General features: G+C 50.3%; 1 non-coding gene across 1 annotated transcript; it reads left to right on the top strand.

Annotated features, from left to right (window-relative positions):
- The first annotated feature begins 53,872 nt into the window (after positions 1-53,872).
- On the top strand, positions 53,873-53,978 carry LOC133073203 (small nucleolar RNA U13). Its single transcript, XR_009696909.1, has one exon. It is a non-coding gene; the product is annotated as a small nucleolar RNA U13 (small nucleolar RNA).
- The last annotated feature ends 9,567 nt before the right edge of the window (positions 53,979-63,545 follow it).

The raw sequence follows: 63,545 nt of genomic DNA, 5'->3' as shown, positions 1-63,545 counted from the left end.
CGCCGCCGCCGCCGCCGCTGCCGTGCTCCGCCCCGCCGGCGTGCGCGCGCCCGGCACGGACGGCGCCGCGCCGCTCTCGGCGCCCGGCTCGCGGGCGCGCGCCCGTGTCGACGGCGCAGCGGAGCGTGGGAAGAAACCGCGGGGCCCGGCGCTGTGGAGGGGAGAGGGGGGCGAGGGGTGGGGAGGAGGGGGCGAGGGGCGGGGCCGGGGCAGTGAGGGGCGGGGCTAGGCCTTCGTCGGGGGCGAGACCAGGGCCGGGCGGGGGCGGGACCAGGGCCGGGCGGGGTTTGGGCTGGGGCGCGTCGCTGAGGCGCAGGTGCGGGGGCAGGGAGCGCCCCCAGCAGGTGCCGCCGGGCAGAGGGCGCTGTCCCAGGGGTGCTGAAGCGTCCCGCGTGCACAGTGCTCCGCGGCCGGCTACGTGGGCGCCTGCGTCCCGAAGCTGGACTCGGATCCCGTGTGTGCACTTTTCTGGGAAGCCGGCTCCAGGCTTTCCGTAAGATACCAGGCTTGACTGATACGATAGGAGAAAGATCAGCTTTATTACTTAACGCCCTTAGAGAGTGCATCACTAAACGTTGTGACCTAGTTAATGTGCGAACTTAGTACACACATATACACGTATACATCATACGCACAGATAGAAGCGTGTAGCACATGCACAGCATAAAAGTATATCATGTACACATACATACTCTTGCGTAAATGTCAAAAGCATGTCAAGATATACACAAGTGCATATATGCACATATATATATATACATACAAACGTATAATATACACGGAGAAATAGATATCGCATACACACATATATATCAGATACATATATACATTTCATATACACACGAGTAAAATCAAAATCGTAAAATCTAATACTTCCATTTCTATGCGAGATGCACTGTTTTCTTTTACTCTGTTGTCTTTTTTTAATACTAGCTGCAAACCACTAAGTACATTTCGCAACCCTCTAATGGGTTTCAGTCTTCGTTTGAAAAATTCTGCCATGTACACAGACAGACAGACACACACACACACACACACATATATATATATAAAATGAGAATTAGGTTGCAATAGGATCAAAAAACTTTGAAAGTCAATGATAGTGTTGCTTCCCAGTTAATATATAACCTACTCTGATATGTCAAGAAATCCTTGATTCATCAAGTATGTCCAAATTGTACCAATTTTTAAATTTTACAGATTTTGTAAATAAATCATCACTTTTTTTTTAACCTGTCAGATGACAAAAATTTAAAATATTGATAATATCCATTCTGTGTCCTCAGTGAGTCTGCTCTGAGGTCTCAGGTTCTGCCCCAAATGAACTCTTCCAAGGTCCAAGCCACAAATGAGGAGCAGGGGCCCATTTAACCAGGACACCAAACTTAATTCTCCACTTCAGCTTTGTTGGTAATTAAGGGTATTTTTCAAATTTTCTGAATTGTCTATCTTAGTTTCCTATCATTGTTGTAACAAATTACCATAAACTTAGTGGCTTAAACAACATGAACATATTGTCTTATGGTTCTGGAGGTCCGAAGTCTCTCTGGGCTAAAATCAGGGTTGTGCCCCTCCTGGGGATGGGACGGGCTATAATTTATTATCTCACCATTTCCCTGTTGTTGGCACTTAGGCTGACTCCATTTTGTCGTTGTTACAAATTGTACTTCAGGAACATGCTTGCATCCAGGACTGAGTTCTCTCTGCAGGAAAGACACACTAAAGCAGTTGCGGCTGGGTTGTAGGGCCACAGGCTTATCTCTGTTGAGATCTGTTCCCTGCTGTCCTCAGAGGATACACAGCCTCTCCTCCAGCTATGTAGGTGCTGGCTCCAGAGACCCTGGAGTGGGTCCAAGAGAACATCTGTTAAATTAACACCAAGGCCACTGTAGACCTGAGGCTGGAAATTCACTACTTTTACCATCCCACACTATCCAGTACAATTCCTCAGATCTCATGCAATGAGGTTAAGTGATCACAATCAGAATCTCCAATAATAAAATACCAAGATAATTCCAATGAATAAAGCAATGAAGAAATATACAGAAAATTTTGTCCCAAAGTGGAGATGGTAGTTACTGATGGAAGGAGACCTGAGGTGGAAGGAGGTGACTGGCAGCGTTGTTTCTCAATCTGCATAGTCTTTCCAGGCTTGTCTTTTAAAGTGTTGATAGATGTTTAATATGCTTTCTATGTGTATAATAATTTTAATGATGAATTTCTTTCAGAAAAGGAAGTTTCATTATCTTTGTTCAGGATTCTTTGATAGAATACCACAGACTGAGTGGCTTATAAAAAACGGAAATTTATTTCCCACAGTTCCGAACTGGAAGTTCCGGATCAGGCCTGGCGGATTCGGTGTCAAGTGAGGACTCACTTCCTGATTGATCGCTAGTGCCTTGCCTCTGTGTCCTCATGTCAGGGAGGGGACAAGGGACCTCTGGGGTGGGGGGGTTGCTTTTACAAGGACCCTCATCCCCATTCAGGAGGGCTCTACTCTTGTGACCTCATCACCTCTCAACACCATCACACTGGAAGTTATGATTCAACACATGAATTTAGGGTGAGGGGGACGCAGTCCGTAACATTAATTAGTAAATTGGCAACAGTAAAATGCCCTGAATTTAAACATATACTCCTCTTCCATTATCATATTTCAGGCAACATTAGAGGACAAAAATTAAATCTCTTTGCAAGATTAAATCCAGAGGTGAAAAAGTCTAAAAAAATCAAAATGTGGAAAAATGGACAGAAATGAAGGGAGAAATTGACAATTTGAGAATATTAGTTGTAGGCTTCCACTTTGAATGCTGGCCAGAACATCTAGACAAAATATCAACAAGGAATGAAGATTCTAAAGCCATTCTTAGCAACCTGACCCCCAGACTGTGGGGCACATCCGCTTCCCACAGCAGAGCACCTACTCCGCCCAGGGGTACCCGGAGCATATGCCGAGCCCTTCGGCAAAAAGACAGAACTACAAACGGTGTCCTCTGACCACAGTGGGATGAAATCAAGGACAAGGAAAAAACAGGAAATTCACCAATGTGGAAATTAGCTTCTAAGTAGCCCCAGCATCAAAGAAGAAATCAGAAGGGAAACCAGAAGTGAGTGCAAATCGTCATGAGAGATGTGGCCCACAGCGGGCGCTCAAGGGCATTCAAGAGGTGGGTGGAAAATTCTTGAAGTTCACAGATCTGCTGCGTCCAGAGTCGATGCCGTGAGCTCTCAGTTCCTATGAGGCGTGTAATCATTGCACCACTGAAGTGATGGGACGCTTGGGCAAACACCTGGGCAAATGCTGCTTTTTGCAAAGTGGTACCCACACACTGCTGCCTCCTGCCTTGTCACACTTCGCCATGACCAGGCTGGCTGGAGGGCCTTTCTCTCCCAGTTCACGGATCCAAGACCCCAAATCTCTCCCTGCTCCCCCAAGCCCTGTATCCCTGCTGCTCGATGCCCAGCTCTGCCTGTGACATTGGCTGACGGGGGCTCCGATGCTGTTCTGAGGCGTGGCGGCCCTCCACCTGTGGCCCCTAATTGCGGAAGGTTCCTGCTCCTCCACTTTGGATCCAGTTGAGAGTCCCGAGCTGAAGCCTCTATAGGAGTTGCCGTGGGGTCACGAGGAACCCGTCCCTCTGTCTGTCCTCCACCCAACACAGTCCATGCCGTGAGCTGAAGTCCAGGCCAGCTGCTGGCCGGCCCTCCTTCCAAGAGCCCTGGTGGGGTGGCTGAGATGCCCTTCCAGCCGGGCCCGAGTGAACAGTCTCACATATTAAAGGCCTAGACACATGGCATTCACATGTGCGCAAACCCACCATCATCTGTCGCCACCCGCACGGGCCAACACTGCACGTGGCCCCCAGCAAGCATTCTCTTCCCCCGAGGCAACGAGGAGCCAGCTGCCGTGCAGGCTGTGAGCAGTGCTGCCCTGGTGGGGCCCGGCTCAGCGTGCTGCCCCAAACCCCGGAGGGCCCAGGCCCATGCCCTGCCAGGGCCCCACACTGGCATGCCCCTGTACCCAAGGCCTGAGGCATGTTTGTAGGCCTCAGAGGTGCATTGCAGCCGAATGTAGAGACCAGGGACTCCTGCAGAGAGGAGGCCAGGCTGGTGTGAACCTGGAGTGACGGGGTGCAGGTCAAGCCAAGGCCGGCAGGAGTCAAGGGGTGGGAGGCAAGTGCTGGGTAGAGAGCTCAGGAAGGCTGATTCCACACTCTCAGACTCATTTGTCAGCGGTGAACCTTTTTCTTTTCATCATAAAGCTCCTTTTAAAAATACATATATTTATTTATGTATTTCCAGCCACAGAACTGGAAAAGGTCAGTTTTCATTCCAGTCCCAAAGAAAGGTAATGCCAAAGAATGTTCAAACTACTGCACAATTGCATTCATCTCACACGCTAGTGCAGTAATGCTCAAAATTCTCCAAGCCAGGCTTCAACAGTACAAGAAACATGAACTTCCAGATGTTCAAGCTGGTTTTAGAAAAAGCAGAGGAACCAGAGATCTAATTGCCGATATCCATTTGATCATCAAAAGAGCAAGAGAGTCCCCAAAACATATCTGCTTCTGCTTTATTGAGTATGCCAAAGCCTTTGACTGTGTGGATCACAATAAACTGTGGAAAATTCTGAAAGAGATGGGAATACCAGACCACCTGACTTGCCTCTTGAGAAGCCTGTTTGCAGGTCAGGAAGCAACAGTTAGAACTGGACATGGAACAACAGACTGGTTCCAAATAGGGAAAGGAGTACGTCAAGGCTGTTTGTTGTCACCCTGCTTTTTTAAGTTATATGCAGAATACATCATGAGAAACGCTGGGCTGGAAGAAGCGTAAGCTGGAATCAAGATTGCCGGGAGAAATATCAGTAACCTCAGATATTGATACCAGATGACGCCACCCTTATGGCAGAAAGAGAGGAACTAAAGAGCCTCTTGATGAAAGTGAAAGAGGAGAGTGAAAAAAGTTGGCTTAAAGCTCAACATTCAAAAAACTAAGATCATGGCATCTGGTCCCATCACCTCATGGGAAATAGATGGGGCAACAGTGGAAATAGTGTCAGACTTTTTTTTGGGGGGGGGCTCCAAAATCACTGCAGATGGTGATTGCAGCCATGAGATTAAAAGACGCTTTCTCCTTGAAAGAAAAGTTATGACCAACCTAGATAGCATATTAAAAAGCAGAGACATTACTTTGCCAACAAAAGTCCATCTAGCCAAAGCTATGGTTTTTCCAGTAGTCACATATGGATGTGAGAGTGAGTGCCGAAGAATTGATGCTTTTGAACTGTGGTGTTGGAGAAGACTCTTGAGAGTCCCTTGGACTGCAAAGAGATCCACCAGTCCATCCTAAAAGAAATCCGTCCTGAATATTCATTGGAAGGACTGATGCTGAAGCTGAAACTCCAATAATTTGGCCTCCTGATGCAAAGAACTGACTCACCAGAAAAGACCCTGATGATGGGGAAGATTGTAGGCAGGAGGAGAAGGGGGCGACAGAGGATGAGATGGTTGGATGGCATCACTGACTCAATGGACATGAGTTTGAGTAAGCTCTGGGAGTTGGTGATAGACAAGGAGGCCTGGTGTGCTGCAGTCCAAGGGATCGCAAAGAGTCGGACCTGACCGAGCAACTGAACTGAACTGATATTTATTTATTTCGCTGTGCTGGGTCTTCGTTGCCGCGCAAGGGCTTTCTCTAGTGGTGGCGAGCGGGGGCCACTCTTCCCTGTGGTGCACATGCTTCTCACTGCAGTGGCTTCTCCGGTTGTGGAGCACAGGCTCTAGGCACACGGACGTCAGCAGCTGTGGCACTCGGGCTTGGTAGCTGCAGTCTGTGGGCCCGTAGTTAGCTGTGGCACACAGGCTTAGCTGCCCCACGCCATGTGAAATCTTCCCAGACAAGATGAATAATTCTGATTCTTTTCTTTACTAAAAACTAGACTGTGTCCAAGACAAAATGGCCCGTGCCTTCATCGTTTCCAGGTATGCTGCAGAGAGGCTATGTTATTCTTGAATGAAACCAGGTTCACGCTGTCTATGACAGGTTAAGCACTATTCATAGATAACCATGCTTGTTGTCAACGTACAAAGGAAGTTTAAGGTATGTGCTCATGGAAGACAGATACCACATGATATCACTTACAGGTGGAGTCTAAACTACGACACAAGTGAATAGACTCATAGACATAGAGAGCAGACTCGCGGTTGCTGGAGGAGGGAAGGGAAGGACTGGGAGGCTGGGATTAGCAGATGCAGACTAATACCTACGGGGTGGATAAGTAACAGGGGCCCAGTGTTTAGCACAGGGAACCATGTTTGCTATCCCGTGATAAACCGTAATGGAAAAGAATATGAAAAAGATTGTGTATGTGTGTACATGTATAGTTGAATGTTTGCCATACAGCAGAAATTACCACAACCTTGTAAATCAACTATACTTCAATAAAAAAAAATTTTTAAGGTGTTTTTTTTTTTTCATGGTCAAGCACTGCTGAGACACATTTGAGCCCTGCCCTCTCTAACTGCATGACTTTGGGTCAGCCATTGACCCCCACCGACTTCATTTGCCACGTGGACCAAATGCTCCCTGGGTTGAAGGCAAGGCCTGGTCCACATGGCTCTTGAGGCCTGTACTTTGGTGACACAAGCCCACTGAACGAAGCCGAGTTGTTTCCAACTATTGTCATTAGCCTGAAACATCTGTAGGACTTTGCGAAGTTCATAGGCCAAAAAAAAAAAATTTTTTTAACAATAAACAATATTGAAAGAGCAAGTATTAATATGCTGTTAACATTTTACTGATACTATTTTTATGCATTATCATCATCATCATTTTAATCATTTAAAAAGGTTAGACATTTAAGAGTGTGCTTGGCAGTCAGTTCGCGTGCGGGAAGTAGGAAGCCAAATTGCAAAAGCTCCAGACGGCCTTACACAGACACGAGCTGCCAGCATCACCAAGGAGAGGGCCTTTTCCCGAAGCTCAGCTCAAGTATTAAATCTCCAAGCGAACCGGGGTTTGGAAAGCTAGCTAGACTTATACTTCTGTTCAAAGTCACCTAAAATAATTGAGTGCAGGAGTATATCAACACAGCAGTGGAAAATAAAAGCTGCTATTTATTGGGCATTCACTCTCTATCAGATGTTACACTCTATGCTACATAGACTGTTACTCAGATACTTCTCACGGCAGCCCTGTGACCTAAATGTCATTCTCCACATTTGACCAGTGCAGAGACTGGACACAGGAGGGGAGTTAGCGACTTGACAGCCGCTCAGCACACAGCTGATGCTCCAAAGCCTTAGTTGTTCAGTCACTCAGTCGTGTTCGACTCTTTGTGATCCCATGGACCGCAGCACGCCAGGCTTCCCTGTCCTTCACTATCTCCCAGTTTGCTCAAACTCATGTCCATCAAGTTGGTGATGCCATCCAACCATCTCGCCCTCTGTCGTCCACTTCTCCTCCTGCCTTCAATCTTTCCCAGCATCAGGGTCTTTACAGTGAATCAGTTCTTCCCATCAGGTGGCCAAAGTATTGGAGTTTCAGCTTCAGCATCAGTCCTTCCAATGAATATTCAGAGTTGAGCAATTTGACAGCCTGTCAGTGCATAGCTGATGCTCCAAAGTCTGGTGTTTTCCTTCAAACATATCACCTTACAATCTACAGTCAGCCCGGGTTCAATTTCTAGCAACATAATTGAGGCTTTGCCTCAAAGATTTCCATAAAACTTTTTTTGTTTACTCTGGGGGGAAAAAAAAAAAAAACAGTGCTGTGAAACAAGCCAGTGTTGTAAAGACAGTATTGGAGAGAGCACTCCACTTAAGTACCTCCCGACGGTTAAACATCAGGGCCGCATGTGCTGCCAAAGAATGAAGACATTTTATTTAAAATTACACTGGCGCAAGACCATCAAAGTATCCTTAACATTTTCATTAAATTGAGATACAGATATACTTAGGGTAGTAAATCTCTTGTGATACAAAGAGCTTATTTGAGAGCCAAGCTTCTGGGCAGAGATGAGCCTGGAAGGAAACCCAGAGACAACGACACCTTGTTCAGAGCTCTCCCCATGACACCCGGCCACACGGTCCACTGTCCCCTCAACAAGATCCCAGAGGGGCGGCCTCCAACGATGCCCTCACCCAGGTCTGCAACGGTGTTGGGTGGGTGTCTGCGAGGGATGCAGAGAACCAGCTGTTACTCACAGATCCTAGGAGGAGGGGCGTGCCACCGCGCTGGGGCCCAGCGCAAGGCAGGAGGTGAGGGGGTTCGGGGGCTAGAGCGGCAGCCCCAGCCTTTTTGGCACCAGGCACGGTTGCATGTAAGACAGTTTTTCCACGGATGGGGCGAGGGTGGACCTGGTTCCGGGATGATTCAAGTGCAGTACATTTACCGTGCATTTTATTTCTATTATTTTTCCATCAGCTCCACGTCAGATCATCGGGCATTAGATCCCAGAGGTCGGAGCTCCCTGGACTAGAGCATTTACCGTGGTTTCTGCAGGAAGAGACGGGTGTGGCCGCAGACACCGGACTGGCAGGTGAGTCTGGGGCAGAGGGGTGGCCGCTCGTTGTTGGGCCTGGCCCCGAGCTGGTTTGCGCAGGTGGACGGTGGCCCAGCCTGGGAGAGCCGGGCGCACGACGGGGTGATGGGGTGCGGGCACCATCGGCGGGTTTGCTTTCATGAAGCGCACTCACTGGTGGCCACGTGGCCGCGTCCTCCAGGAACTGGCTGACCCTGGGGCAGGCAGTTCCTTCCGGGTCATGAGGGCCCCCCATGGCAGAGCACAGGTTACAGAGGACCGACGCTTCCCGCGGACAAGCAGGCCGGGCGCCATCTTGAAAGCGGAGCCTTGGATGAGGCTGCCTCATCTTTTCATTCCCCACAAGTTCATTTTGTAATTGAAGTAGACCTGATTTACAACGCTGTGTTAATTACTGCTGTCCAGGGAAGTGATTCAGTTACACACACACACACACACACATTCCTTTTTTTACATTTATTTGGTTGCCTTGCTCTTGGTTGCTGCAGTGGGCTCTTTCATCACACACATGAGCTCCTATCTAGTCGTGGTCCTTGGGTCCCAGAGCACACAGCCTCCGCAGCTGTGGCCCGAGGGCTCCGTTGCTCTGCAGCATGTGGGATCTTAGATCCCTGACCAGGATTGAACCTGCATCCCTACATTGGAAGGCAGAGTCTTAACCACTGGACCACCAGGGACGTCCCCTCATTCTTTTTTTTTTTTAAATATTCTTTTCCATTAACGGTTTATCACAGGCTATTGAATACAGTTCACTGTGCTGCAGAGTGGGAGCTTGTTGCTTATCCATCCTGTATATCACCTAAACTAACATGCTGATCCCAAACTCCAATCCTTCCCTCCCCCATCCCCATCTTGAGTGCAAGCTCCCAGGAATATACTTGTCCTTTCGTGTCTGCACATTTTACCGAGCATGATGTCCTCAAGGCTCATCCACGTTGTCGCAGGGGCCGGGGTTTCTTTCCTCTTTAAGGCCGATATTCTTCCATGTGGAAGGACCTCACAGAGTTTGTTCATTCATCTGTTGGTGGAAACTTGGGTTGTTTCCATGTTCCGGATACTGTGACTAATGCTCTGATCGTTGGTGTACAAGCATGTTTGAGTCCCTATTTTTAATTCCTTTGGGCACATAGCTAGATTCCAAATTGGTAAAGGAGTCATTTATTTATACTTATTTAACTTATATGCAGAGTACATCATGAGAAACACTGGTCTGGAAGAAGCGCAAGCTGGAATCAAGATTGCCGGGGAAAATATCAATAACCTCAGATGTGGAGATGACACCACCGTTATGGCAGAAAGTGAAGAAGAACTAAAGAGCCTCTTGATGAAAGTGAAAGAGCAGAGTGAAAGAGCCAGCTTAAAGCTCAGCATTCAGAAAACAAAAATCATGGCATCCAGTCCCATCACTTCATGGCAAATAGGTGGGGAAACAGTGGAAACAGTGGCTGACTTTATTTTGGGGGGCGCCAAAATCACTGCAGATGGTGACTGCAGCCATGAAATTAAAAGACGCTTGCTCCTTGGAAGAAAAGCTATGACAAACCTTGACAGCATTTTAAAAAGCAGAGAAATTACTTTACTGACAAAGGTCTAACAAGTCAAAGCTATGGTTTTTCTAATAGTCGTGTATGGATGTGAGAGTTAGCCTATAAAGAAAGCTGAGTGCCAAAGAATTGGTGCTTTTGAACTGTGGTGTTGGAGAAGACTCTTGAGAGTCCCTTGGACTGCAAGGAGATCCAACCAGTCCACCCTAAAGGAGATCAGTCCTGGGTGTTCATAGGAGGGACTAATGCTGAAGCTGAAACTCCAATACTTTGGTCACCTGATGGGAAGAACTGTCTCATTGGAAAAGACCCTGATGCTGGGAAAGATTGAAGGTGGGAGGAGAAGGGGATGACAGAGGATGAGGTGGTTGGATGGCATCACCGACTCGATGGACATGAGTTTGAGTGAACTCCGGGAGCTGGTGATGGACAGGGAGGCCTGGCCTGCTGCGGTCCATGGGGTCACAAAGAGTCAGACACGACTGAGTGACTGAGCTGAACTGACACAGCTAGGTGCTGAAAAAACCTGAAATGTGAAGGCAAACTTCTCCCTTATGGCAAAATCAGAGCAGCAAAAAGAAAACGTGAAATCTGGTATGCATGAGAAAGGGGCTTCCTAGGTGGCGCTAATGGTAAAGAAACCGCTTGCCAATGCAGGAGATGCGGGTTCAATCCCTGGGTTGGGACGATCCCCTGGAGGAAGGAATGGCACCCACTCCAGCATTCTTGCCTGGAGAATCCCATGGACAGAGGAGCTTCGCAGGCTACAATCCATAGGATTGCACAGAGTCGGACATGGCTGAAGCCACTTAGCGCACGCAGCCATGAGAAAGCAAAGTGTGACTCAGATGCTTTTCCACCCAGGACAGTTGCTCAGAGAGTAGTTGCAAGGCTGTGATTCAGCAGAGAAGCACAATGCCAGGCCTCAGAGGCACAGAGGTTTTCCTCTTGAAACTGAAAATGTGACTGATTCATAGTCCATTTAAGAGCATAAGTCCTGAGGTTTTGTAATAAAAATATATATAGAATTGATGTGCAACAGATTTAAAATTAAAAATTTGTGATAACAAGTTAGTCATATCCTGGAATCTGGGTTTCACAGTCACTTCTACACAGAATACAGACTATAATAATAAATGAACACAGAGCCACAAATATTGCACTAGAAAGCAAGCGCCTTAATCCACCTGTGGCTCGTCTTTCAAATTAAATTTGGTAAGTAGGTTTATGATTGTATTTTTCCTGAGGAAATGTGATTACTTAAAAATATTTTATGTTTTTTTTGAGGTGCAAAGACTGACATACAGATATTAAATAGATCAATATTAAATAGAACAGAGATTGATAGCCATGGATCTTGTCCAACCCCCTCATTTTACAGATTAGAAAATTTGAACTCTGAGAAATCAAGAAAATTACCCAAATGGATGCAAATTCCAACTCCCATTCTTTATATTAATATCACGATGCCTTTGCTTATTATTCTAAAATTATCTCAATCATGTTTCAAAGCGAGCCTTTTTCCTTGCATTTCAGGACTGGGAGGATGTTTAGCAAAACGCCCTGAGGACTAGCTGAGCAGGCTGCCTGGCCAGGGCCCGGGACTGCATCGCCCAGGCCAGGGATCTGCTTCTCTGCAGACACCATGGGTAAGTCCTCTTGATCAAGGGTATCCATCCTGTATCCTGATTTCCTAGATCCCTAGTCTTAGCTACTGACCTGGAAATAGGTGGCAATGTTGTTGTTGTTGAGTCACTCAGTCGTGTCCAACTCTTGGCGACCCCATGGACTGCAGTATGCCAGGCTCCTCTGTGACCCAATACAGTTGACACGGGAAAAGAAGGCAAATGCTTGATTGGTTTTTCCCTTTCTCCACCAGCTCTGAAGATTTCATACTGGTTCCTGGGTACCCTCCATGTTTTGCCGGCTGTCTCATTAGGAGCTTGGCTGGTCTTTCCCATCCCTTGGAGGGACGCTCTAGGCCCTCCTGAGTGATGGAGGGTCCTCCCTAAGTACATGGACCACCCGCCCACTTATGCTAATGAGGGGGCAGGCCCCAGGAAAGGCCCACACATCCTCAGGGGGAGAGGACCAGTGAGCAGTGGACTGGAGGTCCAGGAGGAGTCCTCCTCTGGGAGCTCAGTCACATGCGGGTGCTGGGAGCTCAGGAGGCCCTGAAGACCAGGACACGCCTGTCCCACCCTCTGCCTCTCCCTTCGGCTGGTTCTGATTTGTATCCTCTGCTACAATGAGACTGGAATCATCAGTGCTTGCAGAGGTTTTTTCTTCTTTTTTTAAAAATATATTTTTACTTATTTATTTATTAGGTTACTCTGGGTCCTAGGTGCAGCACGCAGGATCCAGTTCCCTGAACATGGATTGAACTCGGGCCCACTGCACTGGAAGCTCAGAGTCGTGGCTCCTGGACCACCAGGAAATTTCTTTAAGAATAAGAAAAAAACGCCATAGGCGGTATGTCTTAGCCTGCTATAATTAGTGTTCTTACTGGTGCTTATATCACCCCATCTTTGGCTGGGGGAGACTGGTAGACTCGGCTCCTGAGCCCGTCGGGCACGACTCTTGCCATCTTCGATAGCTTCCTTGATGTGGGATGACGAGGTATACCAGGCTCCACATACGCGATGCTGGCTCCATTTTTGATGGAGCCCATCTTAATGATTTCTGGCAGAAACACAGCGGATGACAATGCCATGTGCAGACGAGTCATTGTCATGGGGGAGTTCTCACTCAGCTTTCTCATGAAATGTTTCAAACACAAGTACATGGAGTATAGCAAATATACCCTCTGTCCTCGTCACCTAGATTTAGGAATTATTCCCCACTTTTGCTTCACACCTTTTTTTCCGTTTTTGGCGGGTGGAGGGGGCTGCTGCACCATGCACCATATGGAACTTCCCAGACCAGGAACTGAACCCGCAGCCCCTGCAGTGGAAGCACGGGGTCTTAACCACCAGGCGGCTAGGGAAGCTCACACATTCTTTTTCCTTAAAGAAATAAAACCTCAGCAGTTGTTGGAGCCCTCAGGTTGCCTCCCAGTTACCCTGTCAGCCCCCAACCCCGAGGTGGTTTGCTAAGGAAGCTGTGTGTTCCCCCAGCCATTCAGCCCTACCGCCGGTCCTGTGTGTCCACGTATGGTACGGCTTGGAGTGTTCTTAGATTTAATCTTTATCAAAGTAATAGACAGACATCGTTTTCAAAATCAAGCAGTACTACATGGCTGAAAACAAAAGTAGGTCTCTCCAGTAACAACTCAATAACAAACAAGCAAATAATTCAATTGAAAAATAGACAAAGGAAACGAATAGTCAGTCATTTCTCTAAAGACATACAAGTGGCCTACAGATCCGTGGAAAGGTGCTCAATGTCACTTCATCACCAGGGAAATGCAAATCAAAACCACAATGAGATCTGATCTCTTACCTGTTAAACCCGCTATTAGCAAAACAAACAAACCAGAAAAAGATAACCAGTGCGGGTAGGGATGTAGAGAATAGGGAACCCTTGTGCACTGTCGGCAGGAATGTAAATTGGTGCAGCCACTATGGAAAGCAGTAAGGAGGTTCCTCAGAAAATTAAAAATAGAACTACCAGATGATTCAGCAATTCTACGTCTGGATATTAATAGTTACCCAAAGGTCATGAAATCAGGCCCTCCAGGAGCTGTCTGCACTCCCAAGTTCATTGAGGCATTATTCACGTTCCTTTCTTTTTTTGAAAGTAAACACTTATTCTGATTGATTTCTCAGTGTATAGTTCAATATAAGGCCAGTTTTCGATGGCAGAGATTTGGTTCCACTCGAACTGTTAGGAGAAACACGCTGACTGAAACCGCCCACCCTGGACAGGTACCATGGTAACCATTTCCGTGAGTTGTTTTATGACAGGAGGTCCTGGTAAGGAACACGGAACTAATAAGCCTCCAGCCACCAGAAGAGTTCGGGAAAGGTCAAAAGGAGATGCCACGTGCCCGAACACCTCCCAGAATCCTTCTCTCTGGCTTCCATCTTAGCTGAACAAGGCGTACACCACCAGGAAGGACTCTGAGTCAGAACAATTGGCCAAAGACAACCCGGAAACTAACCCCATCACCATCAAACCAAGACCGCGAGCCATGTGGCAGGGCAGTTCTCCTGGGTTCCCTGACCCTCCTGCTCTCTGCCCGGGCACCCCTTCCCAATAAAATCTCTGGCTTTGTCAGACATGTGTCTCCTCAGACAATTCATTTCCGAGTGTTAGACAAGAGCCCCCTCTTGGGCCGTGGAAGGGGTCCCACTTCCTGCAACAAAATTCCACAATGCTACAGACAGCTACTACTTTTTCCAGGAAGTAGGTGAACAGCTTTTTCATACAGTTCATGAAGATGGTCAGTACCAAAATCAGACTGATTAAATTCTTTGCAGCCAAAGATGGAGAAGCTCTATACAGTCAGCAAAAACAAGACCGGGAGCTGACTGTGGCTCAGATCATGAACTCCTTATTGCACAATTCAGGCTCAAATTGAAGAAAGTAGGGAAAACCACTAGTCCATTCATGTATGACCTAAATCAAATCCCTTATGATTATACAGTGGAGGTGACGAGTAGATTCAAGGGACTACATCTGGTTGACAGAGTGCCTGAAGAACTATGGATGGAGTTTCGTAACACTACAGGAGACGGTGACCAAAACCATCCCCCAGCAAAAGGAATGCAGAAAGGCAAAGTGGTTGTCTGAGGAGGCCTTACCAACAGCTGTGAAAAGAAGAGAAGTGAAAAGCAAAGGAGAAAGGGAAAGATATATCCAACTGTTTGCAGAGTTCTCGAGAAAAGCAAGGAGAGATAAGAAAGCCTTCCTCAGTGATCAGTGCAAAGAAATAGAAGGAAAACAAGAGAATGGGAAAGACTAGAGATCTCTTCAAGAAAATTAGAGATACCAAGGGAAAATTTCACGCGAAGATGAGCACAATAAAGGACAGAAATGGTATGGACCTAACAGAAGGAGAAAATATTAAGAAGAGGTGGCAACAATACACAGAAGAACAGTACAAAAAAGATTTTCATGACCCAGATAATCACGGCGGTGTGATCACTCACCTAGAGCCAGACATCCTGGAATGTGAAGTCAAGTGGGCCTTAGGAGGCATCATTACAAACAAAGCTAGTGGAAGTGATAGAATTCCCTTTGACTATTTCAAATCCTAAAAGATGATGCTGTGAAAGTGCTGCACTCAATATGCTGGCAAATTTGGAAAAGTAAGCAGTGGCCACAGGACTGGAAAAGGTCAGTTTTCATTTTAATCCCAAAGAAAGGCAGTGTCAAAGAATGTTCAAACTACCTCACAGTTGCACTCATTGTGATCTACCCAGTCAAAGGCTTTAGCCTAGTCAAAAAAGCAGAAATAAATGATTTTCTGGAATTCCCTTGCTTTTTCTATGATCCAACAGATGTTGGCAATTTGATCTCTGGTTCTTCTGCCTTTTCTAAATCCAGCTTGTACAACTGCAAGTTCTCAGCTCAGGTACTGTTGAAGCCGAGCTTGAAGGACTTGCTAGCATGTGAAATGAGCATAGTCGTGCAGTAGTTTGAACATTTCTTTGGCATTGCCCTTTTTTGGGATTGGAATGAAAACTGACCTTTTCCAGTCATGCAAAGATGACAAAAACCCAAATAGAGCTGTAAAGATTTCAAGGGATAATTATAGAAAAGAGAGTGAGTGAATACATTTTAAAAATTTAGCTGTAGATATCATATATATGTGGGCTTCCCTTGTGGCTCAGCTGGTAAAGAATTCACCTGCAATGCGGGAGACCTGGGTTCGATCCCTGGGTTGGGAAGATCTTCTGGAGAAGGGAAAGGCTACCCATTCCAGTATTCTGACCTGGAGAATTCCACAGACTGTGTAGTCCATGGGGTTGCAAAGAGTTGGATGCGCCTGAGTGACTTTCACTTTTATCATATATGTATTTTTACACATATGCATATATGATGGAATGCTTTTCAGCCTCTAAAGAAATAAGGAATTCCCATCATTTTTGACATCACAGATGAAATCGGAGGACATTATGCATTAAATATGCACAGTTTTTTGGTATATTTCTAAACTTAAAAAAAAATAAATTAGGTCTCTACCCCCAATCTCCTGGATGGCCACGTTCAAGTTTTTTATTCTGGTTCTTTCTGTATAAGGAGCATATGCAGCAAACTCTGGATTCAGTCTTCACCACGATGACGTCATGACGTCATAATGACGTGACCTGATAGAAGAGGATTTAAACTCTCTAATACCCCTCCCCACCAGCTTCCCCAGACAGATGCGTCACAGGTTCATATTACATCGACGTTTAGTGTTTTCATCATTATGATGATGTAAATATTTGTCTCTGCTGACCCAAAGCTCCATGCTAGCAGGTGCTGTCCAACAGAACTTCCTGAGATGATGAAAATGTTTTGCATCTGAGCTGCCTAACCCCAGACATAGGTGGCAATGAGCTTTGTGACTACTGCAGCTAAGGAGCTGAATTTTGTTTCTTTCTAGTTAATTACAATTTCAGTGGCCACTCCCATCTCAGGGTTGTCATTTGGCAGCACATTGACTCTGTACTATGATTGCATTTCCTTCCTTGTGTAACTCTTTTCCTAAGTTAATAACTGTCTATGTTTTTATACATTTCTTTCTTTCTGCAATGTGTCCTCATCTCCAAGGGCCATATAAAATGTGCCCCATTGTTCCTAGTGAGCTGTTGATGTGGGTACCCCCATCAGCCATGACATTTTTCTGGAAATGCTGCGATCCCCTTCCACCTGGCTCACCCATCACTGGATGGGACGCATATGCCAGTAGCTTCCTGAGGAAGAATATGAGTCAAGTAGACTTTGTGAGGTCCTCGATGTCTGTGAATTCTTTTTCCACACTCGTGCGGGACTAACATTTTGGTTGCATATAGGGTGCTGGATTCCACGGCATCTTTGAGGATGCGAGGAGGCTCCAACCTCGATCCCTTGCACAGAACTTTGGGATTCTTTTCTCTCTGGAATCATTTAGGATCTCACCCATCATATTTTGAACTTCACACCATGTGGGACTTTTTACATTCTTGATTCTGGGGTGTGGAAAGGGCCCCTTTCAGTCTCAAAACTTCCTGAGACAGTCACAGTTCCAGATCGGGCTCCCGCGTGCCCCTCTGGTCTCACGAGTCTCTCTGAGCATCCCTTTGTCTGCAGACTCTCTGAGAGAATTCTTTCAACTCATATCTGCTTGTTCATTATTCTCTTTCCTGTTCTCTGACTTCTATTTATTGGAGCTTTCCTGGTGGCTCAGATGGTAAAAGAATCTGCCTGTGATGTGGGAGACCCAGGTTCAATCCCTGGGTGGGGAAGATCCCCTGGAGAAGGGAATGGCAACCCACTCCAGTATTCTTGCCTGGAGAATTCCATGGACAGGGGCTGCAGTCCTGGGGTGAATTCCTTCAACTTTTGTCTGCTTGTTCACTATTCTCTTTCCTGTTCTCTGACTTTGATTTGTAGTTTTCCTGTGCCTTAAAGCTATAGTCTTTTCTCTTGTTAGTCTGAAGAGCTTGGCAATTATTTAGTAATTTTCTTCCACTCCTTCCATGGTCTCTGCTTCTTCTGAGTTCCTTTCATCATTTCACTTGTTTTTCTCTCTTTTTTTTATGGGATGTTGGAAGCATCCCATAATGTTCTTCATTGCCCATTCAACTGATTACAGCACTAAAAAAGAAACCTTTGGAAGTTGTGTGAGTGGAGAGAAGATGGCGTGTCAAATGCGGGCTTGTCCCTTGGAAAACACTTCCATATTTGGTGGCGTCTGTGCTTTGACTAGAAACCCCGAAGGTCAATAACTGCATATCCTGCTCCATGTAGCTCAGTGTCTCCAGGACAGGATGCTTGGGGCCGCCCCAAGGCTGCCCCCAGGCTGCAGAGCGGAACTCCTCCCCGGAGGTGGGGGTGAGGAGGCCTGCGGGCTGGTCCTGACTGCATGGCCCACGGCCGCATCTCCCCTCCTCCCTCCATGTGCCTGGTGACCAATCTGGGGTCTGCCTCCAGTTTATCCAAATAATACAATCCTAACCCCCAGACGGAGGGAGAAGCTGTCTGACTGTGGGGTTGGGTAGTCCTCGTGCAGACCCCGAGTCCCCGGGCAACTCCCCATCCCCCTTGCCCTTGTATTCCCTTCTCTCCTCCCTCCTACCCTGGGGCTGGCCCACGGAAAGGTTGACGGCATTCTGAGCTGAAGAGGGTGTTGGCCGTGCATCCTTCTAGGCTGCTGCTAGGGAGGAAGGGGTCCTTTCAAAGAGAGGAGTGGGCACAGTGAAAGTGGAGCCCAGCCGCTTTAGGAGACCCTCGGGAATCCTGATGAGTGGGTGTGAGCTGAGGGGTGAGGGTGGGTGGGCAGACTAGGCACTAGGCCAGCGGGTCGGCATCAGCCTGAGAGTCTCGTGCAGGACTAAGGAAACCGCCAGCGCAATGAATGGCAACCTCCAGCCTGGGAGTAAGACATGCCAACCACATAGCTGACGATGGGCTGTCGCTGTTTTGTCGCTCAGTCGTGTCCGTCTCTGCGACCCCACGGACGGCAGCACGCCAGACCTCCCTGTCCTTCCCCATCTCTCGGAGCTTGCTCAGACTCATGTCCACAGAGTCAGCGATGCCATCCAACCATCTCATCCTCTGTCACCCCTTTCTCTTCCTACTCTCAATCTTTCCTAGCATCAGGGTCTTTTCCAGTGAGTCAGCTCTTTCCATCATGTGGCCTCTCCAAAATCCACAAGGAACCCGTACAACTCAATAACAACAAATAAATAACCAGGCTGAAGCAGAGACACAGGACCTGAATAGACATTTTTCTAAAGAAGGGATAGAGATGGCCAACAAATGCATAAAAAGATGCTCAACATCGCTAAACATCAGGGAAATGCAAATCAAAACCACAATGAGACATCACCTTGCACCTGCCAGAATGGCTATTACCAAAAAAAGCAAAAGTTTGTGAATGTTTGCAAGGATGTCAAGAAAAGGGAACCCTTGTACACTGTTGAAACATAAGCTGGTGCAGCCGTAATGGAAAACAGCATGGAGGTTCCTCAAAAAATTAAAAATGGAACTGCCTTTCAATTCAGCAAATCCCACTTGTGGGTATTTATCCAGACGATTTAAAATCAGAATCTCAAGAAGACACTTGCATCTTCGGGTTCAGTGCAGCATTGTTCGTGATGGCCAAGACATGAGAACAAGCTAATGTCCTTCTCTGGCTGAATGGATAAAGATGATGTGGTAAATGTCACAATACAACACTAGTGAAGTCGCTCAGTCGTGTCCAACTGAGCGACCCATGGACTGCAGCCTACCAGGCTCCTCTGTCCATGGGATTTCCCAGGCAAGCGTACTGAAGTGGGCTGCCATTGCCTTCTCCAGACAATACAATACTAGCCAGCCTCAAAAAAGAAAGATGTCACTTGCAATGACATGGACAGAGCTGTATGACATTATGCTAAAAAAAAAAAAAAAAAAAACTAAAAGGCCAGATTTAGTCTCAGAAGGACAGGTATTGCATGATCTCACTTAGATGTAGAATCTAAAACAGTCAAACTGAGGACCTCCTTAGCCATCCAGTGGTTAAGACTCCATGCTTCCAACACAGGGAACACAAGTTCGAACCCTGGTCAGGGAACTAAGGTATGTGTGGTGAGTGCCCGGGGCTGGGGGCTGGGCTTGGAGAGGTGTTTGTCGATGGTTCCCAGTTTTAGTTACAGAAGAAGGATAGGTTGTGGAGACCCAAGGCATGGCCATGTGACTCCAGTTAACAGTGTGATCTGTATACTTGAAATTCTCAGGGAGGCTGTTGGATCCCAACACAACAGTTCCCACGACTCAGCGACCATCACTATGGAAGGTGATGGGTGGGTGGATTTTTTATGACATGTAGGGATGTAAAACACCCATGAGGCCTTGCAGCTGGGTCTTCAGCCCAGCCTGCTGTTTTTACATCGGGAAGTGTTTGCAGGGGCCCTGAGATGCAGTCAGACCAGCGAAGGCGCTAAGGTAACGCTGGGCGAAGGGACTACAGATATCCAACATGCCAATGATACACAGAGGTGTGTGTTCCGCGGCTAATAGGTTCCTGAAGATTTCAGAAGATCACACACATCCTGAAGGAAGAGGAAGGTATCTAAACCGTTGCTGCTGGCAAGCCCTGTGTCTTCCTGAGCTACATGCTGAAGTCGCTGACCCTAAAAAGAAATTCATTTTCAGAAATTATTTCTAAAAGCCGCAAGCTCTTCCAGGAGTCTCAAAGCATAAATCATGTCTTTCACGAAAACCCATAAAATATACTCAGCTTGTGCAATGAAATGAAGCCGGGACAGACCTAGCGTTTACAGTTTCTTGGTCTGTGCCGGGCTCAGGCAGAAGGCCACCACCGGGGGTCTCTGCCTCCGGACAAGCAATTCATAAACCAAAACAAGAACCTCTTGGAGCTTTCCGCTCTAGAAATTGCCATCCGGACACATTTTGACAAGTCCCTGCTCTCTGGAATGGGAACGCGCCTCCTGCTAAAGTGATTTTAAACTCATTTCTTTTTTGGAAGCTGCTCGGAATTTTTCAGACCTATCTTAGAACAACTTGGACAGGGTTTTGTCACCGAAGCAGCACATTTTGGAGATTTTTTTCATAATATCTTGATGAGGAGCAGCCCAGCCTCGTGTGGGCGCTGCTCTCGCGTCCCCAGCGAGAGGCACGTTGCAGCCAATAAATCAGGCGCATGGCGACGGTTGGCGTGTACAATAGCCGTCCGTCTGTTGTACCTGACAGGGATCTAAGCCCGAGCTTGTGAAACCCTGGAACCTTCCCAAGGAATTCAGAGCCTTAAAACACAAGTTGGGGGAAAAAAAAACCCTCAAGATGAAAATACATTTTTAAGTCTCTTTGACTTAAAGTATGAACATCAGATTACCTGGTCTGCTGTGAGGATAAATACATTGGAAGGGTATTTTGAAATGAAAATAAAAAGTCTAGAATTTCAAAATCCAAAAGCAGAGACTGTCCCACTGAGGCTGCCGAAATGGCTCAGTTATTTTGAATACGTGATGGATTGTTCACGCATTGGGCAACTCAGACTGGCTTGCTCCTTGCATCAGACAGTCTTAGGGTAATAACTAGTAACCGGCAGAAGTCAGCTGGGGCCTCCTGGGACCTTGATGCTGGGGCAGCAGGCTGAACAAATGCTAGCAAGAGGGTCAGCTGATGCTCTGGCCCCGAGCATCGAGGTGGTCATTTCCGAGATTCTGGGCAGACCATTAAAGAAAAAATGTTGTGTATTCATGCACATATTTGCTTTTCTGGCTGTTCGGGGCCTTCACCGCGGGAGCGGGCCTCTCATCGCAGTGGCTTGCCTCGTGGGGCACAGGCTCTTGGCACTTGGGCTCGGTGGCTGTGTCACTCGGCCTCAGGTGCCCCGAGACACACGGAATCTTCTCCGCCCAGGGATCGAACCCGTGTCCCCTGCCTTGGCAGGTGGACTCCCAACCACGGACCACCAGGGGAGTCCTGGGCAGAGCTTCTTGATTCTATTAAAGTTTGCTCTTACAAAGCAAGCAAGGCTTATGTTTCCCATTGTAGGAGGTGACCATATCACACTGCATTCCTTTCCCTGGTGGCCGTGACGGAAGACCACAGACTCAGATGCTTACAACAGCTGTGTGTACTGGGTCCTCCTGCGACATAGGGGAGCATCTGTCTTCTCATCTTTCTGGCTTCTGCAGACAGTCACACCAGACTCATGGCTCCTCCCAGCCATCACTTGACTCCCCCTCTGCCTCCCCAGCACATCTCCTCCTGGCTCTTTCTTATTAAGGACCCACCCAGATAATCCAGGACAATCTGTCAAGTCTGTATCCTTTAACACCATCACGCCTGCAGAAGGCCCCTGTGCCCAGCAACGTGAGGTGCCCAGAGGCTCTGGGGATCATCCTGTGGGCATCTCCACGGGGTCTTGAGCCCACCAGCCATGAGTGTGTTTCTTATTTAAAATACTCTTGCCTGGAGAGTTCCATGGACAGAGGAGCCTGGCAGGCTACAGTCCATGGGATCTCAAGGAGTCAGACACGACTCAGCTACTAACTTTTCCCTTTCACACTGAAGGAGGAGAAGCTTTTTTGAGAGGACCAGAGGCAGCATTCAGGGTTATCAGAGCAGTGGAGCTACCCCGTGACGCCTAGGGGCGGGGGGGGGGGGCGGGCAGTGGGCAGCCTCTCGCCTCGGCGGGGAGCCAGAGAGTGACCCCGGCCGTGACGCCCAGCGGCTGCGTCACAGTGGCCTTTGTCCACAGAACCCGAAGGGTCTCTGAGACCAGGAACGGTGCCACTCAGCTGAGTTCCCCGTGCAGAGCGCTTTTTGAAGGCCTGCTGTGAGCTGTGACCGAGGGACGGCCTGTCTTGAGGATGTCGTCGTCTGGTTCAAGGACCCATAAGCACCGAGAAAGGCCAGGCTGGGAGGGGAGGTGGGGCAGGGCTGTGCTAGGGCCCTGGGGCAGCGAGCAGGGGCCTCGGGAGCAGGGACAGAAGAGACTGGCCCTCACCCGCCACTCTCCCTGCCCATCACAGCCCCGGAGTGCCATCCACCCCCTGCCGTCTGTCTGCCTGAACTCTAGGCTCCAGACCTGGCTGCCCACCCTCCGGCCCCACGGGCGCCTTTCTGCCCCCGAACCCGTGGACGGTCCGGGGCGCCCCGGGACACCATTGTCTCGGTGTCAGCTGGGGGCTGGCTCCCCTGGACTCCGCTCTCCTGTCCCTCCCCTTCCTGTCCGCATGCCAGCCACCACGCGCCAGTCCCACCCAGGTCGCCGCCCCTGGCCGCTGGCTGCCCTCGGCCTCTCACAGGCTGTTCTCGCCTCTCCGGGCGAGCGGTCAGTGTCCCCACATCACGTGTCTCCCTAAGCAGGTCTGGAGGAGTGCCGGGCACTGAGCTCTCGGGCAGCACCTCCGTGTTCCCCGTTGTTATCCAAAGCCTGTCGGCACCTGGGTGTCCGCTGTCCTGTCGCCCACCTGTGTGGGGTGCCCTGCACTCCTGGTCTCGGGAGAGGGTGCTTGTTAGCCCTGGACCTAGCCCCTCCTTCCAGGTGGCCTCCCCCGAGAAAGGGCCAGCGCCAGGGCCCGTGGATGCCACTCCCTGCTGCTCCAATTCTCCTCCCACCAGAGGAGGAAGGGTCACCTGCACCCAGAGATGCCCGCCCGGCTAATGGCAGCCCTGGGGGGCCAGTCCCCGAGGTGCCCGCCCGGCTTGAGGGCCAGTCGCCAAGGTGCCCGCCCAGCTAACAGCAGCCCTGGGGGGCCAGTCCCTGAGGTGCCTGCCTGGCTGGGGAGCCTGTCGCCGAGGTGCCCGCCCAGCTAACAGCAACCCTGGGGGGCCAGTCCCTGAGGTGCCTGCCTGGCTGGGGGGCCAGTCGCCGAGGTGCCTGCCAGGCTAGTGGTAGCCCTGGGGGGTGCCAGTCCCTCCGCCCTGAGTTCCTCCTCCGACGGACCCACCTGGCCCGTGGGAAGCCCATCTTTCCTCCTCTCCCAACGGCCTCCCCGGGTCTGTGTCAAAACTGACGAATCACAAAGCCTGCCACCTGAAACAGTCAGCAAACCTGCCAAGCACCATATAAAAATTTCTACTTTAGAATAAATTTTTGTGGAGCGGGCACAAGGAAAAAACCAGCCTCTGCCTGGTGGGAATGCGGATGGCTGGTCCATGTTGAGCCTGCCACCCGTATGTCTGGCTCCGGTCAGGTCCGATCCAGGTTCTGGAGACGTAATTCATGGTGAGTTCCTAGCCTGTCTGGAGCGCAGTGTCTGACGACCCTCTATCAGTGTGGTTTGGGACACACGTGCAGCGCTCCCCGTGTGGGATAAATCAAGATCCTTAATGAACAGGACGGGTGTGACTGCCAAGGCAGTGAATCAGCTTGTGTGTTACCTGGGGGATCACAAGGCACCGTAGTTACAATTAATGGCTTTAATTTTAAATGCAAGGGCCTCCGTACCAAAGCCCTAAAGAAGTCCGTTTGGCATTCTTATGACTCTTTAATTGTAATTGATGTACCTGGGAAAGATGTCAGCGGCCCGGGTTCCCACACAGGTGTGAGGCCCCCCTGACGCCCCCCGCCCCCAGCTTCGCTGGTGATCACCGCTTATCAGCAACATGGTTTTGATGAAACCTAAATTTATTAGGGTTATTAAAAGTCATTAATTATTTGGCACCATCTAGATTTCATTTGCTTCATCCTTAATGAAAATTGACATCTTTACATTTTTAGGTGTAAAAACTGGGATTGCATTTTAAATGCTTCCGGTACTGTACCTGCGGCCGAGCCTCCCCTGTCTCTCCCCACTTCTTGTCCCCGACCTCTGCTCCCCGCTTCCCCCTCGCCCCCCAGTATTGATCTGTAGCGCTTTTCCTTTAAACAAATGGGTCATTTGTCTTCCCCTGGGTTCCTTTTCACAGGGCCTTCCTTGGAAACCGCCCCCAAGCCCAAGGACAATGATTTAGTTCACAAGTGGGCTCCGAGGGCGTGAATCCAATCACCCTGCCCGGGGAGGAGCCGTAGGCCTGGGGAGCAGCCCGCGGCTGGGGAGAAACCCTCGGTCTGAAAAGGAGCCTCGCCTCTCCGTCTGACACTCCCTCTCCTGCTCATGTAACGGATCTGGGTGTGAAACAGCTTAGCTGGTGTCTGTGGAAGAAAAGGCAGCCATCTGTGGGGGTCACGTCTCACATTGGAGGCCGGCCAGCCATCTGTCCCCACTCCCGGGGGCTCCTGACCGTGAGCGTGTGCCCCAGACAAGCGGCTCCGGCTGGGAACCCGAGGGTGCAGGCCGAGCCTCCGAGCTGAGGTCTCCTGGCTTTTCTCCCAAGCCAGCAGGGCCGCCCCGCTGGATGGTGGTGGTGTCCAGGCTGTGACCTGCTGGAGGCAGGCGCTGCGGGGCCATTCAGGGCGTCACAGAGAGCAGGCGCCCCTACTCTGAGAAGCCGGCTCCCAGAGGGAGGAGCGAGCAAGGGAAACAGAAATCTTGGCAGAGGTCCATCCGTGCACGTTCGTCTTCTTGCTCTGGAACTGGAAAGCCACCTGCTGGAAGGGTAGATGTAGTCAACACCATTTACTATTTATTATCTCCTCTGCATGTAGGTAGGCAGAGTAGAGAGAAAGGGTGAAAGAATGCTTTCAAAGAAAATGAAACTTCTCTGGTTGTCTTCACAGAAAAGGAGGAAGGCGTGTTTGCATCCTTCAGACAGAAGATGCCATGACTCAGGAGAGTTCGCACCTGGACCCCCGAGGTCCTCCGCGGTGCCCGCCGAGCCCAGGCCCGGGGACCACCTCTCTGTCCCCTCCTTCCCCTCCCTCTGTCCCCGGCAACACAAAGCCACCCGGAGGGCTGTGCTGCCCTTGGTTAGAGGGACAGGCCTGGAATCCAGGCAGGAGTCTCTCCGAGGTCTTAGTTAAGGCATGGATGGGGTCACGTTGGATCCCACAGGACATGAGACTCCCCGACCCCGGCACTAGAGCAGTGGTCACTGGCCCCCGGGGGGGGGACCCCGGTGCTCCCGGACGCTGGGCAGCCTCTCGGGTCAGGGGCAGCTGGAGTGTTGCATGGGAACCGGACACCTGTGAACACCCTGTGCACGGGCCCGCTCTCTCCTTCCCACCACTTTCCAGCGCATAAGCAGCAGGAAACGAAGCCCAGAGAAGCCAGACTTGCGGGGGCGGGGGGGGTGGGGAGCAGGGGCCCCATCAGGGTCCCCGGCCGGGCACAGTCACCCACATCTCCCCTCCCTCCCCTTCCCGGGGCGGCTTCTGTGACTCCCCGCTTCTCCGCACTCAGGCTCCGCTGTCGGCCTTGCTGAGGTTTTTTGTATTTTGCATTTGGTTAGGACACTGCAGGTCAGAAGCCCACGTGTGCATGTACGCTCTGAGACTGGCAGGGTTGTCTCAGACGGGGTGCAGCTGCGTCCCCCCACTCTCTCAGCCCGGCTTCCGGTGTCCCCCCACCCCGGGGCTGGGTCTGGAGGGGACGCAATGAGGCTGGTCTCACAGGCTCCGTCCGGGAGGAGACCGGGCGGCAGAGAGACCACGACCTGGCTTTTCCTGTCTGTAACGGGCAGGTGGGCACCAAGCCCTGAGCTCTGCTTCCCCCCCACACAGGCTGACTCACAGCCCGGACTCTGGGCCACCTTGACCCGCCCTCTATAGGGTCTGAAGGTGGAGAAGCAACAGTAAGTTCCCCCGAAGGCCTGCGCAGTGCCAGCTACCAATTCAGGGGCCCGAAGAGAAACAGTGCAGGCGATCCAGACGGAGGAGCTGGCCTCCGGCCACAGACGCCTGTGCTCTGAAGTGTCCGGGGTCTGCTCCAGCCAGGCCCCACCTCCATCTTCTCACCTGGTGAGGTGAGCACACAGCTGCACCCATTACTACCTCAGCACAGAGAGCAAGTTAAAGACCAGGCCCCTGAGCATTAAAAGACACTTACTCCTTGGCAGGAAAGTTAGGACCAACCTAGACAGCATATTAAAAAGCAGAGACATTGCTTTGCAACAAAGGTCCATCTGGTCAAGGCTATGGTTTTTCCAGTGGTCATGTATGGATGTGAGAGTTGGACTATGAAGAAAGCTGAGTGCTGAAGAATTGATGCTTTTGAACTGTGGTGTTGGAGAAGACTCTTGAGAGTCCCTTGGACTGCAAGGAGATCCAACCAGTCCGTCCTAAAGGAGATCAGTCCTGGGTGTTCATTGGGAGGACTGATTCTGAAGTTGAAACTCCAATACTTTGGCTACCTGATGTGGAGAGCTGACTCATTTGAAAAGACCCTGATGCTGAGAAAGATTGAGGGCAGGAGGAGGAGAAGGGGACGACAGAGGATGAGATGGCTGGATGGCATCACCGACTCAATGGACATGGGTTTGGGTGGACTCCGGGAGTTGGTGATGCATAGGGAGGCCTGCCGTGCTGTGGTCCATGGGGTCACAAAGAGTCGGACACGACTGAGCGACTGAACTGAACTGAACTGAACTTAACCTGGGCATTACCAGGAATAGACAGACTTCTTCTTTCTAATTAGTGTAAAGATAAGCAGCCTCCCGGATAGCAAGGGAAGAATCGAACTGAAAAGTTCCAGAGTGCTCTGGGACATTCTTCAGTCTTGTTTCACACTGGACACAGAAGAACATCTCTGGGAGGGGGAGAGCCCAGGAGAGGACTTAACCCATGAAAATTAGGATCCAAACACCAACCCCCATGGTCTCTGACACCAGCCAACACCCAACCCCTGGGAGTGATGGGGAGAAACAACCCCACTTCCCTTCCTCACCGCACCCAGGAACCAATCACTCACGGTCATTGGAACAGGCTCGAAGAACGCAGGGGATTAACAAGCCCTGTCCTTGTGAAGCTACAGTCTCTGGGCAATTATGAGAATCCAGAGTGATTTCCTTATCTGTGGCTACAGCTCAGTTCTCCGGTCTATTCAACTCCATAAGTTTAGAAAGTATTTTACATACTTAGCAAGACCTTTCTCCCTGCAATTTAAGGTCCCTCTGGGAATCTGAAAAAGGAAGGAAAAGGCTAGAGCAATTTGCAAGTGCCATTTCTCCACTTATTCTCAAATATGTATATGTTTAAGCTACAGCAGCTTAAAAGATGCAAGAAAATTGGAATATACATTTAAGTGAAAAATAAATAAATAAATACAAAAATTTAAGTGAATTTCTGGTGTGCTCTAGAACCCGTGCTCTGCAACAAGACAAGCACCGCAGTGAGGAGCCTGTGCACCTCAACTAAAAGTAGCCCACACTCACAGCAGCAGCCAAGAAGAAGTGAATAAATAAAATTAAAAAAACCCCATAGGTTTCCACCTTAAAAAAAAATTTTTTTTTAGGTAACTTCCAGCTCCAAAATTTATTACAGACAGATAGTTGGTTAAATCCAGGCCACAGATGTGTTTTATTCAATCTCTAGTGTTTTATCACTCTCTTTGTTGAACCCAGAGAGGCCATTGTAGGGTTATTATTTGGCCTCATTTCGATACTGTTGTCGCAGGGGACAGGGTGGCCGAGGAGAGGGGGCGTGATGGGAAACAGCTGGTTAATGGAGCAGTCAGAACACACGACACTGAGAAAGTTTCCCATCCTGTACAGGGTCAGTGTGTGGAGTCCCAAAACAATCACAGCGAATATCACTGACCACGGATCTCAAAACTAATATAATAATAATGAACAGCTTCAAACATTGTGGGAATCACCAAAATAGGACAGAGACATGAAGTGGGCAAAATGTGGAGAAATGTGTCTGCAGACTTGCTGGACTCGGGGTTGCCACAAACCTTCAGTCTGTACAAAATGCACTATCTGTGAAGCACAGTAAAGCAAAGTGCGACAAAAGGAGGTGAGCCTGCCTGTGTTGATGTGGGTGTAGGTGTGCGTATGTGGGTGTGTGTATACACACTTTTAGCTGAAACATTTGAAAGCAAGTAGAAACATGAAAAAGTTGGCTTAAAACTCAACACTCAGAAAACTAAGATCATGGCATCCGGTCCCATCACTTCATGGCAAATAGATGGCTGGAAACGGTGATAGACTTTATTTTCTTGGGCTCCAAAATCATTGCAGATGGTGACTGCAGCCATGAAATTAAAAGACGCTTACTCGTTGGAAATAAAGCTATGATAAACCTTGACAGCATATTAAAAAGCAGAGACATTACTTTGCCAACAAAGGTCTGTCAAGCTATGGATTTTCCATTAGTCATGTATGGATGTGAGAGTTGGACTATAAAGAAAGCTGAGCACTGAAGACTTGATGCTTTTGAACTGTGGTGTTGGAGAAGACTCTTGAGAGTCCCTTGGACTGCAAGGAGATTCAACCCGTCCATCCTAACGGAGATCAGTCCTGGGTGTTCATTGGTAGGATTGATGCAGAAGCTGAAGCTCCAATAGTTTGGCCACCTGATGGGAAGAACTGACTCATTGGTAAAGACCCTGATGCTGGGAAAGATTGAGGGCAGGAGGAGAAAGGGACGACAGAGGATGAGATGGTTGGATGGCATCACCAGCTCAATGGACATGAGCTTGGGTGAACTCCAGGAGTTGGTGAAGGACAGAGAGGCCTGGAGTGCTGCAGTCCTTGGGGTCACAAAGAGTCGGACACAACTGAGTGACTGAACTGAACTGAGCAAGCATGACTTTTCACTCCTAAATACTCCATCTCCTAAAGCAACTTATGCAACCACACTATCCTTATCATACCAAAGAGAGCAGACAACTCGGCCACATCATGTAATGTTCACATTTCCCCAGTGCCCCCTGTTGTTGTTATTTAGTCGCTCAGTCGTGTCTGACTCTTTGCGACCCCATGGACTGCAGCATGCCAGGCTCCTCTGTCCTTCAACCTTTCCCGGTGTTTGCTCGGATTCATGTCCATTGAGTCAGTGATGCCATCCAACCATCTCATCCTCTGTTGTCCCCTTCTCTTCCTGCCCTTAATCTTTCCCAGCATCAGAGTCTTTTACAGTGAGTCAGCTCTTCACATCAGGTGGCCAGAGTATTGGAGCTTCAGTGTTAGCGTCAGTCCTTCCAATGAATATTCAGGATTGATGTCCCTTAGGATTGACTGGTTTAAAGCTGAATTGTGGAAGTTCAGATCCACGCAAGTTTCAGCAGCCTGATGGTTTGTGTGTAGGGTCCGGCTGCGTCCACACCACCCCGCTGACTGTGAAGGACTTGCTGTGTTAGCCCCAGGACACCCCCAGGCCTGATGGACTTGTGGTTTGGGGTTCTCAGAAAAGCCATGAATTCTGCCAGAACTCCTAGAAATGTCAAAAAAAAAAAAAGAAAAAGAAAAAAAAAGTAACAACACTGCCTAATTTATATATACAACACTACATTTCCTAAACATTTTTTCAAGTAGTAATTTTCACAGCTATCTGGTGAGGTCAGCAACATTCATGTCATTTTACTGATGCAAGTGGCTTCCCAGAGACAGATAGACAGTGGCCAGCACAAGGCAGCGTGTGGACATCGGGCAGTGTTCGTGCACCGGAGTCTCACGATCACTAAGAGGCTAGAGAAAGAGCTTTCCAGATGGGACCTCGGCCTGCTGTGCCTGGGTCACCCAGAGAGCCCACGAACAAGCACCCAAGGAAGACAGCGTTCAGAGGGGCCAGGACTGCCCACCGGGCCCCAGGGCATCAAGGGAAGGATGTTAGAGGGCTTCAGGAGGATGGTTAATTCTCAAGTAGCCCTGACAGTTGGCAGGTCCACACTTCTCTGCTGCACCAGAGTGGAGGCCAAAGGGAGGGCTGGAGAGAGAATAGAAGAAAAAAAAAGAAAGAAAGAGAACGGAATAGCCAGAAGCAAGTGACCTCCCACCTGCTCCACAGCTTCACCTTGATTCCGGACAGAGAGCCAAGTCTAGGTTCAGAAAGAAAATTCAAAGGCACTCTTCCCAAAGCTCTCCAGATTACAAAAACATTAACCTTTACAAGCCATTTGGGGTCAGGCTCGGTGCATTTATTTAAAGACATATTGCTTTGCTCAAGGAGAATGTAGGATTTGTAATATGAAACTAAAACACGGGAAAATCAGGTTTAAAAAAAAAAAAAAGAAATAGCCGCTGCCCTGGTGGCTCAGTGGTAAAGAATCTGCCTGTCGATGCAGGAGACACAGGTTCAATCCCTGGTCCAGGAATATCTCACATGCCACGGAGCAACCAAGACCATGGCCCCGCAGCTACTGATCCCATGCTCCACGGCCTGTGCTCCACCCCAATGAGAAGCCTGCACGTCACAGCCAGAGAGAAGCCAGCGCAGCAACAAAGACCCCCACAGCCAGAAGTAAATAAATAAATATAAACAAACAAACCACACAAAACCCCCAGCAAAAATCAGTAAAGACTGACTCTGTTCTCTGTCCCATAAATGAAAAAAAGAGAGAGAGAGAGAGAGTGAGAGAAAACAGCAACTTTCCCAGTGGTTTAGCTATAAATTTTGTGGTAAATAGGGCAACTATTAAATTAATTCTGTGTGATAGTAAAGTGATTAGCTTTGCAAAAAATCCTCGCCTGCAGTGTCCTCGCCGTTCCAGCCCTCGGTGGCCCAGTTTCCAGCCGTTTCCACCTGATGTCTGGTCACGGCTGGGCGCGCTCCGGCAAAGTTGGCTTGCAGACACGCCTGTGAGTCTCAATTAGGCAGGAATTTTAGGAGCAACAAAAATTATGGGAGGAACGTGGCTTCATCAGTCATTTTCCTGCAGGAACAGTGGCAATTTGAAGAGTTTTAGCACTTTGAAGGTCAAGATTAAAAACCAAGTAATTTATTACCACTGATTTAGAGATTAACATTGTGCCAATTAATCAATTACTCAATGTGACGAATTGACAATTAATTGACATTTCAGTTCCAATCTGGCAAAGCTTTCTGATTTCCTTAGTGAATAATACGAAATCGCTAAATTGAAAGGTTAGGAGGATTTCTTCCAAGAGCAAAATGAAAAGGAATTAAAAAATGGATACATAAGAGTAATCGTTCACAAAATTTTAATATAGGAAATATACGCCACTGTTTCACCAGTGAGCAAACCAAAATCACTGAGTGAGCGGGTTTAGGCAAAACCAGGGCCTTTTATTGTTGATTCAGGAAGGTTTGCCCTAGGCGTTTTGTTCTTCTGCTTTTGCAAAAATTCCTATTGCCTTGAGCACTGAAGCTTGAAGCTTTGCCGGCCTCAAAGCCCTCAGCAGCAGTGCAGTTCACAAACAAAGGGTGTTGTAAGGGGCCGGCTGGGTCGGTTTTAGGTCACCCCTCTGAACAGCCCTCACCATGTTCCCTGCAGTCAGGGCCAGATCCAAGGTCAGGACAACCACACACCAGCTGTCCAGCCAAGACCACACGGCTCCCTCTGGGGCGGAGGGCAACGTGGCCTGTGCTGGCCTGGGAAGTCAGCCGGTCACAGTGAGGGGTCAGACTGGAGGATGGCTCTGAACGCCAGGAGCAAAGAGACATCCGGATGCCCAGCACACAGGCGGGCCCGTCCGAGAAGGTCAGGTGAGGAAGCAGGGGCAGGGATGCACTTGAAGTTGGAAAAGCCTGCTCTCCTCCAGGCTCCCAGGCCCCTCCTGCCCCTGGCTGCACTTGTTCCCGGGCCTGCCTGGCAGGAACTGGCTGACCTCTTGGGCTCTGACCTTGACCTCTTCCCGGAGCCTCTCCCACAGCTTCTGCGTCCTGTGTTCCCAGCGCAGCCCAGACCCATTTCACTCTCTCGTGGGAAGAAGACTCCCTGAGGGACATCGTCCTCCACAACTGAAGGGGAAGCGTGGCTGCCGCTGTGGAAGCAAGCTGGCCGGACAAGCAGCGGCCCAGACCTGAAACTTAATTAGGTAAAGGGACCTCTGCAGCGAAAACGACGTTCCTGATAGAAACAGCTGGAAAATAAAGTGACGAGAGACCTCTTTTAGTGTGTGCTTCAGTTAAGAGAGACCCTCCCATCGTCACAGAGATTGTCTGAGACCCCAAGTGAAGCCCCAGCTGTCAGGGTCCAACGAGCCATCCCCACCCCCAGCCCTCACTCCCCAGGCACTCTGATTTTTTAAGGCTCTCGCCTTTCCTTTGATTCGCTCAGAAAAGCCAGTCAGGTTCCTAGACTGAGGGCTCAGAGAGGGAAGGACAGTGCTTGGAGGTTGCAGAATGTGCTTCGTGGTGGGTGGACACAGCCTGGGCATAATGACACCCACAGCGTGTTGTCTGAGGTCTCCTGCTCTTTCTCTCACTGTCTGCTGGATCCACAGGCTGCCCTCAGGCCAGTCAGCCTCTGGTGAAGGCAGAGGTGTGGGGGGCGGGGCCTGTATCCCCCTTAACACGAGGATCAGGACCGGAAACTGAGGCTGAGTTTGGGGTGAAAGATGCTAGGAAAGGAGAGAAGCCCCCAGCAGAAGTCATGGTCAAGGACTCAAGAGGTCAGTTGTTGCCAGGCAAGCTCAGGAACAAGAGCAATCAACACAGGAGGCCATGAAAGTGTTAAGTGTTAGTTGCTAAGTTGTGTCTGACTCTTTGTGACCCCATGGACTATAGCCCGCCAGGCTCCTCTGTCCACGGGATTCTCCAGGCAAGAGTACTGGAGTGGGTTGCCATTCCTGTCTCCAGCAGGTCTTCCTGACCCAGGGACTAAATCCAGGTGTCCCGCATGTCAGATGGATTCTTTACCGTCTGAGACACCAGAGCCTGTGAGAGTTAAGTTTATAGCAGAGAGGAGGCTGGAAATGGCCTGAGTGGCCCCTGGCAGATACTCATCCATATCCAAGCCTACAGGGTGACCACGGCTCATCCTGCCCAAGTCACCCTGATGAAGTCCTGTATCACCGGGAAGGCAACCAGCTGCAAGTACGAAACCAGTCCGACAGTGGCCCCCATGCCTGGGGACTCGGCCTCACATTGTAAGAAATCCCAAGGTGGGTGATCCACATAGGTGCAGCAGCTCAAAAACACTGCCAGAGACTCCATCTCTCTCTGCTCCATCCTGCCTGGTATGCGAGCTTCCAGACTCAGACTTATCACCCAATGGTTTGGAGGTGCAGGCTGCCTATGCGTCTGCCCTCCTGCCAGGCAGGGAAAAGGGAAGGGAAGAGAAGAAAAGGGAAAGAAAGAGAAGGAAGGAGTGCTTCCTGTGTCTGGTTAGCTGAACTTTCCCAGAAATCGTGCTCATACATCTCATTGATTAGAATTGTGTCACATGGTCACCTGTACTTTCCCAGAAGTCACACGCAACATCTCCTTACATCTCATTGGTCAGAACTGTGTCACGTGGCCACATAAACTTTCCCAGCAGCCTCCTCCATACCTCTACTCACATCCCATTGGTCAGAACTGTGTTACATGGCCACCACAGTTTCAAGAGAGGCTTTGGAGCACTAGTGTTTTTGTTGGACACATTTCCCCTCCTCCAAATACAGAGTTCTTTTTTAAAAAATTAATTAATTAATTTGGCTGCATCAGGTCTTAGGTATGGTATTCGGGCCTATCTCTAGTTGTGGTGTGGACTCAGTTGTCCTGAGACAAATGGGATCTCAGTTCCCCGACCAGGGATCGAACCTGTGTCCCTTGCATTGGAAGGTGGATTTTTCACCGCTGGACCACCAGGGAAGTCCTTCAGAGTTCTTTTGTGAGTAAAGACCCAGGCCTTAAGTGGAGGTGTCCGACTGGTATTAAAGAGTCTGGTAAAAATCTGGGGAAGGCGGAAGGTCAGTTGGGTAGAGAAGAGGCATGCACACACAGCATGTAATATGTCACCACAGGGCCTCTGTTCAGGGTATGAAAGATCTCAGTCATGCCCACCACGGACTGTGACCTGGAAATTATGTCTCCACGGGGACACTTAGCTTCTGGACCAAATTGTTCTTTAAGCAAATTAGAGATGGAGGCCAATTGCATCATTTCTCTTAATTAGCAAACCAATCTCTTTCAGAGGCTGAGAGTCCAAAAATGAAATCCGTCATCCCAAGTTCTCTGTCAGCTCACTCGCCAAGCAAAAAGGGAGAGGTATGGATGTGTTGCACCCTCCCAGCCCACCAGCGAAGACGGAGAGCAGAGGAGAGCATTAGCATTTAAGTGGCCTGTTAATGTCTGGAAGCCTAAACAGTCACAGAACAGCAATAAAGGAGCTCTTCAAATGTTGCTGGAGAATGTCCATAAAGAGGATATAATGAAAAGGACTGCCCAAATGTGCAAGGATAATATAGTTAATGTATTACTTCTTTTATTATTTTATCATCTTTCATTAATTGCTGGCAGCATGCCTGCAGGAGTTGGTTCCATGGAAAGGGCTTTTAGTTAAATGTCTTAAATGAAACGACCACTTAGAACCTGCGAACAAGGTTGAACCAAGGTTCACTTGACTTCAGTAAATCTTGTCTGAAGGGTGCAGGGGAGGGAGGAAAGGGATTCATTCTGGGACAACCTAGCAGTGCTCGTCTTTAGCTGCCCCACAGCTGCTTGGAGATGACTGTCTCAAGTTTGGAAGCACGAAAGTGTGATTTTATTTTTGGAAGAAGGCCTTGTCTACCATCTGCTGCCACTAATCTGCTGTGTGACCCTGAAGAAGTGACTTGCAGTCTCTCAACCTCAATTTCCTCACTCTGCAAAAACTTTCCCTGACTCCAAGTTCATTACCTAGATATTTCAGGGTAACCCGGTCATATATTGGGTTTCCCAGGTGGCACTAGTGGTAAAGAACCTGCCTGCCAACTCAGGAGTCTCAGGAGGTGCGAATTTGATCCCTGGGTCAGGAAGATCCCCTGGAGGAGGGCATGGCAACCCTCTCTAGTATTCTTGCCTAGAGAATCCCATGGACAGAGGAGCCTAATGGACTTCAGTCCATAGGGTCCCAAAGAGTTGGACACAACTGAAGTGACTTAGCACCACGTCATATATTAATTAGCGGAGAGGGTGGTGAGGTTGAGGAGAGGAGTGTGACCCAAAATCAAAAGATGGCCCCAGAAAGGGATGCCCGCTGCTCAGGACTGCTCTGGGGCCCCCAGACATGTGAGCGTGCGCCCCTCCTTAAAGCCCCTCCTTAAAGCCCCAGCTTCTTTCATGGTGCCAGGTGCCCCACCAGCTCCCTGCAGACAGCAAAGCGCCAAGAGATGAGGCGTCCCCAGGGCCAAGGTGTTCCAGCCCGACAGGCTTCCTTTTCCTGACCGTCTGGGGAAAAAGTATGAAAATGCCGCCAACTCCTGATTTCAGCAGCTTAGCTCTCCCGTCTTCTTGCACATATCAGATACAGCTGCCCCTCACTCGAAGCTAGCATTTCTGAAGCCCGGCCTGAGTGCCTCGCACCACAAGGGCAATCACACAAGCCATGGGTGCCCAGATGCGGCCTCAGGAGGGGCAGGGCTGGGCTGTTTCTGGGACTGGCTTTCCCAGGCTTGACCTCAGGTCAGCTGACCATTTCCACTCAAGGGTCCCATTTGTACCCCCAAACCACCAGGTCCCAAGCTGAATAAATCAACTTTCTCCTAAACTAACCCTCCTGCAGACATTCCAGCCTCTTTTCAGCGGCTCTGTAGCTTTCTTCTCCAGCCCTTTGTGTGCCCCCTAACCTCTGACCTGTGTTCAACCCCAATCCCATCTAGGGGCTAAACTACCCGACTGTAAGCTAGTATAGACATGGCCCAGTTTTGATGACAATAGGTGCATAACAATTCATGAAATTTAACTGGAATGAATGACTCCCTCCTGGGTTAGACTCTGCCCTCGTACCACTTCCATCCCCTCACACTAAGTCAAGGTCTTGGTAAAAGAGACTGCACCCTTCCCAGTAACTGTTTATCTTATTGTTGCATTTTATTCCGTTAATAACAGTTTTGCTATCTGAAATCATCTTGTGTATTTATCGACTTGCACACCACGTGTCTTCCCACAAGTAGAGTATAAATTTCATGACAGCAGAGACCTTGTCTGTCCTGTCCCTCGCTGTATTCGCAGGGCCAAGCATGGGGCCAGCAGGATCACAGGAGCTCGATAAGCACTTGCTGAGTTAATGGACTCATCCCGTGTCCTTTAATATTCCTCCTCAATCCGCACTGCTCACCACTGCCAAGTCAGACTTCCCACTTGTCACCCGCTGCTTAGACACCTGCGGTGTCTCCCCACGGCCAGGGGACAGGAGCTCCAGCTCAGCCTTCCTCACCACCCACGCGGCCCCTCCAAGCTGACCTTCCACCTAAGCTTCTCACGCACATGGCCAAACCCTCCAGGAAGTACACATGCCTGGCCCAGTCCCACGTGTCCTGGTTAGAACTCTTAGTGGCAAGTAATAGAAACCACCTGGAGCTGATTCAGAAGGTGATAGAGTTTCAGTTTTGCCAGATGAAAGGAGTCAGGGAGATGGAAGGGGTGATGGATGCACAGCAATGTGAAGGGATGGACTGTCACTGAACTGTCACTTACAAATGCTTAAGATGGTCAGTTTTATGTTATGCATACTCTGGCCACCTGATGCAAAGAATCGACCCATTGGAGAAGACCCTGATGCTGGAAAAGATTGAGGGCAGGAGGAGAAGGGGACGACAGAGGACGAGATGGTTGGATGGGGTCACTGACTCAATGGACATGAGTCTGAACAAACTCCAGGAGATACTGAAGGACGGGTAAGCCTGGTGTGCTGTGGTCCAGGAGATCACAAAGAGTTGGACGTGATTTAGCAACTGAGCAACAACAATCTAAAACAAAAGCAGGGTAGGATTTAATATGATGATAATAAGGTTGTAGTGGTGCCTGAGTTAACTATGGAGAGAGAAGCCTGTCCTGGCAGGAATGAAACACCTGGGCCTCCACACACCCCACTTCTGCTCCCTTCTCTGGGTTGGTTTCGGTCACTCAGTTCCCGTAACAGCACTGAGACAGCCCAGGCTCAAGGCTCAACCTGTGAGGACTGACAGCTGCTGAGTCTCGATCCCCTGACCCTGGAGCAGAGAACCTGCATGGCCCAGGCTGGGTCAAGGTTCAGCTGCCCCGAAGTCAGCGGTGGTACACAGAGGTAGCTCTGGAGTCCTCCTCTGGGACCTTGCTTTTAGAGAGATGGCCGTTCTCCACGAGTGGAAATCATTACGAAAAGGGAGAACACCCCACAGGGGCTCATGCCTCACCTTAGATTCAACTCAGGGAAGATTTCCTGGAGGAAGCAGAATTTAATCTAAAATCTTAAAAATAAAAAGGCATGATTTGAGCAGAAACAGAACAGAGAGAGGAATTCTATCCTGGGACTGGTGTGCAGAAGCCTTGAGATGGTGAATCAGTGGGTTTGACCACAAACGATAGAAAGTCCAGAATAATGGTGGCCTCCACCTCTTGATTCAAGAGGATGCTTGAGTTCCAGCCATCGTGTCTATATTCCAGGAAGAAGGATGAGGCAAGGGTCCCTTCTCTTGCATTAAGCGTCCACTCCAGACACCTCTTCTGCTTACAAAGCACTGACTAGAACCTAGTCACACAACCACTAGATGTAGGGAAGGCTGAAAAAGGCCATCTTTATTCTGGGTGGATATATATTATTAGGGAGCTAAGAGTCAGGGATTCTATTGTCAGAGAAGAGACACAGATCCTGGGGGTAGTCTAGCAGCCTCCACTGAAGATGGGTTAGAGCATCACTCTTTCCAGGAAATGGGAAAGCATGGCAGGAGGAATATAAAGATTGAGGAGGGGAGTCTGATTGACTTTGGAAGGTTGTCCACAGCTTTCAGTTCCTGCTTATTTATCACTGTCCATGTGTGTCCTTGAATGCTCAGTTCTGTCCAAGTCTCTGCGACCCCATGACTGTGGCCCTCCAGATTTCTCTGTCCATGGGATTCTCCAGGCCAGAATACTGGAGTGGGTTGCATTCCCTCTTCCAGGGAATCTTCCCGACCCAGGGATTGAACCTGCATCTCCTGCATCTCCTGCAATGGTGGCAGATTCTTTACCACTGCACCACTTTGGAAACCCCTCTTTGTCCATGGGCCCAGCCTATTTTAAAAAAATTATTTATTTATTTGGCTGTGCTGAGTCTTAGTTTCAGCATATGGGATCCAGCTCCCTGATCGGGGATCGAACCCAGGACCCCTGCATTGGGAGCTCAGAGTCTCAGCCGCTGGACCACCAGGGAAGTCCCAGGCCCAGCCTATCTTTTTTTTTTTTTTTTTCAGCCTATCTTTTGAAAACTCTTAATTTGTCAATAGTTGTAGAGTCACAGGAAGTTGCAAAGAAATGTCCAGGAAGGTCCCATGCACCCTTCACTGTCATCCCCCACCCCCTATGAGCATCGTCCGTCACTGTGGTACACTGTCAAAGCCAGAAACAAAAACTCATGTGTGTGTCTCTTCTATGTGATTTATCACACGTGTAGCCTCAAGCAGTCACCACAATCAAGCTACCGAACTGAATCATCACCATAGACCCCTTTATCGTCTCCCCCTTGTCCCTAACTCCCGGCAACAACTAATCTGATAATTACATTATCTTACTCAAGCCGCATGTTTCCTTACAGGCAGAATAATTTCCTTGAGGCTCATCCAAGTTGTTGTGTGTATTAGTGCTGGCTCCAATTTGTGGCTGAATCCTGTGGCCTGGGATGGCTATGCCCGTTGGTTTAGCCATTCACCTTCTGAAGGGCATGCAGGAAGTTTCCAGTTTGGGGCTAATACAAATAAAGTTGCTATGAATATTTGCGTACAGGTTTCTATGTGAAAATGGATTTTCATTTCTCTGGAATATATGGATAATTGCTGGGTTGCAGGAGAAGTCTATTTCTAATTTTTAAAGAAATTGCCAAACTATGTTCACAGTGGCTGGACCATTGTGCATCCCCATCAGAAACATACAAACGACCTAGTTTCTCTGCAGCTCTGGCAGCATTTGGTTTTATCACAACTCTTAATTTTGACAGATGTGTAGTGACATCTCGTGTGGTTTCCATTTCCATGCCTCTGATGACCAACTTTTCGTGTACTTGTTCGCTGCCTCTACGTCAAATATCACCATGAAACTTGCGTGTCCCCTTCCTTGAGGAGACTGACGAATTCTCCTCTGGAATGACTGAATGAAAGAGGCTTCTTACATAAGGACGCGGGTGCAGGCAGACGGGGGAGGGGGTGGGCTCTGGTGGAGCTCCTACGCTGGTTCCAGGCTGGAGGTGGCCACGTGTTGTCTACGGTCAGGTGCCCAGGGGTTCACCAAACTAGAGGCCAGGTGCCCAGGGGTTCACCAAACTAGAGGCCAGTTTGCCACCTGACCCCGAGTGAGCACACAGTTGAACCCCCCCGCCTAGCTGCAGAAGTGGTTGTCTATGCTGGGTGCCAAATCACCCCAAAATGCAGTACCTTAAAACAATGGCAATCATTTGCACACAAGCCCAGTTTGGCAGAACTCGGTGTGGACAGCTCGTTTCTCCTCCATACGATGGGCTGGCGTGACGGGCTGGAGGATCAGCTTCTAGAATGGCACAGCCCCAGCGCCGTCAGTGGGGGGCTCAGACCAGGCTGCTGATCTCTCCACGTGGGCCTCTCCGAGGGCTGCTTGCGCTTCCCCACAGCATGGCAGCTGAACTGCATCGGCAAGAACTCCAAGAGGATGGGGCAGCAAACACAAGGCTGTTTATGATCTGACATTAGAACTCTGAAGATGTAACTCAACGGGAGGAATAGAAGGAATTTATGGCTATATTTAAGCCACATGCCCACAGCTCTGAACAGTTTTTCAATGACTTATCAAATGTGAGCTGATGGCCACATATCAGAAGACATTTGGAGAAAGCCTCCAATACGAAGACAAAGATAAAGAAAAGTAAAAGAAACTATAAAAAGCACAGACAATATAGGAAAATAAGAAAACAAAACAACAACAACAAAAAACCCACCAAACCTACTATAATTAATATCTGCAGAGAAATAAGAGAAGATATCGGATTCATGCAGCAATAGAACAGAATGTTATTTTAACAGGGGAACAACATATAAGAAAGAAAGTTCCCTTACACAGTAAATATAAGAAATATTTAAAAATTTAGAAAGTTTGGTAAAGGAAGTTGAAGAAATCTCTCAGGAAAAAAAAAATACAAGAAGACAAAGAGATGGAGTAGCATAAAAAATAAGGAAACTTGAGGATCAGCCCCCAAAAGTCACACATTCCACTAACAGGAATTCCAGAAAAGGAGAGGAGATGCAACAAACAAGAGGAAATTAACAAAAAAGTAATACCAGCACTTTTCCCAGAACTGAAGGACATGGACCTCTAGATTGGGTTTGATAAGCATATAGCCCATTATCTTTTTTTTTTTTTTAGCCCATTGTCTTTCAAAGAAAACTTTTAACGGAAGTACATTTGAGATACTGTTTGACTATAAAGATGGCTGAGCGCCAAAGAATTGATGCTTTTGGATTGTGGTGCTGGAGAAGACTCTTGAGAGTCCCTTGGACAGCAAGGAGATCATACCAGTCAATCCTAAAGGAAATCAACCCTGAATATTCATTGGAAGGACTGATGATGAAGCTGAAGCGCCAATACTTTGGCCACCTGATGCGAAGAGCTGACTCACTGGAAAAGACCCTGATGCTGGGAAAGACTCAGGGCAGGAGGAAAAGGGGATGACAGAGGATAAGATGGTTGGATGGCATCACTGACTCAATAGATATAAATTTGAGCAAACTCACTGAGATAGTGGAGAACAAAGGAGCCTGGCCTGCTGCAGTCCATGGGGCTGTGAAGACTCAGACACGATTTAGTGACTGAACAACAATAATCTATATTGTTATCTACAGCAACAGTTTGATTTTCATTACCATCAAGTGTTTCATTGAATGAATATACCACCAATTGTTTATCCATTCTGTTGTTGATGAATTTGGGTTATTTCCACTTGGGGGTTATAACAAATTTTGTTGCTATGAACATTGCTGGTTGCGTCTTTTGGTTGACTGGGTTTGCATTTTGGGTTCATAGGGAGATGTAGAATTAGTCGGTCATAGGTTGTATGATCGGCTGTATAGATACTGTTGAACAGTTTCCCAAAGTGGTTGAACCAACTTATGTTGCCATCAACAGTACGGGAGAGTTCCAGCCATCTCTGCAACCTTTTTGACAGCTGATAGTGTCTTTTTCACCCGCTCCCATCAGGTCATCATGATAAGTTGTGACAGGATGTTCAGTAAGGGACAGCATGTTGTCAGATCTTCCAGTCTGGTGCTGGGAAGAATCTGAGTAAGAAAGTGGCTCAAGAGAGGCCAGCAGAGCAGCCAAACCCTGCAGGACTCACGGCCCTGACCGGGGTCAGGCTTCATCCCGCGCACATATTGTCCGAAACGCCATTTTGGCTTCACTGTGGAACATGGGTTCAAGGAAGGCAATATAAATGCAGAAGGAGCTGCGAGCTATTGCAGAATTGAGGCCGGTACTGATGAAGCTTCGGACAAGGATGAGAGGGCTGAAAAGAAGTCGATTCAGGAGCGGTTCAGGTGGGAGACTCTAGCTGTCCTGGTGGCAGGTCCGCGGTGTCAGCGGAGGGCGGGGAGGACCACGGGGACCCCACGTGCCTGGCTCAGCCCCTGGGACTGATAAGGCAGGGACTGTTTCAGCCTGGGGCTCTAAACAGAGGCGGTGGGCAAAGACGTCGATCGGGGAGTCAGAATTGCAAAATGAGGTCAGGAGCACAGGAAGAGCACCTGCAGTGAGAAGAGGCGCAGGCCTGAACCCTGAGAAAACGCAACACTTCCCAGACGCAGGGAGCTCGGCCAGGTGCTGTGGGGTGGAGGCGGCGACTAGGGAGGGCGTGGTCCCGGAGCTGCTTGGGCGGAAAGCCCTGCAGCTTGGGACCAGTCTCCGAGGGTGTTCTTGGCGGCGGGGGATTTGAACTTGCAAGGGAGTTAGAGCAGGAACAGTCAGACAGGACAGAGGAGGAGGCCAATGGTAAATCTTTCTTAAAAAAAAAATGAAGGTCTGAGGCTAGATAACTTTCTCCGTGGCCAGATGACTTCCCTCTAAGCCCCTCCCACCAACCACAGTCTGCCGGAGGCCCCCTCGGGGGACAGAGGTGAGGATGGGATGCTTGCTCCAGACTGAACATTGTGGACATCACGGACGTCCCAAGGTCAAGTTCATCCAGGGCACGAACCTCAGGCACGCTGGAGGGGGTTTCTCCAGACAAGTCCCCCCGAGTGTCCGGGCTGCAGACTGAGGAAGGGGAGGGTCTCGCCCTGAGATGTGAGGAGCCACTGAGGGGCGTCTCCAGGAGGCCGAGGACCTGAGACACCCAGAGGGACAGTGTCCTGACGGCGTCGGGGGCCAGCGAGGGGCAGGGGCTGCCCCAGGGCCAGTGAGCTGACCCTCTGGGGGAGGCGTCCTGACCCCAGAATAAACACCCACATGACCCCACGGCCTCTTTGCCTACATCGGCGCCACCAGCTATGTCCTTCACAGCATGTCCTTCACAGAAGGCATGAGGCAGCGCTGCCCACTGGGGAGGGCCCACTCAGACTTGAGAGGAAGAGACTGCGGCGGGAAGAGCCCAGACCCGGGCTCAAGGTGAAGCACCTGCTCTTTCCCGGGCCTGCCCGCTCCTGACCCAGAAGCCGCAGCTGTGACATTTCCGAAGGGGCCAGCCGCTGGAGCCGAAACTGGGGCAGGCGCATTTGTGTGCGTGGTGTTGATTGCCAGCGGTTAATCACCAAGGGTAAGTGGAAGAAATCATTCCTGTTCATTTGCAAATGGAAATCAGATGAGGGCTGTGCCGAAATGCATCAGCGTTTTCCCTTCCAAATGAAAGGATTTCAGAAAGACAGCTGACCTTGGGGTGCCTGGCAGGCCCAGGCCGCCGGCTCTGAGTGTCTTGTATCTTTTCCAGACGTTCCTGGCCTGCCAGGCCCGTGGGTCCCCAGCAGACCTACTTAGTTGAGAAAGTGGGAGCATCTCGGATGCCATGAAGTCACAGGCAGACAAACAGCCAGGCTCCCTCTTTTATTACCTTGCAAAGCCCTGGAGACACTTTCACCTCACTTAAGGAGCCCCAGCAAATTATGCTGAAATCCTTCCAAGGGTTGAAATGATATGTTTATAAATCCTCCTTGCTGAACTGTTGGCCCCAAGAAATCTTACAATAATAAAGACGTATGTGTTGGGAGCAGGAGGGGGATTCTTTCCTCTCTATCCACCCCGCCCCCCTCACCAAATGTGCAGCTTTTTCTGCCTAGGGGCGGTGTGTTGATACTGCATTTTCATCCGGCATTATCGCCCTCCAAGGCACACGATGTAGCCCCCTGATCAGACGTGTAATGAATGTCTCTCCAGGCTGGTGGATTCATTACTGTGATTTATAGCTGTTTTAATGTACACAAGCTTCTTAAACAACTTAGAGTTGATTGTTCTGGAACTAGACCTGGGTCCCCGGGAACTCTTGGAGCTGAGCCACGGTTCAGGGAGTTATTGGTGTCCCTGGGCAGGTAAACAACCTTGGATCAAAGGTGCTAGGTTACCTGCAAACAGTGTCGATTGGAACAGGAAGCGCCTTATAATGGGGAGTGGGGGCAGTCTAATAAACCTCCTGAGCCTGGGCCAGCCCACCCGGGCATGGCTGCACTTTGTCTGTAGCATGCAGGAAGGACGGGCTGGGGCCCAGGAGGGTGAGTGCTCTCGCTGGCGTGCCTGGGCCGGCCGGGCACCTTCACAGAACTTCCCCAGGAGGCCTGCACAGGGACAGGCAAAGAGGCTGACACACGCTGGCAGAGAGAAACAATCCGGGTTACTCAGTGCACAGAGATCCCTCTTTTTAAAAATACATTTTAACTTAGTCATCTCAAGAATGTCTCTAACTCTGTCCAGAACATCAACCTAAACCAAGCGCCTGCTGGAACATTCTAGAACTGGGGGGCTGTGGGACTTCCCTGGCAGTGCAATAGATAAGAACCCGCCTGCTGATGTGGGGAACACGGGTTCGGTCCCTGGTCCTGGAGTATCCCATGTTTGTCAGGGCAACTAAGCCCGCACGCCACGACTCCTGAGCCCACGAGCCCCAAAGCCCGTGCTCTGCAACAGGAGAAGACACCGCCCTAGTGAGAAGCCTGTGCAACACAGCTGGAGGGCAGCCCCCACTCGCCTCAACCGGAGAAAGCGCGCTTGCAGCAAGGAAGACCCAGCGCAGCCAAAAATAAATACATAAATAAATTTAAAAAAAAAGAATGCGGGCTTATACTCAGAGGGGAGGGAGGGGAACCCTGTAGCGACTGTGATCAGGAATGGGGTGTGGAAAGCTTCAGCCGGACTGAGAGAGCTCGGGGAAAGAGAGAAGGCTCCAGAAGGAGGGGGTGGGCCAGGGGAGGGGGTGCTTTGCAGATGGAGGGCGGGCAGTGTTCTGGAAGTTACCGCCTAGAATGAGGGCTCTCCTGGGCCAGGGGGAGGCAGCAGTGGTGAGGGTGCCCAGGAGAGACTGCCCACCTGTGCCCAGGTGAGAACCCTTGAAAGCAGGCGATGCCCACAGGATTTCAGGGACGCGTCCCTGGTGCAGAAGGTGCTTCTGTTCCACCCACTGGAGGACCGCCCGGCGAAGGTCAGTTAGTCCATCAGCAGCCTTGGTGTTCTGAAAGCAAATGTGACTTGGCTCATCTCTGTGGACCCGAGTTGTTTGACTAAGAGGGTTGGGTTTAGAGAAAAAAATCACCGTCTGAGGCTCAATGACTTATTTCATGGCCAGATGACTCTCCTGTCTAAGTCCCGCCTACCCCAGCTAGGGTGAGGGGCGACTGCTCCACGGAGCCGGACACCCCTTGGTAAGGACGACGTGGCAGGAGTTCTGGGCTGTGCCGACCCCCTCTGGACCCCCAGGTGGAAAGTCACAGAGGAGCCGTGAGGACGCCTGCCCAGGGGGCAGGACCTCTTTGCCCCAGAGTGGGACAGTTGGGCTGAGGTGGGCAAGGGGCCGGCCACGGTCACTGGGGCAGAGCTGAGCCTGGGACACTCTTCCAGCTTCCTGTGTTCTCCCAACTCCATCCTGCTCCCACTTCCATGGGAATGCCCCCCAAAATTCACAGTGAGAGGCATGAGCCTCCCCTGCCCACCTCTCCTGCACCCCCACCTAAGGGCCACTGACCTCTGTCCCGCAGAAGAGGAGACCCCAAGTCCCGGGTGGGCCCCTTTCCATCTGGGAGTAGGAACCACTGCTATTCAGTCATCAGCACAGTTGTCTGGACAGCAGCTGACAGGAATTAATCAGCCAGACGGGGTGACAGTGTGCCCCACTGGCCAGCAACTTCAAGCCCAGCCCCGGTGGAGAGGACACCCACAGGGAGGACAGCAGTGGACATGAGCCCACGAAGACCTCTCTCCAGTTGCATCACTTCTGTAGGCTCCACTTTTCCAACCCTGGGCTGGCCTGAGCTTGGGCTCACCCGATGTTAATGATGCCACCGCGTCTGAGAGATGAGATGGAAGTGGGACCCGGCTCCTGCTTTGAGAAGCTCCCAATTTCATAAGATATCATGTGCTTTATCAGTTGAATTACATTCTCCCCACCCCGATTCACACATTGGAGTCCTAACCCCGAACCTCAGAAGGAGCCTCACTTGCAAATCAGGTCTTTGCCGATGTGAGCAAGTTAAGATGAGGTCATTAGGGTGGGTCCTGATCCCACAGGACTGTCCTCCACAAGGAGGGGATCTGGACACAGAGACAGATGCCCACCCAGAAGACCCCATGTGAAGACGGAGGCAGGCCTGGGGGTGATACTCCTACAAGCCCAGGGACACCGAGGACAGCAGAGGCCACTGGAACTGGGGGAAGGCCTGGGACTGAGGTGCTCTCGTGGCTCCAGCAGGACCCCACCCTGCCCACACCTTGGTCTCGGGCTTCCAGCCTCCAGGACGCTGATATAATACATTTCCACTGCAAAGGATATGAATTTGAGCAAACTCTGGGAGATAGTAAGGTCAGGGGAGCCTGGTGTGCTGCGGTCCATGGGGTTGCAAAGAGTCGGACACGACTGAGTGGCTGAGCAACAAGAAAGCCGCCCTAGTGGCACTTTGCTCCAGCAGCCCCAGGACTCTAATAACACAAAGTGTGTAGTGAGTTACCTCCTACAGGGACCCATGACCCCATGAGTCACGGGGAAGGTGGGATCCACACACACAAGTCATAAGGATCATTTTTTTACCCAACCAACCAATTTAATTAAAGGGAGGAGAAAAAACAATTTAGTTGAACAGCTGGTTTCAGTGATATTTTTTTCTGGCTTTCACCAGCAGTTTGCCTGAATTTATATGGTCTTTCCATGGAGGAGCATTCCAGCCCCTTGACCCTAGGATGTGGTCTCTGGCGCTGTGCTGGAGCCCTGGCCTCAGGCCTGGCCTTGACCCCTGGATGCCTGGGAAAGCACCTGACTGATCCAGTTGGGGACACCGCTGAGGCCAGAGATGCATGCATGTGACTCCATCAGGAGGGAAGGTTGCTCCAGCCACCAACGATGAATGGCTTGCTTGGGGCCAGGAAACTGTCTCCCCTGAGAAGATACATTCTCCTATAATTTCCATAAAATATTAAAAGTGGAGTTCGGCTGTGAGAGCCACACCTGCTGATTCCCTTCCCTGAAGAGGAGATGGCTGAAGGGCTTTGGAGTGAAGTCAGGCTTCTTAACCTGAAAGCAGTCTTGGGAAGGTGGGTTTCTGCTGTGCCCTCCGAGAGTACCCAGCTTCGGAGACCAGCAAACTTCCGCCCACCCTGAGGTCACAGCAGGGTGAAGGCAGCCATGTGGCCAGACGTCTGGGGGGCAGGGAAAGCATTGGTCACTCAGAAACCAGGGTGACGGTGAGCTGGCCAATGGGAGAAGGGCAGTGAGTCTCCAGATGAACTCCAAGGACAGTGCGTCTCATCCACGTGGGGCTGTGAGCTGAGGTGTCCCAGGGGCCCTTCCCCAGGAGGTCTGCGGACCATGTGTGGCACCGTGGATGGACCTAGAGACTCCCACTGAATGAAGTAAGCCAGAGAAGGACGACTATCCCATGATGTCACTTACATGTGGAATCATGAAAAGTGGTGCAAATGAACAGAAATAGTCAGAGATACAGAAAACAAACTTATTTACAAAACAGAAATAGAGTCACAGATGTAGAAAGCAAGCTTATGGTTACCAAGGGTGGGGGAAGGGGATACAAATAAATTGGGAGACTGGGACTGACATATACATGCTACTATATATAAAAATGTGAAGGGAAGTGAAAGTCGCTCAGTTGTATCTGACTCTTTGTGACCCTGTGGACTATACAGTCCATGGGTTTCTCCAGGCCAGGATACTGGAGTGGGTGGCCTTTCCCTTCTCCAGGGGATCTTCCCAACCCAGGGGTCGAACCCAGGTCTCCTGCATTGTATATATATATATATATATATATACATAAATAGACAAATGATAAGAACCTACTGTATGGTGCAGGGGACTACTCAATACTCTGTAATGACCTGTATGGGAAAAGAATCCCCCAAAAAAGGGGGTATATGTCTATGTATAACTGATTCACTTTGCTTCACACCTGAAACTAACGCAACATTGTAAATCAACATGACTCAATAAAAAGTTAAAAAAAATATATATTAAGAGTTCTGTGGATAAAATTCAGGAGTCTTTATACCTGGATAGGAAATAATATCTTTGTTTTCACTAACCTGCAACCAGAATTTCACAGGCCTTTAATTACGAATGGCAACAGCCCACCATCAGCAGGACGAAGCAGACACGTGTACTATCATGTGACTGCAGACTTCTATCACGTGACTGCAGACTTCTATCACGTGACTGTAGACTTGGGCCGCCCCACACTTGTGCACAGATCTCACCAGGTGTCTTACACATGTCCGTCCTTCAGAGGCGTCCGCACCAGGGACCTTGTGGTTTAAGTCACTGGTTAAGAGGCGAGCGTGTTACTCTCACACATTTGTTCAAATGTTCTGATAAATATGTTTCAAAACAATTGTTCTCCTTTATAAGCCCCCACACGCCTGTAATGCAGGAGATGTGGGTTCGATCCCTGGGTGGAGAAGATCCCCTGGAGGAGGGAATGGTTACCCGCTCCTGTACTGTTGCCTGGAGAATCCCATGGACAGAGGAGCCTGGCGGGCTGCAGCCCAGGGGGTCGCACAGAGTCGGACACGATGGAGTGACTAACACGTTCCTTTCACATGTTGTATCACACCCCGAAAACGTTTCCTCTGAGAAGCGAGTCCCTGGGCTCTACCAAGGGGCCAAAGTGCCTGTGACTCACAAGATCAGCTCCTGATCCTCTAAGAGGGGACAGGAGCCAGGTTTGAACCAGGAAAATGGTCAAGGACTAAAGGGAGGTGACTCAGGGTGGAGGGGGTCTCAGGAGTGGGGGGGCCAGGCTGCTGAGCAGGGGTGGAAAGACTCTCAGAAACTGTGACAGCGGAACCACTACCATCCCTCAAACAGAAGACAGAAGGGGGACAGGGTCCCAGACTCCAGAGGCAGCTGGGCCTGTGGCAGAGACGCCGGCTGCCAAGACCCTCTGAGAGGAAGGCTACCCATCCCTCCCTTCCCCCAGCTTCCAGAAAGCCACCTGTACCTCCTCTGGCTGAGTCCCCAGTCCTGCGGGGGCTGGGGCCGGCATCGTGAAGGGTCATCGCCTGGGCCATCACCTGGCTCCCGGGGCTGCAGTGGCCCTGGCCACTGCAGGACAGCGGGAGGGTCCTGGCAAGGCCGGGCAGCCCCACATGCAAGAGCCCCCAAGTGACTACATGCAGGAAACACGGAATCACAGATCCTCCACTCTGAACTCAGGACTCCTGCCGATGCGCCTTTTCCGACCTCCCCCCGGAGTGTCATCTTTTGCATTGACATGCTATTGAGGGAGAAGAAATGAAATTATGACGGATTCTTATTGATTCACTCATCAGCAGGCAGGCTTGATCCAGAGGAGACAATAAATATGGGTGGTACCTGTGTGAATTCGAACAATCACTGGCTTATTAGCGTTTGGCACCATGAACACAGCTGGGATTAATGCCCCGGGATCCCTGGTGTTGCCTCCAATCTTATCTATTTTATGAGCCAGCGCTTTGCTTTCTGAGTCACTGGGAGAATCGCACTTGTACATCAATTACATTTCCATTAGTACTGAGATCTCTCTCTTCCTAGAGCAGGATCAGGCTGCAGATACACAAAATATCAATACTCACTCTCCCTTCGTTATGCTAATCCCTGCCTCCCCCAGGGCCTGGAGGGTCTTTATGCTGATGCGGTGTTTACAGCAGCTGGGTTTCCCGGATGGTGCGGTCCCCACTTCTGTGGGCGCTCAGCCCCAGGGCTGGAGACTGGGGTGGAGACCCCACACGTCTGCCCAGGTGACCTCATGGTGGTCCGGGCACGGTTGCTCCGTCAGAAATGCTGGGGTTGTGCTGCTGCTGCCGTCGGCTCACTCATCAGCCGCCTCTCCACACGGCGCTCAGAGCATCCTTACATAAATGAGTAAAGAGGACACAACGGAGATGTTAGGTTACCTCCAGGAGCTTGTTCTTTGCTTGGTTTTCCATCACTGACCTGACCCCCACCCAGAGTTGGACACGGCTGAGCCCACATGCACAAGTACGTTCTTTGGAAGGGTGATCATTCTGCCTACCACATTCATTCATTCAAATGAAGACAGCTATTGTTTTATTCAACCGATATTTATTGATCTTTACTGTGGATATTGAAAGCCACGAGACTGAAGGAAGTCACCAGAGGAAAGACTTGACCTAAGGAAGAAAAAAAGTCAAGGGCAGAGCCTGGCGCATTCCAGTGTCTACAGCTTGGAGAAACAGGAGGAATCTGAGAAAATGACGGAAAAGCAGCATCAGGTGAAGCACAGAAACCACCTAGAGAGGGTATCCTGGATCCCAAAGACAGCGCCGCAAGGAAGATGCAGGAAGCCCTGCATCCACTGGGCAGGGACCCAGACAGGTGGGCTGCACTCAGCACACGGGCTCCCTCCCACACGTCCCAGCAAGAGGAGACAGGCAGCAGGGGAGCCTGAGCGGAGGGCCCGGGAGATGCCCCCCCACCCCTGGCAAAAACAGCCTGGAAGGAGAGGAGCAGCAGCGCTGGAGGACTCGCCGTGCCGATGGACAAGCGTTCTACAAAGCAGGGCGATCAAGAGAGTGAGGCACAGGCAAAGCTCGGTGTCCACGGACGGGAAAGAACTGTGGACCCAGGCTGAGCCCTCACACACACAGTCCGCTGGTTTCCCGCTCGGTTCCCGCGACAACGCAGTGGGGGAGATATTAATGACCGCCTTTGCAGCAGGTGGTCCTGGGACAACAGGATATATCCACAGCAAAATGATGAATCTGGACCCTCACACCATGCAAAAGGTAGTTCACTCATAATAGATCACGGACCTATATTTTAAAATATTCATTAATTTGGCTGCACCTGGTCTTGTTGGGGCATCTTAGTCACAGCATGTGGGGTCTTAGCCCCCTGACTGAGGATTGAACCTGGGCACCCCATGTTGGGAACCCCAAGTCTTAGCCACTGGCCCACCAGGGAAGTCCCCTTAAATCTAAATTTAAGAGGTCAAACTATCAAGTTCTTAGAAGAAAACACAGTAGCAAATCTTCATAACCTGGGTTAGGTAAAGACTTCTTAGGCTTTTAGGACATTAAAAGCACAAATAACAAAAGAAAAATAAGTAAGCTTGACTTTGTCAAAATGAAACACTTTCGTTCTTCCAAGAACACCATCCAGAAAGTGAAGAGACAAGGTGGAAGAAAATTCTTGCAAATCATACATCAGAAAAAGAACCTGTATCAGGAATATATGAAGAACTGTTACAATTTGATAATAAAAAGACAAATAACCCATTAAAAGCAAGCAAAGGATCTGAACAGATGATTCTCCAGTGAAGATATTCAAGTAAACACTAAGCACATGAAAAGATGTTCAACTTCACTAGCCATTAGGAAGTGAAAGTGAAGTCACTCAGTCATGTCCGACTCTTTGTGACCCCATGGACTGTAGCCTGCCAGGCTCCTCTGTCCATGCGATTCTGCAGGGCAGAATACTGGAGTGGGTAGCCTTTCCCTTCTCCAGGGGATCTTCCCAAAGCAGGGATCGAACCCAGGTCTTCAACATTGCAGGCGGATTCTTTACCAGCTGAGCCACCAGGGAAGCCCCAAGAGAAGTCAAAACTGCAATAACAGACCACATCGCACAGACAAGGGTGGCTGCAATAAAATGGCAGGTGATAGAAGTGTTGTAAGGACGTGCAGAACCTTGTACGTTACCATGTTACCATGGTCAACAGCAGGGGTGCTAACACACACCACCATGATGGGGTGGTATGAACAGCAGAATTTCCTTCTCACAGTTCTGGAGAATGGCAAGTCTCTGATCAAGGTGCTGCAGGTCTGGAGGAGGGCTCTCCTCCTGGCTGGAGACGGACACCCTCTCTCCGTGTCCTAACATGGTGGGGAGAGAGGGGGAGAGGGACGCAGAGGGAGAGAGGCTCTGGAGTCTTGTTATTGCTGTCTAGTCGCACAATCATGTCCGACTCTTTGTGACCCCATGGACTTTAGCCCACCAGGCTCCTCTGTCCATGGGATTTTCCGGGCAAGAATACTGGAGTGGGTAGCCATTCCCTTCTCCAGGGTATCTTCCTGACTCAGGGATCAAACCTGAGTCTCCTGTGTCTCCTACATTGCAGGTGGGTTCTTTACCCTCTGAGCCATCAGGAAATCCCCTTAAGAGCAAGTGCAAAGGTTGGAAAAGACCAGCTTTCCAGCTAGTCTCATCAGGCAGCAGGGTCCGTTTACTCTGCTATTGCTTCCAGCCAGGCCTCCCAGTGACTGATGAGGCCCAGCCCTGGGGAGCATGAGCCTTAGTCTATAGTTTCAAACCTTCATCTCATCCAGAAACACCCTCACAGACATGCCCAGAGCAGTGTCAAACCAAACATCTGGGCACCCGTGGGGCAGCCAAGTTGACACATAAATGAAGCATCACACATTCCTCAAAATGTTCTGTATTGTGTTACCAGACGACTCAGCCATTCCACTCCTAAGTATAAGCGAGGGGAAATGAAAACGTGCATCCACACAAAAGCTTGCCCACGAAATGTCAAAGCAACATTTCTCGTAACAGCCAAAAGACAGGAACAACCTAAATGCCCACCAGCTGATGAAAGAATAGATGTCGCCTGGTCCATCCACACGAGGAGACAGTGTTTGGCAAGAAGAAAGGAGGCCCTGACGGAGGCTGCAGTGTGTGATCCTCGAACACGCTCAGTGAGAGAGGCCGGACACAGAAGTTCACATGGCGTGTGAGCCTGTTTATACAGCGTCCAGAAGAGGCTAGTCCATCAGGACAGGAAGTAGATGAGCGGTCACCAGAGGCTGGGGAGGGGCAGACGGGAGCTGGTGAGGGGGTGCGGTTCGAGCACCATGACCACCCACTGGAGCTGAGACAGTCGGCGTGGGTGTCTGCTCAGCTGCAGACGTGAGGACAGAACGTGTTCCTGTAATCCCCTTGGAGATTTGCAGGACGAGGGTCAGACCGGGGGTGGCACGCAGGTGCAAAGGAGTTTCGGACGGTGAACATATGCCATGCAGACCTGGGAATCTGGACTAAACAGCCCGCCGCTGGGCTACCTGAAGGGTGCTCTCTCCCCAGAGCCCACTCACCGCTGCTCCTGGCGGGCTGCCCCGCCCCGTCGCATTGCACGGGGCTTCGCTGGGGCTGTGATCTCCCGAAAAGACGCAGGCCATCTCAGACGGCCCGGAACTAGTGCCGTTTCTCTTTGCTACGAGGACCAGTCTGTAAGACCGCTCTTAAATATTGACGTATATTTTTTTAAATAGCAACAATTAAGTTATAAAGTAAAATCTGGGGAAAATATTGGCAATGAATGTGATAACTAAAGGGTGAAGGCCTTCGGTATGTATGTGTAGAACTTTGATAAGTCAATAAGAAAAGGCTGAGTGCCTCTTGGGGGAAATGGCAGAAGATATTACTCAAGAATGGGCTTTTTACCACAATGTTTTAAAAAGAACGGCTTCCCTTGTGGCTCAGACAGTAAAGAATCCTCCTGTAATGTGGGAGACCTGGGTTCAACCCCTGGGTTGGGAAGATCCCCTGGAGAAGGGAACAGCTACCCACACCACTATTCTGGCCTGGAGAGTTCCACGGACTGTATAGTTCATGGGGTCGCAAGAGTCGGACACAACTGAGCGACTTTCAGTTTCACCTTAAAAAGAACGTAGATCCTTTTGTAGTTCATGAGCATGATGATTGGGTGTTCACGCTGCTGCGTGACATGTGCCTCCTTCCTAAACCTTGTTACGATATCGGCACATTACCTGTCTGACGTAAAAAAAAAAAAAAATAAAAAATAAAAAGAACGTAAAAAAGGGGGAGTGAACTAGTGATACATGATACAGTGTGGCTGAATCTCAAAATAATCAGGCTGAGTGAGAGTCAGACCAAAAAGAGTCCGGAGTCCACACTCTGTAGTGTATCTATAATCTACAGCCAGCCAGCCAGCGCCTGTTCAGTCATGTCCGACTGTCTGAAGCCCCGTGGACTGTAGCCCGCCAGGCTTCTCAGTCCATGGGATTCTCCAGGCCAGAAAACTGGAGTGGGTTGCCATGCCCTCCTCCAGGGGATCTTCCCGACCCAGGGCTCGAACCCTCATCTCGGGGACAAGGTCCCAGCTTGACTGAGTGATTCTTCAAGGACCAGCACACACCCCAGGTCAGGAGAGCTGACTCCGCTGGGGGTGGGCTTGGGGGGGTGTAGGGCCGAGTTCTGCTGGAGGACCAGCCCACCAGCCTGGCTGGGGAGGTGCCCATGAGCCCGCCGCTGGCAGGATCAAGGAGAAGCCTGACCCACGCAAGGGCAGGGATGGCCTGCCAAGTCGGCCATCGACCGGCGTAATGGAGAAATGACGAAAGGAAGGCTGGCAGCCTCACTCCTCGTGATAAATACATCGGTGGCCCTCCTGATAAATGCTCACGGCACAGCGGAGCGGATGAAGCTGTACCCAGTAATGATCCTCATTCGTTCTTGGACCTCTCTGCTGAAATTGCCAATTAAGATAGTGCTTTAAGAGGGATGTGGGTTCCCACCGGCTCCGAGATGGCTTGAAACCAGCACGTCTCACCAGATGCCAGGAGGCTTTTGGGTGGCTCTGCCGGTGAGCAGCCACTGACCTCCTTCTGACCCCAGGTGACCAGTCAGGGGGGGACGCTCACCGTCCTTGAGGCAGCCTTGGCGCTGCATGCCCCTGCCAGGCCCTCTCCTGTCCCTGCCAGCATGCTGGTTCCGCTCCAGAGAGGGCCCCTCTCTGTCCCCCGCCCCCCGCCTGCATCCCACAGCCTCAGCACCTGGTACCTTGTTACCCAGGCCACCTCGGGGGGGGGGGGGGGGGGTTAAAGGAAGAAGGCCGGGCAGCCACACTCATTCAGGAGGTGCCACGGAGGCAGGACCACGTGAAGGGCTTGGCTGGAGGCGCCCTGAGCAGCGGCTGACCACGCTGCGGTTCAGCCTCCACCAGCTTCAGTCTCCCCCACCTCTGATCTGAGAGCTGGCCCGGACCGGTTCCTAAGCATTCCATCCCTCCCACACCCCCACCCGTATTTAACCGTCATCTAAGCCCACGTAAGGGGAACCACCCAGATCCCTCCTGGGGTTCCCTGGTGGCTCAGTGGTAAAGAGTCTGCCTGCACTGCAGGAGAGGCAGGAGATGCGGGTTCGATCCCTGGGTCGGGAAGATCCCCTGGAGAAAGGAACAAACCCACCCCAGTACTCGTGCCTGGAGAATCCCAGGGACTGAGGAGCCTGATGGGCTACAGTCCACGGGGTCACAGAGAGTCAGACACGACTTAGTGGCGGCACCACCACCCCAGTTCCGGGAGACCGGACTCCACAGCAAAGCCTGAACAGCAGACCCTTGGCGCAGTCCTGGCTCTGGGGTCTCTGCGTGCCCAGAGAGCAGCGAAGGTCCTCACGGTTTGAAAGCTGCACGCGGTGGTCGCCTAGGCTGCCAGAGCAGACCAGAGAAAGCGCGCAGCTGACAAACGGCGGTCATGGCCCCCAGCCTGGAGGCCGGAGTCTGGACGTGGCCAGGCCCCTCGAGCGTGCTGAGAAGGGTCTGCTCTGGGCGCCTCTCCTGGCTTCTGTGGGTCCTTGACTCGGGGCCACAGAGCTCCAGGCTTTATCTCACCTTCTCCCCGCGCTTGTGGGCGGGGCCAAAGGTTCCCTTTCTGTGAGGACACCGGGGCTACTGGGCTAGGACCCTCCCTGATGACCTCACCTTCACGTGGTCATCAGTAGAGTCCCGCTTCTCTAAATAGGGCACGTCCTGAGTCAATGCAGAACATCAACACGAGCATTTGTGGGTGTGGGGGACACCATTCAACCCACGAGAGGGGGCAAAAGTAAACTTGGGCCTGTAAGAGCTGTGACTGCAGACTGTTATGAAAGGAAAGCAACATTATATCATCCAGATAAGCACGGCAGGAGTGAACACGCTCTGGTATTCACCCAAAAGCTTCACCGAAGTCCGCGCGAGGTGCGGTGATGCTGCGTGCACACCCCTCGCCCCCGCGCGGATCTGCGGAGAACACGCAGAGCAGACAGACAGATTTACCTGGTTCTTACCCCATTGGGCTCGCTCGCAGAATGAGGCAATTGATTAGATATACAGCTTGAGGAAAGCTCAGTATTAAACTGTCATTTTGTCAATAAAACGTCATTTCATCAATATAATGTCGGCACGCTTGAATGTTTCTGCATAATTAATTCTGCGGATGCATTAAGGAATGTTATACACAATATTAATCAAAAGGTAGTGTCAATAGAGGGCCATATATAAACCCAGATATCAAGACTGCAAACCTCTCTGAGAACCCTGTTCCCACTGAGACACTGCTCATCTAGAAACACTTGGATTTTTTTTTTCATAAAACTGCTATTTAAAAAATTAGTCAGTCAAGGAAAAGCAATTAGAGTAATATACAGAAATCTCCTGGGAAATTAATTTTTTACAAAACATTTTTTAATAAATTGCATTTGCTGTTGTTGTTGTTCAGTCCCTTAGCCAAGTCCAACTTTTTTCGACCCCGTGGACTGCAGCATGGCCTCCCTGTCCCCCACTATCCCCCAGAGTTTGCTCAAACTCATGTCCATTGAGTCAGTGATGCCATCCAACCATCTCATTCTCTGTCGTCCCCTTCTCCTCCTGCCCTCAATCGTTCCCAGCATCAGGGTATTCTCCAGTGAGTCAGCTCTTCACATCAGGTGGCCAAAGTATTGGAATTTTAGCTTCAGCCTCAGTCCTTGTAGTAAATATTCAGGACTGATTTCCTTTAGGATGGACTGGTGTAATCTCTTTAGTCCAAGGGCCTCTCAAGAGTCTTCTCCAACACCACAGTTCAAAAGCGTTTAGCTGCATTCAGTGTTCAGAGAGTGGCCCTGAGTCACGGGGTTATGGGGCCCATGGAAACCCAGCAGTGTCCTCACAGACACTCTGGCTCGGGGACAGCTCTTCGCAGGCTGTTTGTAAACAGATGCAGCTTTGTCATCCTAGGAAGAGGGGCTCTTGACCATGCACAAACACGCGGTCAAGGCCAGGCCGAACACTGAACTCTGGACCTCTCCGCAGAGCCCAGGAAAGGCTCCACTGGCTCCCAGCTGTTTCAGAAGCACCCAGGGGCAGCCAGGGGGCAGGCAGCTGCCGGGAAGAACTGCCCGTGCCTGCCCGCGACCAGCTGCCGCCCTAGGCCTCCTGTTACCCCCATCAACACCTTTCTCCCCAACCCCCGTCTCTCCCTCTCTGTGGCCACAGGCCTGTGAGTCCCTGTCCTCTGCCAGGGCTCTAAACCCCACATCCGCTCATGGGAAACTGGACTCCCTTTGGGCGAGAGAGGCCCCCGACAAGCAGAGGGGGTGCTCAGATCTCCCGAGCTGCCTGTCCTGGCTCGCCATATCGTGAGCCTGGGGCACTGAAGCCTGGCTCCCCCCAGGCCTTGAGGCCAGGGTGACCCCATCAAGAGGACACCTGTCCCCCCATCTTGGCCACTACGTCCCAGAAGCAGTCCGGCTGCCCCAAGCCCAGCACCCACCTGGACGCCACAGGGTCACCTAAAGCCCCCTTCACGGGTCCCCAGCCTGACTGGTGGAGTTCCGCCTGTCCCAATGGGGATCAGACTCAAAGCCCCCCGTCAGGGTGTGACGACCGACTCCCCAGGCTTGAGCCCCAGCTTTGCCACTTCAAATGCTGCTGCTCTGGGCAAGTTCCTGGGTTCAGTTTGCAATTCCTGGAAACAGGGATGATATTAACAGTAAGTCCACGCGACTTGAGCAACACATGAGACCAGACGTCTTCACGTTACCGCCTCAAACGGCGCTTGGCACGTAGAAGGCATGGGGAGACGTCGGCTGTCCCCAGGGCGGGGCCCGGACCCCGGTCTCCATACCCAGGAGGCAGAACGTGGACACTCACAAGTGAATCAGATGTGCGGCACCTACCACACTGGCTCAGCCACTCCCAGCTCGGGGGCCTGGACACGCCCCTCCAAGGAGGGGCCAAGGCTGTCCATGCTCTGCACCTTCTGAGCCCAGGAAAGTTCAGAGCTCGGGATGGGTGAGAAGCAGAAACCGCAGGTAGGTTTTCTGAAGGTCCATGGCCGGCCCCGGCATCCAGCTCTCTGGTGGCAGAAGCCACTCACTTACTCACTAGGGAAGACCCAGAGAGGCTGATCAGCAGGGAGGCCTGCATCGCCGCCCGCCACCTGCGGGGTGGTCAGAGCCACAGTGAGGGCTGCGAGCCGAACTCCCCGGGCCCTCCGGGGCGTCTCCAGAGCGGCCCTGGGCTTGCCGCCATGAAGTTCCAGAGGGAACCACGGATGAAGCCAGACACACGGCCTTCAGACTAACTGCAGCTGCGAACCAACTTATCAGCTGCTGCGCCTCTCTGAGCCTCGGTCTGTTGGCCCGTCAGATGGGCAGTGATAGAACCCACCTCACATAAACACGAGGCTTGCAGGCTCGAGTCCAGGATCAAAGCGCTGACCAGTTCCGTCCTTGCTGAGCCCCCCTGCCTGGCCTGCCAGCTCCCCGGGTCCTCATGTGATGGGGGGTGGGCTCTGACCTCGTCTCAGGAAGACCTCGATGTTGTCATGAGGGCCCTCCCAGGGAGCCCCCTAAACCGAAGCCCCCCACCCTACAGGCTCACCTCCATATGTGATCACACTGGGGGTCGGGGCTTCGACAGATGAATTCTGGGGACACAGAGTTCAGTCCACAGCAGACACACTCCCCCCGTGATTCCAGCTGACACCACTGTCCCAATGAGCCGATTCCAAATATCCCGCAGGACAGGGACCTACGCGGATCGGGCCCTTACTGCGTGCCAGATGCTCCGTGCGGATCGACGGAGGTTATTGTCCCATTTTACAGATGAGACAAGGAAACCGAGGCTGAGAAGGCCACAGCCGCTCACCCGGGTCCCATCACAGTCCCCAGGATGGGCGGGCTCCAAAGTCCAGCTCCTACCCAGGAACCTGGCTACCTTGCCCCCGCTCCCCACCATGCACCAGCTCCCAAGAGCACTTGGCACCTGCGAAGTACAGGTCTTTGTGTTCTGAGCTGTTCTGAGCTTCACCTTACATGTTGCTGTCTTAGGAGCTCCTATTCAGAGATGTTTTAACAGGGATTTGGGATATTTATTCTATTTTGCAATGGATTCCTAAAACTTAAAAGGCCATCTTTTACAGAAACTTTTTATAATTATAAAAATGATTTTTTCATTCACAGGAATAAAATAAGAATATTGTTGTGAACTATTTTACTTTTTTTTTCTTTAGTATTTCCTGAGACTGCATTTAACTGCATTTTAATAGAAAGGTCACTGATGGGTTAATAAAGGGCCAAGGGTGGTCTGCCTGCAGAGGTCAGGATGGTCTTTTAAAACCTCTTTAGCTGGCAAGACAGATACTATTAGCTCTGTATATCATCAAAAGGCCCATGTTTGAATCAAGTAGTTCTTATTAATTTAATTATTTAACCAAATTTGCAATCATTACAATCCCCTTCAAAAGAAAAATTGTATTATCAATATATTTCCCATCAAGGATTCTGAGGAGCTTACAATTATCTGCAGATATATCCCTGCTCTGAATGAGGTCCTCCATGTGAAACATTTTATCTTCTTCGTCTGATATCCTTTATCACCTAAAAATGCTTTATAATAGATTGGGAAAACCAAACTCTCTTCATCTCTTAAGTTATAGGGCATCAGTTCAAAGGAAGGTCATTTTGATATATTTAAGGCACGCAATAACTCCTAGGCATATTTTTTTTGTCTCTGTAGGAGCCAAGCAAGCATTTTTCCTTGTGGTAATATAAGTGGGAAAGATTCACTAACTAAAAATAAGTGTGGCTTGGTAATCACTTAGAACGATATGGTGAAGACTGAAAAGGTTAGGGTGATGGGGAGGTTGATGATGAGAGTATTAATAAAATGTGTCCTAAATTGCTCTTTAAGTAAATCAATAATCCCTAGAATCCTAGAATCCCTAGGTCTCCAGGCGTGGGGGGAGGCAGTCGTGGGGTGGACATGTCTTTCGGATGACTTCAGGGTAGTGGAAGCTTCACAGAAGTCTTGCCTTTTCTCTCCATGAGGCTGCCTTGACTGAAGTTGTCAGAGTCTCTGGTTGGAAGTGGAACTACCTCAGCTCAGTGCTTCTCACGTGTTCTCTCTCTCATGAGCACCAGAAGCTCAGTATGTCTTAAACTGATTTTTTAAAAAGAAATGCATTATTTTAAATTCAGCTTGGTATGCAAGAATAAGGTCTATAGAGAAAAATGAGAGAGGTCTTTCATGTTGCAAAGTTTTCTACTTTTTTTTTTTAACATTTATTTATTTGGATGCATCAGTCTTAGTTGCAGCACGTGGGATCTAGCTTCCTGATCAGGGGTCAAACTCTGGGAGTGCAGAGTCTTAGCCACTGGACCATCAGGGAAGTCCCACAAAGTTTTCTTAAACAGACTAAGTCAGAGAAACTTTATATATAAAGATAAATCTATTAAAGTAGATCTATAATGAACACCAAAATGCTTAGATGACAAATTCTCATTACTAGAAATTACTAGATATATTTTGGGACTCAGTGATGCTATCTAACCATTTCACAAGAACTTGAGCAAACTCTGGGAGACAGTGGAGGACAGAAGCCTGCTGCAGTCCATGGGGTCGCAAAGAGTTGGGCAACAACAGCATCTTGGGACTCGGAGGAAAAGCACAGATAAACTCAGAAAGATCAAATTAGATGGACCACTAATAGTCCATTCTAGGATTCCCCATTCTAACAATTCACCACTTGCTATTTGGAAAATGCTGGCCTGCATCATGACAGAAGAAGAATATTACTCTATTCAATTTTATTCTAGAAGAATGGATCCTTGTTATTTGAGAACTAATGTGACTTGCACCCCCAACTCCCAACACACTAAGTACCCTCAAAGACACACCGACTGAAATCTGCCTCCTGACATCGAAAGCCTTAAAAGTGTATCCCTCCTCCCCTAAAACACCAAGCAGGAGGTGAGCATTCCTGGGGGCAAGGGGAATCCTGGCTTTAAGAATGCCCTGTGCATGTGACCAGCGAAGGGGACAGGGTCACGACACCTGGCACCTTGGCTCCCTTACCAGATCCCTCTGCTTCAACCAGAAAACCCAGGAGAACACACATGTCAGAAAGTGGCACGGACTGTCGCATGACTCAGGGGGTTTCATAGAAATCTGGACTTCCGAGCCCCTGAAGCTAAAGGCAAAGCCCAAAGTGGCCCCTAGCTTCCTTCCCTGGGGCGGTTCTCCTGGCTCTGAAAATGCTTGGTGCCCGGTTTCTGAGGCCTGGCGGCTTTAGGTGAAATGCAAGGTCGGGCTGGGTTGATTTAGTGCTTTATTAGCTGTTTATACAGTACTGAAGCGGCACAGGACGCATGAAAAATGACTTTCCGATCTCAGGGAGTAAATCAGGGCTGCGCACGATTCCACTTAATACTTAACTTGGGCCGGTAAAATATTACACCTGTTATTATTCAAGGCAAACACAGCCCTTCCATTTGCTTATTGAGGAAACAATTTATTTGAGGACATTTAATTGCAATAGTGAAGCCTGCCTTGGGGGGTTAATCCCAGTTTATCGATGCAATTAAAAGCAGTGTGTGCTGGGTCTCATATTTATTATCTAGAGGGACAGTGTTGACACAAGCCGGTGTTGAGCCCGGCCGCCCCAGAGCATCTGGGCTGCGTGAGGTGTAAGTTGCGGGCTGCCGGCGTGTGTTCGGGAACATCACTGTTTGTGTTCCGCGTAATCTGAGTTTGCATAATCTAATTGGGGAAAGGCTTCTAATTTGATTTTACTTGGAACAATATAGGTCCAAATGGTCATATAGATCCAGCGGTGTTTGGTTTCTTGTCAATGATTCATGGCATCTTAATGCCCCCCAGAAAAACACTAAAGCTCGTCACCTCACGTTTGGCAGCAGGCCTCGGTCACCTTGGCCTGAAGCCCACCCCTGACTCCTTCCCCAGGCTCTGGATGTCTGTCCTTCTCCACCTCAGATTTTATTAGGTCTTGCCTAAGTCAGTTCCCGGGTGCCTGCCCTCTCGAGGGGTGACAATCTCCCCACAGCTTGAGGGACCTGTCTCCCGGCGAGCTGTTCTGAGATGGGGTAGGGGGGGACCGTCAGGAAGCCACCTGCTGGCCCCATGGGACCCCTCCCCTTCCCGGACTCACCATGAGATGTGCCAATTCCGAAGATCTTGAACATCTCTCTCTTTTCCCCCTTTTGGTTACGATCTTCATTTTCTTGATTGTATTTCTGGGGCTTTTCTTTGGGCTTCAAAATTTTTCTCTTTAACTGTCTGTTTAATACTTGCCCCCCAGTCTTGGGAGCCACCTCCTGATTTAATTCTGCTGCACTAATGTGTGGAATGGGCACCGGCCTGAGGTTCCTCCGCTGCCCGCCCTTCCCTTCCTGTCCACCTCCTTCTCAGCACAGCTCTGGAGCCCGCTCGTCCCCCTGGGCTGGCCCTGGCGGCCGCAGCTTCTCTCGGCAGGGCACTGGTTGGCAGCAGTGGTCATCTCTGTGCGTCCTGACTGTCCCCCCGGCTCCGTGCCTGGGGTGCTCCCAGGCTGTTGGCGGCTGGGCTCCAGCACTTGAGGGGCTGGCAGAGCAGTGGCGCTTGGCTTTTCAACAGAAACATGAAGCCTCATCCTGCTGACAGGTCACCCTGTCCCTATGCACGGTGGCATATTCTCCGCTGTGAGGTGCGAGGACAGGGGACAGACGCCTGATGTGAAGGCCTTTCTGCCGAGGGCCGCCAGGCTGTGGCAGGAACAAGGCTGAGCATGGCGATGCGGGGCTTCGGTCCATGCAGGCCTCGGTTCAGATCCTGCCTCCGCCACTTGCTGGATGCGTGATTTGGGGGCAAAGCAGCCAAAGTCCCCAGGTTCCACCCCCTCCCCTGTAAAATGGCCTGAAGACCACAAACGGCAGCTGGACTAGATTCTCCAACAGCATAAATGACCACTTCTCCACTGGGCTTCTGCCATACTAAAATACCACAAATGCTAAAACATTCCCTTCCGTTTGATGACTTTATGAGCCTCCTAATAACTTGGGCTATGGGCTTCCCTGGTGACTCAGAGAGTAAAGAATCTGCCTGCAATGCAGGAGACCCCGGTTCGATCCCTGGGTCGGGAAGATCCCCTGGAGAAGGAAATGGCAACCCACTCCAGTATTCTGGCCTGGAGAATCCTGTGGACAGACAAGTCTGGTGGGCTACAGTCCATGGGGTCACAAAGAGTCAGACACGACTGAGAAACTGATACATTCACTTTCAATAACTCTTTAAGGATGGATGGC

This window comes from Dama dama, chromosome 18 (assembly GCF_033118175.1).
Source record: "Dama dama isolate Ldn47 chromosome 18, ASM3311817v1, whole genome shotgun sequence".
NCBI classification, from domain to species: domain Eukaryota; kingdom Metazoa; phylum Chordata; class Mammalia; order Artiodactyla; family Cervidae; genus Dama; species Dama dama.
The sequence above is the reverse complement of the archived record's forward strand: the minus strand, read 5'-3'. Positions and strand labels throughout refer to the sequence as shown.